The 72,089-nt window shown below is 39.3% G+C and overlaps 3 protein-coding genes and 1 long non-coding RNA gene across 5 annotated transcripts; 2 read left to right on the top strand and 2 right to left on the bottom strand.

Moving 5' to 3' along the window:
• Positions 1–30,505: 30,505 nt before the first annotated feature.
• On the top strand, positions 30,506–40,613 carry LOC105059924 (nicotianamine aminotransferase 1). 2 transcript variants are annotated; one of them, XM_019855656.3, is made up of 8 exons: positions 30,506–30,719; positions 30,836–31,140; positions 36,704–37,043; positions 37,641–37,853; positions 38,966–39,025; positions 39,100–39,255; positions 39,340–39,433; positions 40,353–40,613. In XM_019855656.3, exons 1-8 carry the CDS (start codon positions 30,696–30,698, stop codon positions 40,469–40,471), a joined length of 1,311 nt encoding a protein of 436 aa, XP_019711215.1. In that variant the 5' UTR covers positions 30,506–30,695; the 3' UTR covers positions 40,472–40,613. The 2 variants fall into 2 exon arrangements, with proteins under 2 accessions (XP_019711215.1, XP_073100279.1); XM_073244178.1 differs by lacking the exons at positions 30,506–30,719; positions 30,836–31,140 and adding an exon at positions 34,802–35,192.
• Positions 40,614–41,820: 1,207 nt separating this feature from the next.
• Positions 41,821–49,506, top strand: LOC109506772 (uncharacterized). The gene is made up of 3 exons (XR_002166306.2): positions 41,821–41,921; positions 48,790–48,834; positions 48,912–49,506. It is a non-coding gene; the product is annotated as an uncharacterized lncRNA (long non-coding RNA).
• A 338-nt stretch (positions 49,507–49,844) lies between these two features.
• LOC105059988 (pentatricopeptide repeat-containing protein At2g01510, mitochondrial) lies at positions 49,845–52,497 on the bottom strand. The gene is made up of 2 exons (XM_010943530.2): positions 50,773–52,497; positions 49,845–50,582 (listed from the first exon to the last, which is right to left on the bottom strand). The coding sequence occupies exons 1-2, from the start codon at positions 52,403–52,405 to the stop codon at positions 50,521–50,523; spliced, it is 1,695 nt and encodes a 564-aa protein (XP_010941832.2). The 5' UTR covers positions 52,406–52,497; the 3' UTR covers positions 49,845–50,520.
• A 2,767-nt stretch (positions 52,498–55,264) lies between these two features.
• LOC105059923 (uncharacterized) lies at positions 55,265–57,524 on the bottom strand. Its single transcript, XM_010943438.4, has one exon. The coding sequence runs from the start codon at positions 57,444–57,446 to the stop codon at positions 55,428–55,430; it is 2,019 nt and encodes a 672-aa protein (XP_010941740.1). The 5' UTR covers positions 57,447–57,524; the 3' UTR covers positions 55,265–55,427.
• Positions 57,525–72,089: the final 14,565 nt, after the last annotated feature.

Genomic DNA, 72,089 nt, shown 5'->3' with positions numbered 1-72,089 from the left:
AGGTATTTCTCTTAGTCAACTAAGTATACACCAAATATTCTTTCTGAGATTGGATTGTTAAGTGCCAAACCAGGTGATTTTCCCATGGAACAGAAGTTGAGACTTATTGATGATGGTTCTACACTGGAGGATCCTTCCTCCTATAGGCGGTTGGTTGGTCGCTTAATTTGTTTGGCAATCATCAAACCAAAAATATATACTTGTATATTCGATTCATATTCTTAGTCAATTTATGCAAAATTCAAAGCAGCCACACTATGATGCTGCCATCGGTGTATTGTGCTATTCAAAATCATCTCCTAGTGAAGGATTACTACTTTCATCCTCTAGTGATGTCCCTTTGTGTGCTTATGTTGATTTGGATTGCGTTACTTGTCCTATGACCAAGCAATCTACTGCTGGTTATTTCACCGTTTTAGGATCTTCTTCTATTTCATAGATGTCAAAGAAAATAATCCATAGTCTCCTACTTATCTATTGTAGTTGAATATGGATCTATAGTAGCTGCTACATGTAAATTGTTATGACTTAAATTTCTATTATCTAATCTCAATGTTGCACATATCTAGTCTATGAAACTTTACTATGATAATCAAGCTCAACTGCATATTGTCGCTAATCCAATACGTACTATTTCACGAACATACTGAGCACATTAAAATTGATTGCTACATAGTTTATGAACGTATTTAAATGTGTATACATCTCTACCGCATCTGTTCCTAATGATCATTATTTTGTTGACATATTCACCAAGGCATTAGGACATGATCAATTTTTTCTTCTTAGTGGCAAGTTGGGTGTAACGAAGCTTTATGCTCCAACTTGATGGAAAGTGATAGAATCTCAAAGATTCTTTAAATTTGCCATATTTACTTGGGCAACTTTGCCGTGGATAGGTTTATGAGATATGATAGAATCCTAAAGTTATTTTATGAGATTTGTACACATGCTGAATTTATACACGTGATCTATACACACACACACACACCCCTAGCTGCCATGCTCAGTAAAATCAGGCTATTCTTGTCATTTTTTTTTCCACTTTTTCCCGCAGCCTATCAGGATTTGAACAAAGAAACAACCCAAGAAAAGGGTCAGAGTTGTTAAGAGTGGCGTGTGGCATCCGAGTGAAAAGTTCTGAAAGTTACAAAATAAAGTTCTTCAATCCCTCTCCTCTTCAATGATGGCACCACCAGTACCACAGGCACTCATTCCCCTCGAACCATCTTTATTTGTTTTCCTTCTGTTTCTTAGTGTTTTTTATTTTATTTTTTTTATAGATTCCAACTGTTGAAAGCAACGGAGTTGATCTCAGCAGCAAGAAGGCAGCTCCAGTGACCAAGCGCAGAGTGCAGTGCAACCCACTTCTACTGGAAAACAAGACATCCATAAGAGGAGTCATCGGCGAGCTGCTGAAAACGACCAATGGGGAGAAGCCTCTCGTCTCTTTGGGCATCGGCGATGCCTCATCGTCTCCATGCTTTCAGAAGGGGAAGGAGCGGTTCGCAGCGGCCGTCGCTGATGCCGTGTCGTCGTCATCGTTTGACTGCTACGCTCCCTCCTATGGCTTCCCCTCCGCCCGCCGGTGAGACCACATCTCCTTAACCTGAGTACATATGGAAAAGCTTCAATGTTAGATAATGTCCCCTTGCAGATAATAATGTGTGAAGTCCCAAAGATTTAGCTTCTCCTTTAAGAACTTGGTATCCAATTCAGTGATGCATGGAAGTACGTCCAAGTTCAACCTCCCCTTTATGGCAGTCAACTCATGATTCGTATAACGGGTCGAGGTCCAACTTTTAAGTTCATTACTACTCAATTTTAGCATATTTAGGGATCTTTCGATGATTTTACCTAAAGTCTAACTATAGGACAGATAATAATCATGATTGTATATCATATATTCAATTTTGACGTGTATCAAATATTTAGTAAATATATATTATCTTTTTTTTTTATCTAGCTCAAAAAATAAAATCATCTAGGAATATATAATTATAATTTATTTTTAAAATCTTTTCTTGCAAATAGTTAACTTTTTCTGCAAAATCCTTTTTTTTACTAAATTGAATTTTTAATCTTTGAGTGGGGAAAACCTACAAGATTAGAAAAGTGAAGGAGCAAATAAGAGACAATGGAGCAAAAAAAGGAGCTTAGCTATATACATGCAGTAAAAAAAAAAATCTAAACAGTTATGCTTACGAAAAAAAATTCTAAGCTCTAGAGATGCGAACAATGTAGTTGACTGGATGACTGCCTTTATTGTTGAATACTTTGGTGGAACTTTATAAATGGCTTTCTTTAACATTCTCATTTAGTTTAAAGATGTTTGATTTTTCCTCCATTGAATGCATTTATACTAGGCCATCTGGTTAATTAAAAAAAAAAAACATGAACATTGTGGGTTTTCCTATTAGTTTAGCACTATTTTAAAACAGTCTAAATTAATAAATGGTATCATGCCCAGCCATCCATCCTTCTTCTTCCATCCATCTCATTTGGTGTACCTTATTTATACATCCATGTATATCTAAAAGCCTTGTCATTTGTCAAAATAAACAACAATAATATTTTTTATTTGGATTCTAACAGAGCAGTGGCGGAATACCTGTCAAGGGAAATAGAGCATGGGATCAGGGAAGGTGACGTGTATTTAACGGTGGGAGGAACGCAGGCGATCCATGTGTGCATGACGGTGTTGGCCAGCCCTGGAGCCAACGTGCTGCTGCCTCAGCCTGGCTTCAGCCCCTACGTGGCTGCCTGCGAGCTCTACGGCATCGAGCCTCGCTTCTACCACCTCCAGCCCCACCATGGCTGGGAGCTCGACCTCGCCCAGGTGCGCTCGCTGGTCGACGTCAACACTGTTGGCATTGTCATCATCAACCCCAACAACCCCTGTGGTGCCGTCTTTTCCTCCGATCACCTCCACCAGGTCAGCCATGGTTACTTCCACTACTGCTGCTACTGCTCTACTCCTCTCTCTCTCCCCCTCCCCCTCTCCCTCTCTCTCTCTCTCCATCTATATCTACATACACATGCACATTGTTTTTAATTTCATTAATTTATAAGTTGGTATGTTTTGATCCAAGTATTTCAAATACTATCAACTTATTGGAAAAAGAAAGGATTTCATAAATACCCTAGAAAAGATATTTGTAGTTATTTAGAAGTGGAAAGTGAAAAGTGTTTCCCTTAAAAAATGAAATGAAAGTGTGCACATATGCTAGTTGGAGGTTATAAAATGGGAATAATATCTCCCATTTGATATTTTCATCATTCATGGTGTTGAAGTAATTTTTCAATTTAGATATTCATGTTGGTTTTAACAGGGATTTTTAAATTCTGTGAATAAGAGCATTGTAATATGATGCTAATTTTTCCAGGCCATGTCATGCTTGCTTTTATTCTGGACATGAGATCTCCTTTGCTCCCATATTAGTCAATTGCTAGAGTGTGTTTTGGCTATTAGATTAATAAGCAAACAGCTTACAGGCTCAATTTTCATTTCATATTCCTTTTTGTTGCTGTTGTTGTCGTTGCAGCTTGCCAAAACTGCAAGAGACTTGAATATCCCTATAATTGCTGATGAGTTATATGGGCATATGGTCTATGGTGATAGCAAATTTGTGCCCCTGGCCTCTTTTGCTCATTTGACACCAGTTATTACCATAGGAGCTTTGTCAAAGCGTTGGATGGTTCCTGGATGGCGTCTTGGATGGATAGCCATATGCGATCCTAATGAGACTTTTAAACAAGTATGGTGCAGCAAACACTTCCAAATTATTGACTTCGTTTCGTTTCAAATGTTGTTTAAACCTTTTAAATTGGCTTTAACTATGGGGCCCCACCCAAAGCATTTGATTGCCATCACAGAAGCTATCCCAAATTAAATTTTTCTAACTCTTATGCAATTCTTGTACAAATTCTAATAATGTTGAGGCATGCTTCTTATTTCTTTGCTGTGAAAGGTCAAGGTGGCAATTGAGATGCTTTTGAATGTAACATCAGGTCCAGCTTCTGTAATTCAGGTTTAACTGTGAGCTACTTTTGCTCTCTTTCTTTACCCATGCTGGTATAACAGTACTCATTCATGCGACCTTTCACAACAGGCAGCAGTTCCTAGTATTCTTTCTGATTCACATGAAGAATTTCACAAGAATGTCCTCGCAATATTGGGGTCCTCAGCTGAAACACTTCATACAAGAATTGATCAAATTGAAGCACTGCAATGTTACTCAAGGCCTCAGGGTTCAATGTTCATGATGGTTGTCTTTTTAATTCATATGTATCTTTGCTGTTAGCTTACTAAGTTCAGACCTAACTATTTTTTGTTTAATGGTATAGGTTGAAGTCAACACAACCCTTCTAGTTGGCATAAAGAATGACATGGACTTTGCTAGGGAGTTGATCAAAGAAGAATCTGTCTTGGTGCTACCAGGTTAGAATGCATATTCCTTTCCATCAATCATATAGTTTTAATCATGTGGCATTGGCTATTCTTTGTTATTGCAATTAAAATTAGAGCAACAGGAAAGAGTCTAGGTTGGAATTTGAGAACGTCCAATGTATCGTGGCAATTAAGCTTTTCAAGTGGAAATAAAAAGTTTGTTTTGAAAAAAATCTAGTGGTAGCTCCAGAAGTAAAAAATGCCACTGTAAGTAATAATTGCGTCAAGCTAAAGAACCAACTATGCTTCCTGGAGCATAAAGCTTCGTGCAAGTTTCCCCAGAATTCAGCAATTCAGGAGTCTTACGCAAAAAATATGAATTAAGCCAATGATGCTATCTAGTTGCTGACGACAAGTCAGTGTTGGTTTCATAGGCATCAAACTAGATGTAAACCATGTGATCTTCAATCAAGTACACGGTAAATAATTTTGTGGTAAAGGCTTCAGTTCAATTTTATAGATTAGTGGTTTTTTTTTTTTTCCTTTTTTTTTTTTGAGTGAAAGATAGACTTCTAGTTCTCACACATGGATTCTTCAGTCTTGGAATTAGGATTAGGCCCACAGGTTTGAGTCTGTCTGGTGATCTTCACCCTCATTGAGCCTGATATTTTAGGACCAAGGCAATGGTAGGAATCTTAAAATCATTATAGGTTTTGATGACCTGAAAATAAGCAAGAGAAATTGGGCAAGAAGGTCAGAATTGCTCTAGTCATCATTATGTATATAAATGCTTGTTTTTTTTCATTCGAACCTAATTTTCTCCATCCATGATACTGAGTCCTTTTTCTCTCTTACTACTAGAAAATGTATTTCTATGAGAGTCAGGAGAATCGTTAGGGGACAAAAATGTATACGAGATCTTTGCATTATGAAAATTTGCAGATTGAGCAGGGGTACATTTTTCTGAGTTATGCGAAGGTAAGATTTATTCCTTAACTATATGAGTCATGACTGATCAGCACAGACAAGGATCGTCTAGATGTTCTAAAGCTCTGGCTAAAATGTTCTGTTTCTCAATAGGGTAGAGCAAAACTAACTCCTGAAATATCTACGTTCTGTTATTTAGTTAAGTTTGGCTCTTCCAGCATTGCTTATTCCTTGAACAACTCTACAATAAAATACCTGTTCAGGCTTTCAGGAGACTGTTCCAGCCGTTACGTTCAGGTCTGGCATTTCCATCCAGTCTTGGCCACAAAGTATATAATGTTATGAAAGATTTTAACTTATTTTTGACAATCATGTTTTGCCTTTTATTATAGGCTGATATATGGTTTAAAACTGGAACCTTGTCATGTTGTTGCTTCAGTTCTTTCACCTAGATAAGGTAGACTATATCATGGAAATCTTAAATATAAAATTTTAGACTTGTTCTTTAAAGATTGTCACTTTGACCAACAAGTTTGCCATTAACCATGTAAAAGTGATGGATAGTCTCAGCAATCCATACGTAAGCAAAGAGATGGATGATGGTATCCATGCTAGCATCATTTGATCAGAATAGTTAAGTCTTTTAGCTTCTGACCTCCTCCTTTGTGTTGATAATAACTTCTGTATGTGTGGAAATTTGATTTCCACTTGATTTTTAGTTTTTACCAGAGTTTGACACTTGCAATGCATTAACAGAGCTGGATTATTCCTTTGGTGCATGCAGCCTCCATGATGGGCTTGGGTGTTCTGTTCTGATGGTAGAATAGATACCTATATCTATTTTCAGTGTGCAAGTGCTGCTTTATTGATTGTGAATTTAATGTCACTTAGGTTTTGTCATTGGTTTGAAGAACTGGGTGAGGATATTCTTCGGTGTTTCTCCCGATCTACTAACTGAGGCTTGCGACAGGATCGAGTCCTTCTGCAAGAGGCGACACCCATCAAATTTGACCTGTTAAAGTCGTACAAATTATACAAGCCTTATTTGCTCAGCATTAAATCCAACTTAAATCCAATTTTGAGTCATTCTTAGGTCCTTTTGAGCATATGAGATTCAAAGGTAATTGCAGCTGCTTGTAGTGAACTTTAGAATTGAAATAATGGTTATCTCTATTTTTGTATTTGTGTTGGAACCTGGTATTCAGAATGCAAGGAAAAAAACAGCATCTAAGGGTGGTCATGAGGAATAGATTGCGGTCGCGTCTGATGCAGTTGACACTCTCCAAATGCATTCTTTCTATTGGACAATGTCATTACTAAAAGCTACTTGTTTCATATAATCATGTATTGATATCTATTGCATGCATATGAGTTTTCAAAGTTATGCTTCTAAAGAATGTCAAAACAAGACAAATCTAGCCCAGATACATCTCCTGTTGATCTTTGTTGGTAATAAGGGTTTATTCAAAATAATATTATTTAAAAAATATTCATCTAAATATTCTTTGTTTAATGTTCTACCAAACTACCCTACCAAAGTCCATGTTGCACTACAACTGCAAAACTCCTGCCACTTCAGTGTTTCATTTTAAAATGCATGGAATCTAGTTCATTTTATTTCTCCTTCACACAAGCCTTCCATCTCCTTCCCATGTCTCTATTTATGTCCATCTCTGTACGCTACGAAGTCAAAACTGAAGACCACAAGATCCTTGAAATCGGCATTGTTACTAAAATGTAGTAAGAAAACCTATTCCACTCTTTTTTCTTCTCTCTCACTTAAGAAGAAGAAGAAGATTGTCTTGAGATTTCAAGGATAAACCTTTTTTAATCAATTTGCTTTCAATTCCCAGTATTCTTGATCATAAAGCAGCAATTTGGTAGCGTTGTTTTGATGTTCATCCAAATTGTGAAATGTCTTCCCGTCCAAACAGGGGCTCTACAAGTGGAATTGAGGGAACTTTGTAAATGTTTCTCCTTGCATTGCCCACTACTCATGTAAAAATCACCTAGGTCTTCTACTTCATCTTATTTATAGCCAAGGTTTTAAATTCTGGCAGGATGGGGGCATCTCAGTCTCATCCCATTTCTATGAGAAAACGGGAATAGGATAGGGTTGGAATTCTGAAACCCATATATGTAGAGAAGAAGAGGACATGAGAAAAGAAAGAAGCGAAGGAAGGGACAAGTAAAAGAAAGAAGAAAAAGAAAAGGAAAAAAAAAAAAGGAGAAAATAAAGAATAGAAAGAAAGAACAATAAAGGAAAGGAAAGAAAAGAAAGTGAGGAGAGATAGAGAATATTAGATTCTTGATTAGGAATGCTGTTAATTAGACGAGATGAGATAGTGAGGCATCCCATTCCATAGAGAAATCGGGATATCCTGTCCCATAAAATTTAAAATCTTGTTTATAACTTTCTATTCATCTTATAAATAGAAATTACATGAGCAACAGTCCAAAAGCTCATCCAAACAGAGCTTTTGTAAGATTTTGTTTAAGCCCTAGTCTCTTTGCTAAACAAATCTAATCACAAATACTACAATCGGTCTAGAATCAATTCAAATAGATGTACAATGTCTTCTAGTCTATGCGGACTATAAGTTAGATCTACTCTGATACTATTTATAACAATCTAGGACTTTATCTTAAAAGACTAAGTAGAATGTATTATTTGAGTACTTTAGCCTTGCATAAGTATCCATGATCTTCCAGCATACAACTAATATGGGATTAAATGTGTGATCGTATGTATCCTTGTAGCATCCGCCTCTCTTTTTATTTCCATGTATCATTGCAACCTAATAATACCCAAGCTAAAAGTTTGTGATCAAGCCCTTTCAAGAAACTTTGATACATTTAGAATATGATTATTTAGATAGTTCAAGTAAGTGACTTATTTATTTTTAATATTTATTAAAAATAATAAATTATAAATTGCTGCAACAGCCTCCTCTTCAATGAAATCCTCCTCACTGCAGTCCTGAGTCTTGGCTTCCATGTAGCAAACCCCTTTGACTTTAGTAAATTCTTCTTTTCAATTGCCAAATAATTTAAGAACAATTGTTACAGGGCTTTTCTTTCGAGCTACGTGATCATAATCGTCTCTTATGGCATGGTCCTAAAATAACAGCTAGTGTAATGTTTCAATCGCCCCCATAAAAATATTGAAGAAGGTGCCATTGGAGAGTTTGCGGCTACTAAAAACAACAACCACTAATTTAATGGAAACGCCTCTTGATGACAATAGAAAATTAGATTCAATCTAAAAGGGATATGGGATCTAATGGCTGCATATAATTGCAAATTATGCAGAGAGATGCATGGATCTTGTTTTGTGATGGATGGTTAGTGATGAATTGGATAATCAAATACTTTGATGAGTGTCAAAATGTCTCAAAGGACTCACTCTACATGATAGACGTTTGAACGAGACATTTTTAAGCTATTGTCCTATTAAATTGATAGTTTCATATAATTCATCTAATTAAAAACTACTTCAAAATGTTAAAAATAATTTATTTTCATTGATGAAAGTGATGACTCCTTAATTTGTTTCTTGAAAATAAAATTTCTTTTATCAAATCACAATAATTTATCTTCATCAAATTACATCGAGTAATTCTCTTCTTTCTTACATCTTGGACAACTCTTCTTTCTATTGGACCTAAAAGACTCTGCAACTCCTTCCTTATTGAAAAATAAAATATTTATTTTTTATAATTAAATTCTTTGATTTTACTCTTAGACGTAATGCGTGTCTTATGTATTACTTTACAAGAAGCAAGTCCAACAAAAAAGTAAATAGAAAACTAATAACCTTTAGGGCATGTTTAGGATTTATATAACCTTAGCATAAAATTCACGATGGGATGTAGGTTTTGATTCTATAGGATTATAAATGAAATCTTATGATCTATTTAGATGATCGAACCCAAAATCTCATAGAAATCATGGGTTTGGATTTTTATAATTACTTAACTAGATCTGTTTTTATAAATATCCAGAAAACTATTGCAGTGGGCTGGCTTAAATTCCATAGGCAGGGAACATAAGATCTCGGCAGGTCCTTTCTTTTCTCTTCTTATAGAATTTGGGCCGGTCCATTATAATAATTTTTTGGATATATATAAAAATAAATTGGGTTAGGCCTTATTTAGATCTGTATTGATCCAAATCTATAATTTTTATAAAATTTTGAGTCTAATCATTCAAATAAATTTTTATTAGAAGAAAAATTTTATGCAACTAATCTCATTGTATATTTAAATAATAAACTAAAATTTTCTCTCCCCTTCTTATCCTTTCACCCTTCTCTTGTGCCATGCGTTACTTTAATATAATAATTATAAAGTGGGGCAAAGAGTTGATGGTTTGATATTGACCTTTGATGCCGGCACAACATGACAAATTGTGCCATTACACCTCAGTGACAACAAAGACTTGCATTAAAAAAAAAAAAAAGCAGCTAATCTCCATGCATATATCTTAACAATGGGTTCATGTTCTATCTTTGGCTTCTTTCGTGATGTGGACCGTTGGCGCTCTGCATAGCTCTCAAAGCATTTTAAACTCTTGGAGTCATTTGTCTTCACGAAATAACTATTGCACAATCAAATAGGGATGCGTGCGAGAAAAGATGCATCATTGTTTTGCACGAAAGATACGACCTCTATCCCTTGATAATTAGACCTTTTGTGCTGTCTTCGCCTTAATGGGCACAAGCTCTTATTAAAATTTTACAATATCGATCTTAACAAAGATATTTGGATGTATATTAAAAATGTTAGAAAAACATACGTCAAAGGAAGATTTCGTGTCAAACAAATTTATTTGACATGATATTGATGTATGCAGCAAAGAACAAAGATAGAATAAATCATCTTCTGTATACACTTCATCCCAGCGAGAGACCATCTCACCTTATCAAATTCCCACCAAAAACCAAATAAAAAACCGAATCAATGTCTCATCACATCTCATCTCATTATCAAGCTCTTATCTCATCTCATTGTCATTCCCCCACCCGTCACTCCCATCCTAGATCTCAACACAATCTAACTCATTCCCATCACCTTCCCCGCTTAAGAATTATTGGATAGACATAGTCTACAATAAATGCTACAGGATAAGCCAACGAAAAAATACCACGGCGACTACTCCGCGAGACCCCATCCCTCCTATATCTAAATTTAAACTAAACCCATCCCCCTCACAAATACGAACTAAACCCGATCCGAATGAAGCATCGGTACACCGACCTCTCCAACACCTCCTCCCTCCACCGTTCTCCTCCTCCATGAGGTCTACAACCTTGCTGCTTAGTCCCACGTTGCCGTCTGTTTCGAGATCTTTGATTATATCGTTAACATCGTTGCCACCGGTATCCTCTGCCTCCTCCAGGCCGTCCACTCCTCCTCCAACAAGCCCATCCGCTATCATTAGGTACGCTCTACCCCCCACCCCAGTCCAAGTCCTCCCCTTTTTGCCCTGCTCCCCCCTACACTGCCACCAAGATTGCTGTCCATTGGTACATCGCCAACTGCCACGAGGCCTATGGCTCTTCGTCCACCGAGCCCCCACCGTAGGGAGAACTTCGTCACCCGTCAGATCACCCACACCATCAGCCACATTTGTGTCGGCCTATAGACCGGGCTTTTTCTTGGCAATCTCTTGATAATTGCAGGAAAGAAAAACCCTTTCGAAGATTTTTTTTTTTTTTTTGGTCTTAAGGGTTCACCACTTCCCCTCACTCTATTGTCCCACGGTTCAACCAGCCGAATAGTGGCTCGGGTTGCATATATGATTTTTACCCGGAGGATCCATTGATCCTATTGGATTTGGGCCTTTGCTATCCTTTCCAAATAGGCTCTTGAAGCTAATTTGGATGACAATCTTGTGACAATTGTAGGTTGGCCTAAGTTCATATTTTTTTCTCCTTATGAGCTCAAAATAACATGATTTACATTTTTTTCTTCCTAAGCATAATGAAACATATGATCAACTCAAGTATATACTCAATATAACATCTCTTCCTTTTTGACAGTATCAAAAAGTCTAAGAAAAATATTTAGAAAGCATCATCAAAATCAAGTTAGATCTCAAATCAAATTCGAAAAATTTATATCAAATTTAGATTAAAGCTTGATTAGATTCAAAAAATTTGTTTCAATTTTTAAACAACACTGATGAATCGAGTAAATTCTTGAACTTAGAAAATTACTTTTGAACTTTAAAGATCTAAGAAAGATAAAGTATTTTAAAACTAAAAAATTAGATAGGGATTAATAAATCATGTTAAAACTGATACCAATAGATCATTCAAAATAAATTATAAAGATATAATTTATTTTTTAAAAAGAGCATCTCTTCCTTTTCTGAAGAGATATCAAGCAATTTGTTTTTTGAAGTGATATCAAGCAATTTGTTTGCAGAAAAAAGTATCAATATTAGAATTTATCTCAAAAGATATAATGACAAAGACATAACTATGTAAAATAGATTTGAAACAAAGCATTCTTCTCTTTTTATGAAAAGATAGAGCAATGAAATATAAAACAAATAATAAGCTATATGATACCAATGATTTAAAATTCAAATAGACATCCTCTTTAAATATCTAGCTTTGAAGATAAATGACAACTTTATTGAAAAATTTTGCATGATACCAATTTTAAAAGATTCAAAAAAAATATTTTTCAAATTTATTTCTTGAAAACAATCAATCGAAGTAAAATAATAGAAATGATGACTAGATTGAAGCTTGCAAAGTATAAATATATTTCTCAAAACAAATCAAATGAACAAACTCATAGGAATAGTCAAATAAATCCATATGACTAAATCAAGACAAACAAAGTATAAATATTTATCAATAATTTTTCTTATTAAGTTCAAAAATGATTTCTTCCCCTTTTAAATTGATAATTATCAAAAATTTTATTTTTCTTAATTCTGCCATTTTTCTTTCAAAATATGAATATCCATTTAATTTAATCAAGTATTCATTTCTCTCCTTTTATTTTGTAAATAAAGTATATTTTCAAATAGATAAACACAAATATAAATATCAAATATACTGGATATTCATAAAGGGTCAAATTTTCATTGATTAGCAAAACATGATTACAAAAAGAGATAATTACAAAGATAAAAAACATGGGCATATGCAAAGTGTAGGAGAGCTCTAGTTGTCAAAAAATAGATTGCTAGGGTCGTTAAAGCTCTATAAAAAAAATCCTAATCCTAAGATGATGGTTTAGACTGACTAAATGGAGAAGATGGTCTGATGTCTTTAGATGACTAAGTCCGATCACGAACATCCTCCCTTGCTGAATAAGAGCTTGAATCAACTTGACAGACTCCTCTTGGACCGGCCAAAGATAATGCCTTCAATAGATCTCTCCTTGTCTGTTGTGTCTCTGGAGTATATCTTAGATCTCCGACTGAAGTGACGAGCATGATAGAAATTCTCTTAATAAATGTATTCTCATCCAGTCTATCAAAAAAAAGTCAATCTATATCCCCTAGATGATTGGTTTAAGAAGGAGCGGTCTCTAGCTGCTCATGCTTTGATATCAATTATTGCCCATTAAGTCAGCAAAGATATAAAAGTACTAGCTTTGATATCAATTATTGCCCAAAAGAAGGGTGAATTGAGCTTTTCAAAAAAATTTTAAGTAAATCTAACAAATATATACTTTTAACCAAATTAGCTCAAGTGTAAGTGTGGTATATGTAATGTACAGCAGCAGAATTTTAAAAATAAATGATGCAATGCAAGAATTAAAAGCAAGTTAACAAAGCATAATATAAAGACAAAAGATTTATAGGGGTTTGGTGCAATCCGATACCTACATCCACTTTTCAAGCTCTACTTGAGAATTCCACCATAATCTGCCCAATACAATGTGATTGCTTTAGTCGGGCTCACAGTCAAACCTAGTTAATTTTTTAGGATCATCAACTAAAATTTTACACAATTATTTTTCAGGCTAACAATCTAACTCAGTTGATTTTTCAGGCTCACCAATCAAATTTTATAATATCCAATTACTGGCTTGGACAAGTCTAACCCAAGTTTCTTTCATCCCAAAGAAACTTGTAAAGAAAATTCAAAATATAATGGATAAAAAGTTTGAGTATAAATAAAAATAAAAATAAAAAACTATTTTAAGCTTAAAGAAGATGCTAAAAGATGGCTGTTTTGAAGCTTCACTTCTTTCCTTTTGAAGCTTGAGAGGATATAGCAGATGATGGTGTGGATTGCTTTTGAAAGCTCACTGTAAACTTTGACACTAAATTTCTCTTTTTTTTTTTCATGATATTCAATAATCACTCTAATAAATGATATATTTCTCTCTTTAATCCTTTCTCTACCTTCCTTAATGATTCTTTGATCTTTTGTAAGCTTGAAAGTGGTTAGAGAATAAATTTTGACTATTGGGAGGGTTGAACTAGTCATTGGAGTGGATAAATAGCTATTAGAATAAGATAAAAAAAATTAGTCGTTAGAGCTATCTTCATGTCAGGAGTCGACTCTAGTTTCTCAAGAGTTGACTTGAGCTATCCACAAATTAACTCATCCTCTTCAGGAGTCAACTCGCTCTCAAATCTGAAAATTCTTGCATTTTATCTTTCTAAGGTGATCGGCTCGCCTTCTTCGTGAGTTGATTCGGCCTATCCAGGAGTCAACTCATCTTCTTCATAAGTCGGCTCGAGCTGGAATTTTGAAAATATAGTTTCTATCCGTCTGAGAGAATCAGCTTTTACTTCACAGGGATTGATTCGAGTATGTGCCAGTTAGCTTTAACGTGTCAGAATTGACTCTTCATTCTTTAGGATCGACTTTGATCTTTACCAAACTTATGAAAATTTATTCTTTAAAGTATTTTGACTTTATATCTTTGAGAAGATTTCTTCTATGGATAATTTTTTCATTGTGAGCATCTAAGAAATTCTATATCTATCCTTGAAATATATGATTAGTACCATTTATACTCAATATTTTATTATCATCAAAATCAATGTTAGTGTCAACACCTCTAGCATATCCTTCCAAATTAAACAAGCATTACTGGTATTCATTTTTAGAACTACAAAATTGCTGGAAAAGAGCTTGATCATCTTCCAAACATGACATCCCATTTTTGGAAGAAACTATTGTTAAGACAAATTTAATTACCTTAATTTCTATCATAGCTGCGATTATCTTCTTATATTATCATTATATGATGTTTCATGGTTGCTATAGCTTTTCTTTATCATTCAGATTTAATTCTTTGACAACTTGGATATAAACACATAGCATTTTAGTGAATATGATGAGAGATTACAGCTTAAACAATTCCTCTTTGAGATGCTAGATAAATTTTGATTTTTTTTCCTCTTGCATATCTTCTATATTTTTGGTAGAATTGGTTTGTCGATAATGGACTAAATAATGAGAGGTATTGCTCTCGAAATTCACCAAACCCTCCTTATAACTCTAGTGAAGGTGGGATTAGCCAAGATCTCTGGCACAACTATCTACACATATTTTTTCTCCCTTCTTGATAAGTCTACATCTTCATTTGTATCTTTTAACAATGTAGAATGTACCATAGGAATTAATGTTCTAACTAATTATAACTCCAAAACAAATGTCTTTTACCTTCTAAATAATATTACAAAGTAAACCAAACTATATTTCAAATCAACTCAATGCATACTATTATTTTTTTTTGGTAAGAAATGCATACTATTACTGCTTGTTTCGGCTGAGGTCGGAAGGTGGGCGACGGGGCCTTGGATAGTGGTGCTGGAGTGACCTACAAAATAAAGTCCATATTGAAGATTTTTGTTCCGACGAGAACCCGACACTAAAATCAGAAATCAGAGAACAAATGGAAGTAGCAACTAATTCTCTGAGAGGTTACTTATCTGGATCCATAGGATTTTAGTCATTTATAGAGAATGTGGTCGAGTAACCATGGGAACATATAGTTTCGAGATGATCAGATTGTTAGGCATGCTATTATTGAGCGAGACATTCTAGCTTTTATCTGCTCCCGTGAGATATGGAGAGTTAGTTACGTCTAAGCTTATCCACTCGGGGTGGATAGCTACCATGTGTCAGAAAATTGGTAGGTCGAGGTAACGGAGAAAGCTCACGTGACAGAGGCCGTACACTGGGTGTAAATAGCTCAGCTCCATAAATCTTAGCTCAATGTTGGGGTCGGCAATCACGACGGTAGCTTGCTGGCCTGAGGTATTCCATAATAGCACGCCGATCCAAGATATTCATGATATCATCATAACACCACCCCCTACTCCTAAGTTTGAGAATCAGACAAAAGGAGTACCTTTGAAGTCGTACATCAGATTTGAGGATGCACGCTCTCATATTTTCATATGTGCTCTCATCATTTAAAATTGATGATGTCAGTCTGACAGGCAGGATCTGTTGCAAATGACCACGATTAATGAGACCACTCATATGGCAGTCTTCTTGAGAATTTAATTTCTCTAGCGGCAGCTCTTTGTCTTCACCTTCGCCCTTTAAATCTGCTTTTCTGAGGGCATCAGGAAGGCGACTGTAGCCCTCTTTGTTTCAGATTTTCGTTACGGTTCTTGAAGGTAAGATGAATCTAGAGCTCTTGAGAAAGCTTGAACTGGTTTCGACCTGAAGAAGCCAGGCCAAAGCTCCATCTATTGGTCCTTCAGCTCCAGTGGGTGGTGATGCCAAGGTTCTAGTCACGAAATCAGCTGCTGTAGCTATGAGAGATGAAAATCCTCTTTTAGTTGTCGAGTCTATGGTTCCACCACTAGAGATTTTGATGAAAGCTCCACCAGAGGGGGTTCCGACAGAGGAGACTCCGATGGAGAAGACATAGGTGGAGGATACGGTTGGTCATCCGAAAGAAATTTCGGTGATAGCAGTGAAGACTAAGGAGCCTTTGGAGCAGGTGGCTCCAATCTTGTGCCTTCCTCCGATCATTTTCCAAGCCGATCTTTCACGATCGGTGCCTTCCACTTCATCCGAGGTGGAGCATCTTGAATTTGCAATGGAGTTTTTGAGATACTTTCTCTCTCCTACTAAGAAGCAGTTCTTGGGTGAGCAAGGCGCTCAACAGCGGATGATGGGTGCCCTTAGATCTCTTGCTCAGGTAAAAAAATCTTTGGGTCTTTCCTCTTGACTCTTGCAATTTGCTGTATTTGATAATTTATAAAAATTTCGTATAGGTTGGGTATTACTTGGCCAGCTTTGTCGGCTCTACTTCTGAGGTTTCAATGCTAGAGCTTACAGTAGCAAAGGAGAAAATTATTTGGCTGAAATATCTTTTAGAGCAGACAGGAAAAACTAATGTCGAGCTTACCAAAGAGCTCAACTCTTCTGAAGTGGCTCTTCAAGAAGCTCGAGAAATGATCGATCGATGGGATGACGAGTTTGGGAGGGATGAGAAGAGGATCGAGGACCTCGAGAGAAAGAGATCCGGGGTTGAAAGAAACTGGTGCCGAGTCTATGACGATATCGAGCATTTGAGGAGGATGCTCGAGGGAAGTAGAGATCGAGATTCCATCCCCTCTGAAGTTCACTCTCGAAGGAGCCTTGGTAGGAGCTCAACTAAAAGAGCCAAAACCTCGGATAGGGCAAGCTATAACGATAAAACTCCTCGAAGGGATGAGGGCTCTGCTTCCAAGAGAATGCGAGTGACTTGAGAGCCATCTGCACCTTAAAATAAACTTCAAGAAGCTTCATCATAAGTTAAATTCTTAAAGGAGAAGCTGAAGAAAAAGAGAGAAGGCCAAGCTTTCCTCTACCATCGACTCACCAATCAAGAGCTTCTAACAACAAGTGCTCACAGAAGAGTAGATCGATTGGCAAAAGGAGAATCCAAAATTATAAATCAAGCCTGTAAGATAGCATTCTCTATAGGCTTTGAGAGGTGCAAGGTGATGGCTCAGGCACATCTGCCTGCTGACGGTGTCAAGCCACTGCAAGCCAGCTTTTTTGACAAAAGTTTGAAGGCCGTGACGAAAGATAGCATAGGGAGATTTGCAAAAATATCCCAGTGTCTTAGTACTCACTGCAACGAGTAAAATCGATGCGGCCATCTAGATGGACGGAATTGCTGACTCTGAGTGTTGGTGCAAAAATCTGCTCGCGCCGGAAAAGCTGGAGTCGGGGAAGCCGCGGTCGCCGCCGGGACCTGCAAGGGAAGTCTAAACCGGAGGTGGGGTTGCTCCGACAAGACCCTCCGACGCTCAAGTCAGTTCTCTACCTCAACAAGAATGGAGTGCTCGAACGGAGAATTTAGCAGAGTTTTGAGATAAGAAAAATGAGCTTAGAGAATAACGTATCTGGGTCCCCCTTTTATAGGCGGAGGAGGCAACGGATTGATGGCGACATTTGTAACCGTCTGGTAGTGGACCGCCCATAGTCAGGAGAATTTATTGCGAAGGGTAGTGGGGTAGACCCGTGGCTATTGTCATAGCCTACCACGTAGGGCCTGTTGCAGGTAGTGGAGCGGCGTCCGTTGCCGCTAGTTGTCAGCGAGTAGTGGGATCGTGCAGCAGCTGCCGCAGGGAGCGGAGCAGAATCGTGGCCGTTGACACAGCCTGTCAGAGAGTAATGGGTCCGCCGCAGGGGGTGATGGAGCCGCACAGAATCCGCTACAGGAAGTGGAACAGGATCATGGTTGTTATTGTGATCCGCCAAGGGGCGTGGATCTGTTGATCGAGGCTCGGCAGCGGTCGGAGTCCGACCTCTGTAGAAGTCCGGGAAGGGTCCTCCTTTTGGTTGGGGTCGTAGGTGGAGTCCGGCTCCCGTAGGAGTCCGGATGGAGCTTACCTGCAGTGGATACTGAAAGCGGAACCCGACTCCCGTAGGAGCCCGGGCGGAGCACTCTGCAATCAAAGTTAAAGATGAAGTCCGGCTCCCGTAGGAGTCCGGACGGAGCTTACCAGCAGCTGATACTGAAGGTGGAGCCCGGCTCCCATAGGAGTCCGGGCGGAGCCGAGCTGCTGTCGATATCGAAGGCGGAGCCCGGCTCCCGTAGGAGTCCGGGCGGAGCCGAGCTGCTGTTGATGTCGAAGGCGGAGCCCGGCTCCCGTAGGAGTCCGAGCGAGGCCGAGCTGCTCGAAGTCGAAGGCGGAGCCCGGCTCCCATAGGAGTCCGGACGGAGCCAAGCTGCTCGAAGTCGAAGGTGGAGCCCGGCTCCCGTAGGAGTCCGGGCGGAGCCGAGCTGCTGTTGATATCGAAGGTGGAGCCCGGCTCCCGTAGGAGTCCGGGCGGAGCCGAGCTGCTGTTGATGTCGAAGGCGGAGCCCGGCTCCCGTAGGAGTCCGGGCGGAGCTGTGCCGTTGTCGATGCCGGTGGTGGAGCCCGGCTCCCGTAGTAGCCCGGGCGGAGCTGTTCTGTTCCGTCGTCGATTTCGCTGGGGGTTTCGGCTGTGGATATTTTATACCCAACACTAGTCCCCCTACTTCCGAGTTTGAATTTCAAATGAAGGAAGTACAGAGAAAGAGATGGGTACAGCCGAAACCGTCCCTTCGAATCCTGCGCACTGCCGCCTCCAGATATTTTGGCATTTAATGTGCGTACGTCAGAGCCCGTTTTTCGATGAAGGTAACCTGAAGAGTCTTTTCGAAACCCCTGTTGAAACGCGATCCCAAGCACCGTGCTACGGGAATTTGTGAGCGGTCAACCCTCGATAGCAATGAAGCGGATAAGCGCGACACGTGGCACACACCAGCTGGCCCAGGAATACTCGCCGCCATAACTGCGTCAGGATCCGTCGGCTATTTAAACCCCTCAGTCCTTTCATGGCCCCATCCTGGCGCTTTTCTTTCCCCTGAGAGTCTTGCTTCCCTCGCACCAGTCCTTGCCTCCTTCAGCCCCCCAATTCTTCTCTGAGGGTCCCTACACCATGTCCTCTACCCCGGAAGCCGTCCTTGAGGGGATTTTTAGGGCTTGGAGGAAGGTGAGGAGGAGAACGGCGGCCGGTGAGAATCTCCGTCGTTTTAAAGGGGGCTCGAGGAAGAATTCCTTCAACAACGGGAGTTTAGTAACGGGGGCTGTCGGTGAAGTTATTCTGTCTGCGAATTTCGGAGTAGCAAGGCGGGGTGATACCGGTCAAGAGGGCAGAGCTGCCGTCATAAGCCATGACGGGATCCTTGACGCTGTCGGGGCCGAGGGACCGGAGGCGGTCGGCATCGATGGCGAGGCAGTGGAACTTGTTGCGGGGACGGTGGAAGTAGCGCATGCCGACCTTGCCGGAGCAATTTGGGTGGCGGCTGTTGTGGGGCGTTCGGAGATGAGGCACATCTCTGGCGTCGCTATCGCTTCCGAGGTGACTCCGGTTCTTCTTGAAACAGGTCTTCGCTATTGCCGCCGTTGCCCTTACCGCCTCCGGAGATCTATCCCACCCCTTTCCCGCTAGGGTTGGGACTTCGGAAACAGAATGAGGTGAGATGGGGCGAGAGCTGTTACACGCACTGGAGAACGCGACTGAGAAGGATAGAGACGGAGAGAGGAGTTCGTAGCTCGGAGCGGCCTCCGGTTCGTCCTGCCTGAACCGTGCTTGCGAGACTTGTAATGACGTGTATCTTCTTTTTCTTTTTTTTTTTTCCTGACCCACCGGGTCCTGTAACGTATACTCTTGTTAAATGAAAAAGAGATTTTGTTACCTCGTCTGCATCTCGCATTAAATAGTTGTCTGTCAAATTTCTTCATTTTCCTTTCCTTCTCTTCGTCTGTATAACGTCGTCCCAAGGTCGTCGGCGACCTCTTCAGTTCATGTGGGGTTGTCATTTGCCGAGCTACTTTTTTGGTTCTCACGCCGTTCGAAGATACCCGATTGTGATTCCGTCGACGGCTGCAGGTTCGCTTGGGGCCCTTCGGGCCCGAAGTCCCCCCTAGGGCTTGAATTTGGGGGTCCAGGCTTCCGTTGCCTTCGGGCACTGTTTGCTTTCCTTTTTGCTTGGATTTTTTCTCTGTTGAAGTCGGAGCTGAGTCCGGCTCCCTTGGGAGTCCGAGCGGAGAAGTCCTCCTGAAGTTGGAGTAGCTTGGTTCTCGTAGGGGCCAGGGCAAAGCTTTCGTTTTCCTGCAATCAAAGTCCTAGGCAAAGTCCGGCTTCCGTAGAAGTCCGGGCGGGGTTGTCCTGTAGCTGATGTCGGCGATGGAGCTCGGCTCCTGTAGGAGTCCGGGTGAAATCTTTTTTGTCGTTGGAACCCGGCTCCCGTAGGAGCCCGGGTGAAGTTTTCTTTGTCGCTGGAACCCGGCTCTCGTAGGAGTCCGGGCGGAGCCTTCTTTGTCGTTGGGACCCGGCTCCCGTAGGAGTCCGGGTGGAGCCTTCTTTGTCGTAGGGACCCGGCTCCCGTAGGAGTCCGGGTGGAGCCTTCTTTGTCGTTGGGACCCGGCTCCCGTAGGAGTCCGGGTGGAGCCTTCTTTGTCGTTGGGACCCGGCTCCCGTTGGAGTCTAGGTGGAGCCTTCTTTGTCGTTGGGACCCGGCTCCCGTAGGAGTCCGGACCTTTCGTTTCCCTCGGAGCTGTTCTGCAGCTGATGTTGGAGGCATTCCCCGACTCCCGTAGGAGTCCGGGCGGGGTCCTCTATGATCAAAGTTAAAGATGAAGTCCGGCTCCCGTAGGAGTCCGGACGGAGCTTACCAGCGGCTGATACTGAGAGCGGAACCCGGCTCCCGTAGGAGTCCGGGTGAAGTCTTCTTTGTCATTGGGACCCGGCTCCCGTAGGAGTCCGGACCTTTCGTTTTGCTCGGGCCGGCGTGAGGTCCTCCTCACGTTATCAGCCTGGCTTGCGGGGGCGCTTTAGGGCGCTGTGGGATCTCTCCCCCATCCGGTCTAGAAGAACCGGGTCTCCGAGTTTGCTCAAGTTAGGGCGAGGTTCTCCTCCTGTCCCTAACAGGGCTGCGGGGGCACATTAGGACGTTGTAAGGCCTCTCCCCCCATCCGGTCTAAAAGAACCGGGCCTTCGACTTTGCTCAAGTTAGGGCGAGGTTCTCCTCCTGTCCCTAACAGGACTGCGGGGGCACATTAGGACGTTGTAAGGCCTCTCCCCCCATCCGGTCTAAAAGAATCGGGCCTTCGACTTTGCTCAAGTTAGGGCGAGGTTCTCCTCCTGTCCCTAACAGGGCTGTGGGGGCACATATGGGCGTTGCGAGGCCTCTCCCCCCATCCGGTCTAAAAGAACCGGCCCTTCGACTTTGCTCAAGTTAGGGCGAGGTTCTCCTCCTGTCCCTAACAGGGCTGCGGGGGCACATTAGGGCGTTGTAAGGCCTCTCCCCCCATCCGGTCTAAAAGAACCGGGCCTTCGACTTTAAGAGGTTGCTCTCTTGTTTTTGATACAGTTTGCTTGAATTGTCCCAAGACATATGGGCACGCATTTTTTGATTAGGACAAAATTACTGGTAGTACATCCGTAAGTTTTTTGAGTTCCATGGTCGCGGGAGGTTGGCTCCTCCGAGCTCCTTAAGATAATAAGTTCCAGGCCGGACTACTTCCTTGACCTCGTAAGGTCCCTCCCAGTTTGGGGCAAGTTTCCCCTGGCCCTGTGGTTGCGAGACAGCAGCTCGTCGGAGCACTAGATCCCCTGCTTTAAATGCCTTGTTCTTGACCCGGGCGTTGTAATATCGGACAACTTTTTATCTGTAGGCTGCCATTCGAACCTGAGCAATCTCCCGCCTTTCTTTCAGTAGGTCGAGGTTGGCTCTGAGACTTTGTGCGTTTTGGGGTTCGTCGAATGCCACGACTAGTGCCGACGGGAGTTTAAGCTCGATCGAAATGACGGCTTCCGTACCAAAGGCTAAAGCAAAGGGAGTCTCCCCTGTAGGCAACTTCTGGGTAGTTCGGTATGCCCATAGCACATGATAAAGCTCGTCGGCCCAAGTTCCTTTCGCTCTTTCAAGCCTTGTCTTAATTCCCTGCAAAAGGGTTCTGTTAGTTACCTCAGCTTCGCCGTTTGCCTGAGGATGGGCCACTGATGTGAAGTTGTGGGAGATATTTGGATCTTCACAGAATTCAGCGAATCTGGCTCCTGCGAATTGCCGTCCATTATCAGTGATTAGGGTTCTAGGCAAACCGAACCTGCATACGATTGATTTCCAGACGAAATCCTGCACTTTCGCTTCTGTGATTTTTGCTAGTGGCTCGGCCTCGATCCATTTGGTGAAGTAGTCGATCGCTACAAGGAGAAACTTCCTTTGACCGGACGCCATGGGAAAGGGGCCTAGAATATCCATCCCCCACTGTGCAAAAGGCCATGGGGCACTCAAGGACGTGAGCCCGGTAGCGGGTTGTCTCTGGACGTTGGCGTATCTCTGGCATCGATCACATTTCTTGACATATTCGATCGAATCACGATGCATTGTTGGCCAGTAGTATCCTTGGCGGAGTAACTTGTGGGATAAAGATCTGGTTCCCAGATGGTTTCTGCAAGCTCCCTCGTGTACTTCCCATAAAGCGTAGTCAGCTTCTGAGGGCCGGAGACACCTTAAGAGGGGCAAGGAGTATGATCTTCTGTACAATTTGCCCTCATAAAGGATGTACCGGGAGGCTTGATTTCGGAGCTTTCGGGCCTCTTTGGCGTCCTGGGGGAGAACCCCATCTTTAAGATAGATTGTCAGTGGGTCGACCCAGCTAGGCTCGTGGTCGATCTCCATTACGGGCCGCGGTTCTTCCATACTCGGATGTTTTAAAACTTCAAAGAGGATGCCTTTGGGCAATTCGGCCGGAGCCGATGTCGCCAGTTTGGAGAGAAGATCGGCTCTGGTATTCTCCGACCTTGGAATTTGCCTGATGTCGAAACTGCTAAAGGCGGGGGTGAACTCCTTCACTTTCTCAAGATATTTGGCCATACTGTCCTCCCGTGCTTCATAGCTTCCGCTGACTTGCCCCACCACAAGTTGGGAGTCGCTGTGCACCCGGAGTCGACCTATTCCAAGCTCTTTGGCGACCCTTAATCCTGCAATCAGAGCTTCATATTCCGCTCCATTGTTTGTTGCGGGAAACTCAAAATTCAGAGCGTACTCCGCGATTAGTGATGAAAGCTGAACGGCATGACCCTGTAGCAGTAAAGGCCGCGATTAGTGATGAAAGCTGTCTTTTCTTCATCTTCCGATGCCATTCTAATCTGGTTATAGCCGGAGAACGCGTCCATAAAAGTGAGGAGCTCATGGCCCGAGGTGGCGTCCACCAGTTGGTCGATCCTGGGAAGGGGGTAGCTATCTTTTGGGCAAGCCTTATTCAGCTTTTTGAAGTCGATACACATCCTCCACTTGCCGTTTGCTTTCTTGACCAGAACAACATTGGAGATCCACTCAGGATAATTGACTTCTTTGATAAATCCGGCCTTGAGAAGCTTATCCACTTCCTCGGCTATTGCTTTCTGCCTCTCTGGGGCATGACTCCGGATTTTTTTTTTCATCGGCCGATGTTTAGGGTCGACCGCCAGATGATGTTCCATGACTTCTGTGTCGATCCCCGGCATATCCGCCGGGACCCATGCGAAAACGTCCGCATTCCTTCGGAGGAAATCCACAAGACGCGTCCGCACCTCCTCCTCCAGGTTGGAGCTAATTAACACCACATGCTCCGCATTCCCATCGTTCAAAGGAATTGGTATTAGGTCTTCGATTGGACTGCCCCTCTCTTCAGTGAGGTCATCGCGCGCATCCAATCCGTCGATCGGACAGAGGTCCGCTTGATCGTTTCTTTGCAAGGCAATGTTGTAGCAATGCCTGGCCAGTGCTTGGTCTCTCCGGACTTCCCCGATCCCCTGGCTGGTGGGGAACTTCAATTTCAAATGGTAGGTTGAAACAACAGCTCTGAGGGCATTGAGGCCGGGTCGGTCAAGAATTGCATTGTAGGCAGATGGCGCCTTTACCACCAGGAAATTTACTAGAGCTCTGGACTGCTTTGGATGCTGACCCGCGGTCACAGTTAGAGCTATCATTCCTTCCGTCGGAACGGCGTCACCGGTAAACCCTATTAAGGGGGAGCAAATCGGCCTTAGATGACCGCCAAGAGTGGCCATTCTTGAAAAGGCATTGTAGAACAAGATGTCGGCCGAACTCCCGTTGTCGACGAGGATGCGACGGACGTCGTAATTTGCTATGTTCAAGGAAACCACGACCGCATCGTTATAAGGGAATTGGACTCCCTGGGCATCTTCTTCAGTGAAGGCTATGGGCTCTTCAACTTTTTGCCGCTTGAGGGACGCGGCTGGTGTGATGACTGCCTCCCGCCGGGATTCCCCCGAGATGACGTTGACGGAATCCGGCGGAGACCGGTCATCCGGCCACCCTTTATCGGCGACCATAGCCGGAGGTAGCTGTGCAGAGACCTCGCAAGAGGGCATCAGATGGGGGAAGGAAGATCGGGCGCCGGAAAAGACGGCCGGAAGCGGGTCCGTTGAGCGCTCCTTCAAGAACAAGGGTGCTGCGAAGACACAACCCCCCTTCCTCTAGCGCCAATCCTGTTGGTACAAAAATCTGCTCGCGCCGGAAAAGCTGGAGTCGGGAAAGCCGCGGTCGTCGTCGGGACCTGCAAGGGAAGTCTAAATCGGAGGTGGGGTTGCTCCGGCAAGACCCTCCGACGCTCAAGTCAGTTCTCTGCCTCAACAAGAATGGAGTGCTCGAACGGAGAATTTAGCAGAGTTTTGAGATAAGAAAAATGAGCTTAGAGAATAACGTATCTGGGTCCCCCTTTTATAGGCGGAAGAGGCAACGGATTGATGGCGACATTTGTAACCGTCTGGTAGTAGGCCGCCCATGGTCAGGGATATTTATTGCGAAGGGTAGTGGGGTAGACCCATGGCTATTGTCATAGCCTGCCACGTAGGGCCTGTTGCAGGTAGTGGAGCGGCGTCCGATGCCGCTAGTTGTCAGCGAGTAGTGGGATCGTGCAGCACCTGCCGCAGGGAGCGGAGCAGAATCGTGGCCGTTGACATAGCCTGTCAGAGAGTAATGGGTCCGCCGCAGGGGGTGATGGAGCCGCACGAAATCCGCTACAGGAAGTGGAACAGGATCATGGTTGTTATTGTGATCCACCAAGGGGTGCAGATCTGTTGATCGAGGCTCGGCAGCGGTCGGAGTCCGGCCTCTGTAGAAGTCCGGGAAGGGTCCTCCTTTCGGTTGGGGTCGTAGGTGGAGTCTGGCTCCCGTAGGAGTCCGGACGGAGCTTACCTGCAGTGGATACTGAAAGCGGAACCCGACTCCCGTAGGAGCCAGGGCGGAGCACTCTGCAATCAAAGTTAAAGATGAAGTCCGGCTCCCGTAGGAGTCCGGACGGAGCTTACCAGCAGCTGATACTGAAGGTGGAGCCCGGCTCCCGTAGGAGTCCGGGCGGAGCCGAGCTGCTGTCGATATCGAAGGCGGAGCCCGGCTCCCATAGGAGTCCGGGCGGAGCTGAGCTGCTGTTGATGTCGAAGGCGGAGCCCGGCTCCCGTAGGAGTCCGGGCGAGGCCGAGCTGCTCGAAGTCGAAGGCGGAGCCCGGCTCCCGTAGGAGTCCGGGCGGAGCCGAGCTGCTCGAAGTCGAAGGCGGAGCCCGGCTCCTGTAGGAGTCCGGGCGGAGCCGAGCTGCTGTTGATATCGAAGGCGGAGCCCGGCTCCCGTAGGAGTCCGGGCGGAGCCGAGCTGTTGTTGATGTCGAAGGCGGAGCCCGGCTCCCGTAGGAGTCCGGGCGGAGCCGAGCTGCTGTTGATGTCGAAGGCGGAGCCCGGCTCCCTTAGAAGTCCGGGCGGAACCATGCTGCTCGAAGTCGAAGGTGGAGCCCGGCTCCCGTAGGAGTCCGGGCGGAGCTGTGCCGTTGTCGATGCCGGTGGTGGAGCCCGGCTCCCGTAGGAGCTCGGGCGGAGCTGTTCTGTTCCGTCGTCGATTTCGCTGGGGGTTTCGGCTGTGGGTATTTTATACCCAACACTGAGGAAAATTGCTCCGAGACAAATCACCTTGATGGTGCTCCTAGGCAATGATGTATTTTTTCTTTTTTTTTGTCATCCAAATAAATATAATCAATTTTCATGTAATGAATAAAATTGATTTTTTTTAGAATATCCACTATGCTTGAATGGATAAGTGTGGGTCACATTTCGAGCCATATTGACTGAATTCTGACTTATATTAGCTAAGAGCTTAGCTGTAATTAGAATCAGAAAATATGATTCGAGCTATAATTTAATCAAAGCATGATCCGAACTATAATGTGTAGGTTTAAAAGAATTGAAATTCAACTCGCTTCCGTGTGGCAGGTACTATCGCACATCTCCGCACGTCTCTTCGAAAGTAGCATAGGGCGTGATTTGCCTGCCACTGGTATTAACTACTATATCGACGGTAGGAGTTATATCCCATCAGTGTCGCCACGCATCAAGCGTCCGATCGCACTCCGTCGGTTTATGCCTCCAATAATAAATGCTTTGAAGTGTCGTTTGGAGATGATTTGAACTCGGGGTCTATTTAAGACTCCAGATGAGACTAGATGCCGGCTTCTCGGGTTTTTGATTGTCTTTTCCTTCCTTCGCCTCCACTTTTTTTTGTCGTAGGTCTTTCCTCCTTCGTCTTCTACTTCAAAGTCCTCTTTTCGTGTGAAGGATAATGGCTTCTAGAAACTTCGACTTTGCTCCACTGAGATTCAGATCTGACCTAATGGAGAGGGATGTGGTGTTGCTTCATGAGCAGATTCAGATTCATCCGACGTTCCAACTGGAGATCTCAGGACCGAACGATCGGATTTGCCATCCTCCCCCAGACCGGATAAGCCTCTATGAGGAGTGGTTCTGGACCGGGCTGACGCTTTCTCTCCACCCTTTCTTTATAGCTTTCTTCTAATATCTTAAGATGTCGTCATATTCGATAGTTCTGAATTCATGACAGTATATCTGCACTTTTACCGTAGTGTGCATGTTGGCTGGGACTGATCCCAGTATCGCATTCTTTCACTCCTTCACCCTCAAGCGACACCCCAAGTTGCATGGGTGGTGGTATATGACACCTCGAAAGAAGAAAGGTATCCGTCCGTTGATCCAGGATGCTCCTTCTGCCATCCACGACTGGAAAGAGTGCTTTCTATTCGTTTTCAAGACTTCTGGTGAGGATTGGAGATTCGTTGCTTGAGGTGATCCCAAGAAGCTATACTGAAGGAGCCTATGTTAGATCAGTGCCTGAGGCAAGAGCTGTAGACCTTATGCAACTTTAAGGTCCTAGAGCAGAAGGAGCTAAACAGATTTTATTTAACGTCGATATTAGCCAAGTCTGTCCACAAGGTGCACACAGGTCGCCTACCTCAGAGCCATATACTCTACAATTTGTGCTTTGTTGTTATGTTAACTTTTTTGCTCTGATTGCAGAGATGAAATCGAGCGCGTCGAAAAAGTTGAAGAAGAAGGCCCATCGAATAAGACGGCTGAGCCTGCGGGTGGCCAGAGCACCCGCATTAAGATTAGAAGTTCCTCCATGCCGTCGGCTTCTAGGTCAGGACCCAAATCTCCTCGCACCGACAACTTCCGCATTGCAAGGGTTCAATCAGGCTCATCTGCTGCTTTGACTTTTGATGGAGATCGAAGAAGTCAAATAGATTGAGTCCTCGAAGAAGCCCCAGGTCAGTCGAAAGAAGTGATTCTGAGCCTGTCGGCCCCTCCAGTCGTTGATTTCTCCCCAGAAGAGGTGCTAGCCGAGGTTGCTAGAATTTTTTGGACCGCGCCAGCTAGTCTGAAGGTCGAGGCTTCGGCCTTGGAAAATTATAAATTGGTGCATGAGTTGTTCACTGGATGCTTCTCTCAGCCGATGCAACCAAGCTACTAGATGCATCACGTGGGGTGGTAAAGAAAGCAGCTGTGGAATGCTTCATCCAGATAAGCTGATGCTCCTGTATTGTTTCATTCATTCTAAACATACACTTGCCATGTTTCTAATAAGAGGTTTTTCTTCAATAGCTTGTCCATTATTTGAATGGGTACATGGATAGTTCCCGTGAGCTTTTGGCTAATGCAAGGAAGCACAAGGCCGACGCTGAAACGCTCAAGGTCACAAAGGACAAAGCTAAGAATTGGATGCTGGAGAGGCCTCCATGAGGGCCGATGCTGCCATAAAGAGGGCTGAAGACTTCGAAGCAGTCCTGAAAGGAGCTGTAGAAGAAAAAACTCAGCTGTGAGGTGTCTAAAAAGCACATGCAGCAAAAATAAAGGAGCTCGAAGCTCTCGTGGAGAAGAATAAGGCTGCGATTAAGGCAGTAGAGAATAAGGCAGTAGAGGCTACTTCAAAAGTCATTAAGGATTTTTGAGCATCGAAGAGGTACCTCGATAAAAAAATCGAGTTTGCTACTAACGCTTACACTAGTGGGAAGCAGCTGTTCTGGGATAGGATTGCCGTCAAGTATCCAAAATTAAATCTAGATTTCTTGGATGAAGTTTGGGAATCCTCTGCAGCCAACACACCCAAATCGGATGCCTCAGCTCTAGATGCTGCTTCTTAGGCTTAGGCTTTTTGTTTCTTTTCCTTTGTACTTAGATCTTTTAAGATTGTTGTAAAAATTTCATTGTAAAAATTTTGAAGGAAACGAATGAAATTTGCTTTTCTTCATGTTATTTGTGTTTTTATTCTAGCTGGCATATTTTCATTAGCATGCAGAGGTTAATTCCGACCTAAGAAACTTAGGATTATCATAATCTGATCTAATTTCAACCTTAGGAATTCAGACAAATCCACTCTAACTTAAGGGATCGGTTTTCGCTAGAGACTTAATTCCTATTGTGGGAAGTAGGACTGATCCAAATGAAAGAACTTCAATAGTTTCGATCGAAAGAACCTTAGTTTTGAGCAAAAGAATCTCGGTAAGGTTGGTTTCGACCAAAGCAATCTCGGCCAATATAGTTTCAATCAAAAGAACTTGGGTTTCGAACAAAAGAACCTCAACGATAGCTAGGCTGATTAGAGATCGTTGAGCCAGGACTGATCATAGGACAATGAGCAGTATTTTTGCTCTGCTCGTCTTCATGCAAGCGACATCTTTGCTCTGCTCATCTTCATATGAGTGGCATCTTTGCTCTGCTCATCTGGTAGGTTGATCAAAGGTCGACTACATCGAAGCCGATTGAAGGCTTCTTCTAGGCCGATTGAAGGCAATTATTCAAGAATGCCGATCTGAGGCTCTCTTTAGGCCGATCAAAGGCCAGTTACGTCGAAGCTGATCGATGGCTTTTGGGTTGGGCCAATCAAGGGCAATTGTTCAAGAGGTAGAGCTCATCAAATAGGAGTTTGGCCTTTCATGCCACTTTCACACGCAAGCATAAGTTAATGAATTTGAAAATTTATATATATAATAACATGATGTTACAACATCATTGATAATTTACAAGTAGGTTGGTCAAATTCCAAGGCCTAGGGAATGAAGTCCTATCGAGTTGCTTTAGTTGATAGGTCCTTAGGTGTACCATTTCATTCATCTGATAGGGATCTTTTCAATTCGGCGATAGCTTCTCCTATTCAGCGAGCTGCGAAACCTCTGCTTGCCATAATATCAAATCGTCAGCTCGAAATTCTTTGACCTTGATCCGGACGTTATAATATCTGGCCATCCTTTGACAATAGGTAGCCATTCTCACGACAGTACTTTCCCTGCTCATCGTAATACATACTATTATTTGAAGAGCAGTTTAATGCATACTGTTGCTATGAAACTCTGATCGAGTGCTGATGTGGCTGGAGCTAGACACCACCTAGGATCCGAGATACTGGAGGAAATCTACAAAGCAAGTCCGCACCATTGGGGGTATTCTAACGAGGGACTCTTCGATTTCTAAGTTAGTCAGAGCTCGAGAACAGAGAAAAAAGAAAAGAGTAGAGAGAGAGTGGCCTCTTTTCTTTAGTAAGTTCTCTCTTCCAAAATTGTTCCTTATCTCAGGATCTCTTTCATACTTCATTTATAAGATGGAGCCGCAGAGTGCCAGCATGGGTTATTATGCTTGAATCTTTAGGCTATTGAGTCATGTTTTGGTAGTTCGTTAGGAGATTTCACTTATGCAGTTAATTGAGTTAGCGGTCTGAAATGAGCATGGGGTTGAGGTCTAGGTTCCGTGTCCGATGCGATCTCGCCGAATCACACGTCACAAGGAGAGGAGTTATTCTGATTGGTAGGCTATCCCGGCCCGCAACACATACTAAATTTCATCCGTACATACAGATGGTCATGGTCCAGCCTCGTGTCTTTCCTCACCCAACATGAAAGCAATGGAACAAAGAAACAACCCAAGCAGTTCGAGCCACCCGACCGTTGAAGAGGTGGCTTGGAGTTTAGAAAGTAACAAGGGAGGCACGTCGCATACTGTTCTCTGAAGCTGTGTAACAAAGAGCTTTCCAGTTTCTCCACGGTTCTCTTCTCCTCCATCCTCCAATGGCACCACCACCCCCCTCTCAGGCACTTCTCTCCCTCAAAACCATTCATCAATCCTTCTCTCCTTGTTACGCTTCTCAGCTCTAAATTCCCCGCTTTTTTTTTTTTTTGTGTGCGCGTGTGTGTGTTCAATTCTTTAGATTCCGAACGCCGAAAGCAATAGAATTTATGTCAGTAACAAGGAGGCAAGAGTCGTGAGGAACTGCAGAGTGAAGTGCAACCCAGTTCTATCAGAGCAGAAGATTTCGATAAGAGGAGTAGTTGATGAGCTGATGAAGTTGGGCAGTCCAGAGAAAAGACTCATCTCCTTGGGTGTCGGCGATGCGGCGTCGTCTCAGTGCTTTCAGAAGGGGAAGGAGAGCTTCTCGAAGGCCGTCGCTGATGCGGTCTCCTCATCGGCGTTCGACTGCTATGCTCCTTCCTATGGCTTTCCCTTTGCCCGTCGGTAAGCACTTCTTTTCCAACCACACATCTTCTTTTTTAAGTTGTCGTTAGTGTTTGGAAAACTCCAAATATTAGGTACCGTTCCTTGGTGGGATTTTGCGCTAGTCACGGAGCTTCTTAGACCGTCGACATTTTTGGGTTCAGAAAGCGAGCCGACTTTTAAGGCAAGTAGATGCCTGATTCAGAGGAGAAATTATTCGCAACATCAAGTCCACCACGTCAGTGGTGCACTACACCGATTTCATTTAAAAAAAAATAATCCTATTCTCTCGATAAAAAAAAATCTAGAAAAAAAATTCATCCCCTCTCAGCCTAGTAACATGTCAAAATTAAATTAATATGATGCATATAGCGTAGAATATGATTTTTTCATTCAATAAGGAAGAGAGAAGCATATTATCATCCTCAAATTTTGGGTCAATTGCTCGACATGATCATCTATTGAGAAATTTTTCGAGTCCAAGCAAGAATATAAGCTGCCAATATCATCCAAACTACCTTAATTGAGATGCATGCTGGCGATCTTCAAATATGCACCATTTATTCAGTATGAATCTAAAGTTGCCAGCGAAATCTCGGTGCAATTTAGGCAGCATGATGAAATTTACTGTGCTCGCCATTCATTCGAAAAATCATTGCATTTTCCAATTGCTCCATTATATACAGGCATCATACAAATTGCTAGGGAAACGAGTGATACAAAGATACCGAATAAATTGAGAGATTATTCAATTGAGCTCTTTTTTACTCAATCATTCGATAAAAAGAAATATATGAAAATTTTGAAATGATTTACATGAATTTTAGGAGCTGCATACCATAATTAGATAATTAATTTATCATCAGTAGATGACCCTCTTTTATCATCCGACACTTCTTAATTAATTTGGTGCGAATTAATCATGGGGAACAATGTTCTTAATTATCAACTTTTTAGAGTGGAGCGGGGTACCATCTCAGACGTTCATGTGCATCTGTCCGTCCTACGTTTAGATACAGTTAAGGTTCTGCTATTTCTGAGCTGATTTGTTGCACCTGCTGGCTTTGGGTAGGATATTTCAACCATGTTAGATGGCTTGTCAAGAATGGTTGGATTCTTCACTTAGATTTGCAATGTTAGATGGCATGGTAGATAGCTGTTAGATGGTGAGCGATGTGGCAACCATATTCGGATGACATTTTAGGATTCTTCAACATGTCTTTCATCTCAATTTTTGAGTACTTTGTTTTTTTCGATTTCTATGGATATATTTATACTCATATTATTTAATCTATCTGACTTGCTAAAAAAAGTTAGAAAATATTATAATTTGTTATAATCAAAGCTAATTTTAAATTTTGATAGGACGTGGAATGATTGAAATATCCTGCATCTTTTCTGTAAGAAAATAGGATTGAGATGGGGTCGAGACTTCAAAGAAAGAAAAAAAAGATGAAGAAAAAAAGTGAAAGAAAAGAAAGAAAGGAAGAAAAGAAGAGAGAAAAATGAATAAAAAAAGAAGAAAAAAAGAAAAAAAATAAAGGAAAGGATAATAATAGAAAGGCAGAAAGAAAAGAAAGAAAGAAAAAAAATAAAAAAAAAAAAGAGAGAGATAAAAAATATCTACTAGCATTTATATGACGGTCTATTGCTCGGATGGAGTGAGACAATGTAATATATCTTGTTCTGTAAAGAAAATGGGACTTCTTTATTATACAACATTTGAAACCTTGGTTATTGGACCTTATCTGCCAATGGAAGTTGGACACAGTTTCTTGGACCTATTAGTAGTTCACATCCTTTCAACAACGATGGACAGCGACTTGAGACCAAATCATTCGCTTTTTCCTTTGCGTAGCTCTTTGCATGAACGTGTTTGAATTGCCTTCAAATAGGATATGACTTAACAAGCGGCTGGCTTCAGCCTTCTTATCCTTTGATGAGCAAGCAGGTGGTCATCTCACTCTCAAACTTCTGATAACCTTGTGGGAGTCTGTTTGACTTGTCTCTCATGAGGATTTAACTTGCCTTGCTCTAAATCTAACGCCTGACCAATAGCAAGGTCCAAGCATATATCTAGAAAATTAACAATCTTTGTGGGCCTGTTTGATTGGGCTCTAGGCAGGCAGGATGTAACACTTAAACTACTAGCCCTGTACACGCAATCCATATGATGTCAATTGGAGAGTCCACAAAGAGATTATTAGTCAAGATGAAAGGAAAGAAAAACAAAAAAAAAGAAAGAAAAGACAGGCATAGTCATTTGCAAAAATATAAAGATCATAATTTGGACATATTATTGTTAAATTAAAATTCTGTATTTTAAGATTTTATTTCTTTGAAAATAATATATATATATATATCCTGACAAATACTGCCATTATATCTTGTAAGAATAGCTAAAAACACAGTTGTTATTAAAGAAAAAAAAGAATATAAAAAATTTAGTTTTAAGCTGCAGTCTTGTGCAACGTTATAATAGCCAGTTGAGATAGAAGCCATTTTATGAGGTACCTTGCTCCTCTCCTATATTTTGGACTTGTTCCATGCTTTAGTCCATCGTAAGCATCATTTGCTAGCTCATGATCATGCCATTTCTCTACAAATTTCCAGCACAAAAAAATGCAAGCAAACGATGAAGCGTGTGGTCGTTATTAGCTAGATAACATGAGGTCAAACATATGACCAATTGTATGATCACCAGACCTACATATCCATGGTTTAAGGGCCCACCATGATGGGCGTAGCTCCTTTCAACGGGGCCACGAATTTTGGTGGCATCCATCTCACCAACGTGACCATCTCTGGACTATATAAAATTTAGATTCCTAGCATCTCTTTTACATCTCCAAGAAGCAAATGATGCATGGAACTAGAATACATAGCTCTTTGTCACAATGTTACAACGTGCATCTTCATACGCTAGTTTTTTTTTTTTGTCGCTTCTCACATGAAATAATGTACATGAAAGTTGGGGTATTTGTAGAAAAGTCAGAGAGTACTACAATTCAAACCAACAATTCTCTTGGTCGATTGTCTTTTTTGCTCTAAAAATTTAGATCCTATCGAGAAACATCAAATGCATTGTGGAGGCTTCATTACGGAGGATGGTGATCCGATCGAAGAGAAAGAATTAATTACTTTAACTTGCTGGGCTTGAATCATTTGGATAGAATAAAAAAATAAAATAAATGAGAAAGTAGGGTCTAGACTCCCTTTTTTATATTAATTTTCATAATTTATAAATTGTAGTATCTGTCATGGTTGAAAACTAAAGTCCATGCTTGTTGATGTCGCTTCTACAGTTGGATTTCTAGTAGATAAAAAGCACTTTGCTGTTTACTTCTTTTTATTCTTATTCTTCAAAACTACAGGATATGCCTCTGTTTATATTATTTAGATCCTCTTCATTTTAATCGGATTCTTCTTTCACCTACAGGAGGTCTAAGTACTCCACCATTATATAGAGGTCCCTTCGTTTTGTTTGAGTTGGAATTCTCTTCTAGTTAGAAGAGGATACAAATTTTTCTCTTCTTATTCTAGTGAAGTCCAGTCTAAATTGAATTGGATTACTCTCATAATTAAAAGAGAATATAAATTACTAAAATAATAAAATTATTTAATTTTTAAAATTTTGGCATAAGCTAGATTTTGATTTTGATATTTATTTTGTCTTTAGTTTCATCCAAATTCTTCTTAGATTAGAAGTTGTAGTTTCTCAAAGTTTTGCCGCTCCATTAAATTTTGGATATAATGGATTTTGCTCTCCAAATTTGTTCAGACCTACCCAAAGTGGTCCCACTGAATCATAATGAATCAAATAATTCTTCTAGATTAGAGTCCCCTCCACCCACCCCAACCCCCAAATGTAGGTCCTGCTAGATTAAGATTGGAGCCGAGAAAAATATGAAGAAATTTGGTTTCTGATTTGAATTCATCCTCTAATATGAAGTATTCATCCATTTTAGCATCAGTAGAAGAAATTTCTCTTCATCCATACATGTTAGTGATATGTGATGACAGGAGTTGCAAGTATTAAAGCTAAAGGAATCAATTAAGATGAGTTTGGTGAGGTAGGCAATCTTCTTCTTTAATTGAGTAAGAAATCCCTCTTATCATTATTTGTCAATATAAAAATGGAAGACATCCAAACTTTGGTGTACTTTACGCACTGAAGCTTTTCCATCATATGCTTGTACTGCTCATGTGTTTGGATTCTAAACTAAGGCACAACATATATAAAGGATCTAAGCTTTGATACCGACTTCATCGAATTTGGAAGATAGCAAAAATTCCTTCAATCCGTAGAACTCAAACCTTTAGAATAAAATAAAATGAAATAAGATAATTGATGAAAAACAGGGCCTAGATTAATTCTTTGTTCTTTCTTGATTTTTCATAGTTCATAAATTAGGGTACATATCACCTTGGGAAGTAGAATTTATTACTTTGCTTTTACTCCTATTCCCATGAATTGGCTTCGTTCAAAATGACCCATGAACTTAGTTCCAGCCAAAATAACTGATTTCTTCCTCTCTCTAAGAAAAAAAAATCATTTTTAACCATCCAAACCATTCCCTTGAACCCCTGTAGATGATCCTAAGTCTCATTTGATAATTTTGCATTTCAATATATGTCTTAGTTGATTCAATTTTCTCTTTTTGTGAAAGAACTCTAAAAAGGAAAAAAGTGGAAAGAAGAAAAATTCATGGAAGAAGAGGATTTTTTTTTTTTTTTAAAGCTTAAGTTATATACAACTCACATGTTAATATCTAATGTCTCTTTACATTGTTGCTCTTTTTATTTTTTGTTTCTCGATAAATTAGTAAAATATCATATCAAGACTGATGCATGTAGAAGATAGAATTTCCACAATACTTCAATTAACCTCTGCTACTCCTTGCTTTCATTTTCATTTTTTCTTAAAGCAATAAAATGGTTACCAAAAGCTCAAAAAAATTTATAAACAATTTGAAAATAAAGGGGCTTCATTTCCTAGGTTGTTCCATCTAGTTCATTTTTTTAAAAGTTTTTGAAAATACAAACATACAAAAGCAAAATGAAATAGGTCATACTAGGAGGACTTCGTGCTTCAGCTGCACACCTTGTCAATTTCGACAAGCAAAGCTCTCATTTTTATATATCAATTATTTTTAGAATAATTGTTTCTTTAGCATTACAAATTAATAATTTTAAATTAATATCTACAAAATCATCTATGTTTCCTATTCAATCTAATCTCTTTATTAGATATTTAATATTTAACCTTTTGATTGTAACAGTCCATGATTGGCATAATAACAACGATTAAATGGGGCCTATGTTCAAACTAGAGTGGTCCTGTCATTCAATTATAGATATTTATGATTGATCTGATGATTGTGATTAGATATGCATCACATCACTGGAGAAGATCCTATCATTCAATCAAGGAGATTTGTGATCGGTACGACCGTGATTAAATAAACTTCACATCACTGGAGAGGATCCTACCTCCAAACTCATGCATGCCATCCTAAACTTGTATCCATTTCCTTTCATTTATCTTAAAATAAAACAAAATTAACATTTTGCAATGGAACAGTGCAGTGGCAGAGTATTTGTCAAGGGACGTGAAGCATGGCATCAGGGAGGGGGACGTGTACTTGACTGTGGGAGGCACACAGGCTCTCCAAGTGTGCTTGACGGTGCTGGCCAGCCCTGGAGCCAACTTGCTGCTGCCTCGCCCTGGCTTTGCCCCTTATGAAGCTGCCTGTGAAATCTATGGCATCGAGGCCCGGTTCTACCTCCTTCAGCCCCATCATGGATGGGAGCTCGATCTCGATCAGGTTCGGTCCCTCGCCGATGCCGACACTGTCGGCATCGTCGTCATCAACCCCAGCAACCCCTGCGGCGCCGTCTTTTCTCCCTACCACCTCCAGCAGGTTGGTGTTCTTCTTCAACTACTAGTGGTCTTACCATCTTGCTACGTTACCACTGATAGTACTCTCTCTCTCTATCTCTAATCTCCCTTTCTGATAAGTTGCTAGTTAGTATTTAAAATACCAAGTTAGACATTAATGATACTAGGAGCAATATGAGATGGATTCTTAATAATAACTAGCTGGAGAGATATCTGTATGTGTAGTGCGTGTGCAAAATAAAAAAAACAAAAAGAAAGTTTGTACATAAGACATCAAGTTAATATCCATCTATAAGTTTACTATCAATGATTATTTTCTCATTACCAAATTTCTTTAGTAATTATGCTTGACCCTATCTAATGTTAATTAGATATTGATAATTATTTTTATTAAATGCATATCCATGTGCACATGGGAGTACCACTAATCTGTCCAAAAGCCTAAAGTAAGAACATATGTCCCTCGAAGATTTGATACTTGTAAATATGCCCATCCAAAATTATTTTGAAGAACTATGTCTAATGATGTTGCAATACTTTCTGCTGATGAGCTTTGGAATTTTGAAGAATTGAATGATGATTGTTTGCGATTTTTTTTTTTTTTTTAAAATTTATGCAGATTGCTGAGACTGCAAGGGACTTGAATATCCCCCTAATTGCTGATGAGTTATATGGGCATATGGTCTATGGTGGGAGCAAATTTGTGCCACTGGCCTCTTTTGCTCATTTGACACCAGTTATTACCGTAGGAGCTTTGTCAAAGCGTTGGATGGTTCCTGGATGGCGTCTTGGATGGATAGCCATATGCGATCCTAATGAGAGTTTTAAACAAGTATGGTGCAGCAAACAGTTATATATTTTATTATTGCTAGACTAAGTATTTTTCTCACTGTTTTGGTTCTACCAAAAAAAAAAAAAAGAGCTTTTTTTATTTTTATTTTTATGACTTGGTATGTGTGGCTTCTTTTTCCTTGTCTCTCCGTCTAATGTCATTCTTCTTATTCAGAACTATGTCACCTCTTCTTTTGTTTTTTTTGTTTTTTGAGCAAACTCATCTGTTCAAGATTAGGTTTGACACAATTTTCGTATTTACTGATTACTATTTTTGTTAGTTATTCAAGTTCATGGCCTAAAGCCATAAGTTCACAATTACTGGCTGTCCAACAGTTCAAAGAATAACCATCATCAAGACTAAGCAAGGAGTGAATCAAACTTAAGAAAACAGAGACAATTGTTCCAGAGAGATTGGACATTTTTGATTTACCAAACCGATCCATTACTTTATTCATGATGAGCCTCTTGATTCAATTTGTTGCATAGCACAAGCTGGTGATCTCATCGGATTCTGATCTTCTGAGTATGTAGACTTATATAGTGAATACAAAGGAGATCATCAAAAATATTTAGGACTACTTTGTTTGCTTGTATAATTCATTTGTATGAGTTTCTTAGCTATTTTGATTTTACCTAGCATATGGATATATAAATTTTAAGGTTGGTGTCTCAAGGATTCCACAAGTGTACAGCTTTTGAGTTTTTAATTGCACATGCATTCATGCTCTAATTATAATTCCTGTAAAACCTAGCCTTACACAGAGTGGTGAAATTAACTTGAGTTTCTGGCTGCATGTTTAGTCTTCTTAGGAGTTTAGATCCATCCTGCATCATATGTCAAATGTCATTGACATTATAGCCAATATCAATGGGAGTGAAATAATTGACACATAAGGATCACATCCTTTATACATTAAGAGGAAGAGATCATATCCTTTTGAATTGCATTAAATATGGTGTATGATGACTATTTGACTGCCACAGGGTTAGACTGTTTTGTTGTCATGGAAGCTATTACTATAACCAAGTTTCCCAACTCTGGCTAAATACTAAATTCTAGTGCCAATCTTTTTGTCAAGAAATGCCTTACTCTTTGTTTTGTTGTGAAAGGTTAAAGTGGCAATTGAGATGCTTATGAACGTAACATCCGGTCCAGCTTCTGTAATTCAGGTTGATCTCTTTTTACTCTTTTTCTTCATTTATTTTGGTTTAGAAACACTCATCCATGTGAACCTTCACAACAGGCAGCAGTTCCTAGTATTCTTTCTAATTCACATGAGGAATTTCACAAGAATGTCCTCATAGTGTTGGAGTCCACAGCTGAAACACTTTACACAAGAATAGCTCATATTGAAGCACTGCAATGTCACTCAAGGCCTCAGGGTTCCATGTTCATGATGGTTGGCTTTACTTCATTTATCTGTATCTTTTCTTCGGTTTTTATATAACATTTCAGTCAGACGATCATTTTTGTTTAATGGCAGGTTGAGATCAACCCAGCCCTTCTACTTGGCATAGAGAATGACATGGACTTTGCCAGGGAGTTGATGAAAGAAGAATCTGTCTTGGTGCTTCCAGGTTAGAATGCACATGTCTTTCCATCAAGCATGTAGCTGTAATCATGTGGCATAATAATATGCTGTTTTTGTTATCAAAATTACACCAGAAGGAAAGAATCTGTCTTGAAAATTTTATGTTGAAATTTGAAAATTCTAACACATTCTGTAAACTTTCCAAACAAAACTTAGTTGAACTGATAGCTCTAAATGTTGAAGGTCCCCTTTCTATATAATCAATGATTAAAGCTAAAGATATTTTCATGTTAATTATGGCTGCATAAGAAAACCTATAGGTTGAAATCTGAGTGCAGTTGTGAGAAGCTTTTATAAAGAACAAATGAGCAGGTAGCTTGAAAGGTAGAACATGTTTTTGTACATAACCTATGTATGAAGCTAGAGACATATATAATTTTGTTTGCTGGAGCATATATGATTCAGCAAGTAAAAAGTCTTGCATGAGGAATATGTGCTAAGGCAAGGAAGCTGTGAACATACTCAGAACAAGTCAGTTTTGTTTCCATTGGCATCAACTAGAGTTAGGAATGATCATATCTTGAATCAAGTACAGATGAACAATTTTTTGATAAGAGCTCCAGTTCAGCTTCATAGACCACTAATGCTAAGATTAGGATCAATAACAAAAGAGTTGATGAGTAGTCTTAGCAACCCATATGATAAATAGACCGAAGGGATGTTGGCTTCTCTGTTCCTGAGGGTCTCTGTGCTAGCATTGTTCATTTAGAGCCTTACATGGTCCATTAGCTTCTAACCTAATTCTTCATTTATGTTCAAATTTGATTTACGCTTGAAATTGATGAACGCAATCCACATGTTTTTAAAGATAGACAGCCCCTAAGCTCGGGACTTCGAGTAAAATGGTAACTTAGATATCTAATTGAGTTTGTCACTCGACTGATTATGAGTTCAATGATACTCAGGTTTTGTCATTGGTTTGAAGAACTGGCTGAGGATATTCTTTGGAGTTCATTCCAATGTACTAAGTGAGGCTTGTGACAGGATTGAATCCTTTTGCAAGAGGCGCCACCCAACAAATTGATCTGTCAAGTGAATATAGGAATTACAAGCCATGCATGATCAACATGTGATAACTTTTTTTTTTTTTTTCCAAATATAACTTTGTTTTTGAGTTTTCTTACACATACTAATTTAGATTATACAAGTGCAGTACTTCAAGTAAATTGTTTTGTAAGCAATGCTTTTGAATGATGGAAAAAGGTGGCACCAAATTAAATTGATGGGCTGGAGATGCTCTAATGCATTAGCATCCTTCTGACTCACCTTATAAAACAGGGGCAAAATGTCAATAATGATTGCTAAACCATGTAAAACAATTTGAATCTAGCCGAAATGTATATAACCCATCCATTATTTTTTTTGTTAAGAATCAGAGAAGCATGCTAAGCAATTTTAATCAAGAATCATTAGTGATACAAATGCAAACTTAAGAATTATTACTAATTACAGACTCTTTGCTTGAATCCACTGCTAAACCACTCTTACTTAATCCTTTTCATCTTTTTCAATTTTTTCGTTCTTCACCATGGAAGATCTAAGCACAACCAATGATGGCGAATATCCATTCAATTTGCTATTTGTCTCCCTCCAAACCTGCTTGCTCTTTGAATCCATCCCCTGAGGATTTTTCTTACCAGTCTTTAAAAAAAAAAAAAAAATCAAAGATCAAAGGATAGGAAACACATCGAATTCATTAACTAAATGAATATCTTACACGAGAAAACATAATCCACATAGAAAGCCTCATACAAATGTAAGAAGAAGAAAAAGCCTAATTTTTTACCATTCAATCTGCCCTTCCATATTGTTTTTAAGGATTATTAACTCTAGGGGCAGCAATGCTTAACTGTTTAGACCATTTAACTTGTTTCAACCCATTGTAAATCAGATTAGGTTATCTATTTGATAAAATAGTCAAAATTTTGGCCTAATCAATAAATAGATCAGATACAGATTGCAAATTTTTGACCTAACATATATCCAACCTCGGTCGATTGCCATCTCCAATAAAAAACTCCAGACTTTTATCTTGATTTCACTATTTATCTCAATCTTAGGCATGCTGGATGGCAACAAATTGAACTCCTAAAATGCCTGGAATATAACCTCAATCCATTTGGAACATAACCTGAATCCATTATAAAATTGGACCCCGCAACATTACCCTTCCTGTTGCAGTTCTAGACCTGCTAGAGCAGTCAAGCACCCAAGAAAATTTCTTTCCCTGACTAAAATTGTTCATGGGCCATACCTTTTTTTTTTCTTTCTTTTTTTTTTTAATGATACCATGGTAGATGCGGAGATGGGTTGTAGTTTTCGCGCGCTAAAAAGATTCAACTTCCTTCTTATGAATCTACCGTTGGATCATTCACAGGTTGCTTTCAGATCTGTGAAGGAGATGAACGAGGGAGTTCATTGTGCTTTGAGAGCTGTGCGGCAGGTGATCCAACGATGGATTCACGTGAAAGAGGGTGAATGCTTCTCTATGTGGGGCTAAACAGGGTCCAGTTTGACCCACAAATTGTCGGGTCCCATCACGTCAAACAGTTAACTCCAGTTTGGCTAACAAGCACTCAAAAGCCACCAAAATTTCATCGACATTTTTTAGATTAAAAAAATAAAAATAAATTATATTTATGGTCCTTAAACTAAATCGGAATGTTTTAAAAGGATCCTAAACTACTAAAAGTTAAAGTTTAATCACTAAATATCTGAACATTTTAATGTTGTCTTCAGACGTGATTTCGATAGATTTCTCTTATTGAAAGTTCAACATGACGATCATCAGTATTTATATAGCATTAAAATTTTAAAAAAATTATAGACATAGCAAAATCAATGATTATTTCTTCTTCCTCAATTTTATTTTATTTTTTTCTTCTCTAATTATCTTTCGATCTCTCTTCATTCTTTTTTCTTACTAAGAAAAATTAGTATTTAAAAATATAAAAGTTGGAATAGAAGAAGAAGACGATGAAATTGATGCCGACTCGATGGAAGGCGATGGGAGACAAGTGGAGGAGAAGAATCAAGTAAGGGAGGATGGGGTTACGAAGAGAAGGAGGCTTTCCTTCTTTTTTCTCTTTTTCTATTGGGATATTGAAGATGAAAAAAAAAGAGATAGCAGATGAGAGATTTAAGAAGAGGGTGGGTGGAGAGAGTTCGATAAGATGGAGTGATAAGAAATAAAGAAAAAATAATTGGTAAGATGGAGAATGGGGCCATGAAGGGAAGGGACATTTTTTCTTTCTCTTCTTTTTCTATTGGAATTTTGGGAATAAGAAGAAGAGAAATGAGAGACAAGAGATTCGGGGAGGGGGTGAGTGGGGAGAGTTTAGTAAGATAGAGTAGTGAGAGATAAAAAAGAAAGGGCTGCTATGAGGAGGCGGCAAAGGTCATGTAGGGAAAAGGGCTTTCCTCAATACAGATGGGAGTTGAGAGATCTAGAGAAAAAATGAAATTAGGCCATGATTGTAATATTTTTTCAAAATATTTTAAGTCATGTTAGCGTCAGTTGAGCTGTGATAACCCGGCCCGATGGGTCAAAAGCCCACTAAGCCCAAAAAAAAAAAAGAAAAAAAAAAGAAAACAGGGAGGAAGACTCCCGATCGGAGTCTTCCCCTTCTCCGGTTCCGATCAGGAATCGAAGTCCTAGGGCCATTAGAAGACCCTAGGACGAGCTCTATAAGAACCCCCCTCCTCTCCTCTAAGAGTAGACCCATCAATCACCGACGATTGCCGGAGTTCTTCTCCGATTTTTTCGATTGAAGCCGCGGCCCCTCGACTCGTGCTCACCGCGATTTCACGCCGGTGGGGGTCATCGGAGGCCGTGGTAAGTCCTTCCTCCTCTTCCTCTCTTCTCTCCCTTCTTTCCCATGCCTGTGGACACGACCGCCGGCGACAGAAGCCATCGGATTTCGTCGGAGAAGAAAGCCTTGTTCTTCTCTTCCTTTTTTCGATTTTTTATGGCACCGACGGTCACCGCCGACCGCCGGCTTCGGCCTCCGAGCACGGGAGGGTTGCCCCTTGCCGTCGGCCACCGCTGGGTGGGGAATGGCTGTGATCGGCCGGTCAAGGCACGGGGACCTCTAGGTCCCCTGTTTCGGCCAAAGAAGGCCACGGGAAAAAGAAAAGAAAAGAAGAAAAAAGAAAAGAAGAAGGAAAAAAAAGAAAAAGAAAGAAAAAAAAAAGAAAAAAGAAAAAAAGAAAAAAAAAAAGAAAAAGGAAAAAATATATAATAATAATAATAATAATAAATACATGTGAGAGAAAGTTTCTCTCATCTCTCTTTCTTAAGTCTTTCTCTCTCTAGAATTGGACTTTCTCCCTCTACCTTCTCTCTACATTTTCTCTCTCTAGATTTTCTTCCTATTTTCTCTCTTTAGACCTTTTATCTCTTTTTATGGATTTTGTCTTTCTCGAGTCATTCTCTCTCTCTAATTGCATCACAGATTCTAGGATAAACTTGAGATAAAAATATGATGACCTGAGATTGCTCCGAAATTCGTACAGTAGATTAGATCCTGATCCGATCCATATTCAAAATTGATAACATCGACCATGGTTAATTTATATTAAATCATCCTGATATAACCTCTGATGATCTCAATCATGATTGCCACTTTTGAAGGATACGAAGATTCTCTCTCACTTTCTCTCTCTACTTTCTCTCTCATGATTTATTTTCTCTCTCTAAGAAGGACTATAAATCTTGTACTGAGTCATGCCTTCATCTTTTAGGGGCTCATATTGACTTTAACAAGATCCAAAGTTGCTTTGATATCCGTGCTGTATGTCAACCTCATTTAATCATATCAAGGATCTTTTAAATTCATTATTAAAGAACCCTATTGATTGATCTTGACCTTAATTCAATCTGTGCTTCACGATTTCTTGATCAAGTCACTTAAATCTGACCCTCAGATCAGAGATCCTGAATTGCCCTGGTATCTGGATGGTCCGACACATCCGGTCAACAGTCTTCTTTTCTTATGATTTAATCTTATTATATTCATGAAATAGAAATTGATGATGATTTGATATTTTAAATAGGATTAGCTGATTCTTTTAACGAAGTCTGAAGATCTAAGATGAACGAGGTAAGTGGATCTTATGCTCTTTATTTATTTTTAAATGATCATGTTTTTTATGTAAAGAATTGCTATTGATGAAATCATAATTTTTCATAAAATAAGGATCGGCATATGTGATATGAAAAAGCATATTTTATTATGAGCATTGATTTCATGAATATGTCTTATGAAAATAGCATGATTATGAAGCATGAATTTCATTATTTTTCCATCTATGTATTTGTATGTTTTAAGAAAAAGATATAATGATTTCAAAGGCTCTCAGATAGCTATGAATGAATCCCTTCAGGAAGGTCGACATTCGGAGCTAGCATCCACACGAAACATGACCCTGCCAACGGGTATAAAGTTAGCACATGAATTAAGAACTCTGTCGATTAAGAAACATGGCCCTGTCACGGGTATAATAGTGACTTTAGCATGAATATCTGTGAGCAATATTTTTAAACATGACATGAATACATGATGAAAATGATTTACGATTCATGATTGTGAAATATACATGATTTATGCATGCATGATGAATTTATAACTTGTCTTGTTATATGCTCTATGAAATGCTTTATTTTGTATTACCTGTTATTTTCTAAATATTGCATTATCATGAAAAACTTATGTTTGATCCAATAAGGAAGCGCAAGTTTTATTTACTGGGCTAGTGTAGCTCATATTCTTTTTGTTTTCTTTTTGTTTGAACAGAGAAATAAGGTTAGGATCGGCAAAAGGAATCCAAGCTTGAAGATCGGCATAGCAGGCTGAAAAATTTGGCAACAGAAGTTTAATTTATTTTATAATCATAGATTTGTAGTTATTTATGAATGCTGAAATTCGGATTAGTACTTGCTTTTGGATTTAGATGCTCTGAACCAATATTGGTTCGATTATTTAATGAATAATAGAATTGAATCTTTTTATTTGATGGATTTTAGATGATTATGATGGATTGGCTTCGTATTATCGTGGGCTCCATCTCTCGATAGCATGGCCGTGTTATGTTCTGGATTTGGAGCGTGACATTTTATGGTATCAGAGCTTAGATTATAATCATTAGGGATTATGATATAAATGATATAAATGATTAGGATATGATAGAATAATATCAGAGCTTAGGTTTAAGATCATTGAGATTATAAAGTGATATCAAAACTTTATGTATGATCAATAGGATGTGATCGAGTGGAGTATAATGGATAATATCAAGAGCTTAAGATTATGATCATTAAGGATGTGATAGAATGATATAAAGTTTAGGTTATGATCACTATAGAATATGACTTAAGTGGTATTTGAGCTTAAGGTTATCATTATTCGGGATTGTGACTTTAGTGATATTTGAACTTGAGGCTACGATCATGAGAAACATGATAGATATAAAAAAAAAGAAGGATTCAATAATTTGATTTCGTATCAATAGGTATTATGAAATTTATGCATAAGTGGCATATGATGTCTATAATAGAATTGACGAGTTATATCTTAGATTTCAATTAGCAAGGTTGACCTGAGTACGAGAAGTGTTGACCCTAAAATGAAGTGGGAGGTATTGATATATTATGTTTGGTATATTTGATGACATTAAAATGCTAAACCTATATGGATAAAGGATATGATAACTTTGCTGATTTTGATGTTAATTTCTTTGCAAAGACAAGTTGGTTTGGAAGTTGTCAAATGATTGTAAGGTAAATCGAAGGTTAACTCAAATTAATTCTAGACATATTGGATTCTTGAGTGGTGAAGTTTATGTAATAAGTTCAAACATAGAAGGTGGATGAAGATTTAATTTTGATGTGCTATACCTAAGAGATAATAATGACAAAGAAATCTTAACTTTTATCCTAAATTGTATATAAAATCTGAAAGTTGGATCTATCTTTGATTGATTTAATATACAAAGATATTTTTATTTTTAATAAACTTAGATAATTTGGTAAGTTAAGATCAGAGTGCGCAGCAAAAGCGTGATGGTCTGAATTGATTAAAAATATTAATCCTTTAAATCAAAAGATCTAATATATCGCAGACTCAGCTTGCCATGTCTCCCAAACCTCATGATACTTTTTGCAGGTGATACTTTTAGAAAAATATGATCACCGAAGTGAAATTCTAATTCTCTTCTTTTTCTATCTGCCCAACTCTTCTGTCTATCCTGTGCTGCTTTGAGTCTTTCTTTGATCAAATAAATTTTCTCTTTAGCATCCTTTTATTATCAGTAAAATCCTTCCTTATTTATGTAAAGAATTGCTATTGATGAAATCATAATTTTTCATAAAATAAGGATCGGCATATGTGATATGAAAAAGCATATTTTATTATGAGCATTAATTTCATGAATATGTCTTATGAAAATAGCATGATTATGAAGCATGAATTTTATTATTTTTTCATCTATGTATTTGTATGTTTTAAGAAAAAGATATAATGATTTCAAAGGCTCTCGGATGGCTATGAATGAATCCCTTCAGGAAGGTCGACATCCGGAGCTAGTATCCACACGAAACATGACCCTGTCAGCGGATATAAAGTTAGCACATGAATTAAGAACTCTGTCGATTAAGAAACATGGCCCTGTCACGGGTATAATAGTGACCTTAGCATGAATATCTGTGAGCATTGTTTTCAAACATGACATGAATACATGATGAAAATGATTTACGATTCATGATTGTGAAATATACATGATTTATGCATGCATGATGAATTTATAACTTGTCTTGTTATATGCTCTATGAAATACTTTATTTTGTATTACCTGTTATTTTCTAAATATTGCATTATCATGAAAAACTTATGTTTGATCCAATAAGGAAGCGCAAGTTTTATTTACTAGGCTAGTGTAGCTCATATTCTTTTTGTTTTCTTTTTGTTTTTTTGGGTTTAGTGGGCTTTTGGCCCATCGGGCCGGGTTATCACATGAGCCATGCGAGCAAAGAGTAGTCTACGAGCAAAGAGTAGTTTACGTAAGCATCAGAGGTTGTCACATCAGACTTATGATGAAAGAAAATATTTGGAATCATGTTTGAAGGCAACATTAAACTGGTTCAGATGATTCAAAGACTAAATTTTAAGTTTTTATAATTTAGAGATCATTTAAAAAATTCAATTTAGTTCAAGGACTAAGAATATAATTTATTCAAAATATAAAATCTTGCAGATAAAACTGATATTATTCGGTATGGAAGGTTAAAAAAGTCGGAGAAGGTGCGATAAATTTAAATTTTGATGGATGTACAAGTAAGATATCTAAATATCGGCCAGAATAATATTGGTGTTAATTTACACAAATCAAAATAGAGAGAGTTTACATTTTGAATACCTTTTTTGGAAAATATTCATTGGGATTTATTGCTAAGTCTTACTCTTATCAATAATTTTTTATATCTAATAACTTGAAGATTTTGGTCAAACATTATCATTATTACAATTCTGATTATAGTAGCTGGGTTTGGAAAAAGGACATAATAGTTCTCAGATAGGTAGATGAGTCTCAATTTTAGCATTGTGGACTCGTTAGATTCATGGGAGGTGGAGGGAGAAAAGTATAATGGCGAAGAGTGGAAAAAATTCTTTTTCTTTGATTGGAGTTCTCAAAACATAGAAAAAAAAGATTTTTTCATGAGAAAAAATTCATGTAAGATATGGGTCTCTGGCTTTTCCATTAGATAAGAATTACAGACTTTTTTTTTCAAAAATATATTTTTAAACCATCAAAAAATCTACAATTGAAATACATATTTTTTTCATTACAACATCTCAAATCCTCATCCATCATGATCTACGGTCAAAAATTTTCTTAATAATTATAATTTTTTATTCATAAATAATTGTAATGTATAGAATAGGATAAGATTTTTTCTTATATTAAGAATATAACAGATATTTTATATAATTTTTTTAAAAAAATAGATGTTTAACTCCTCATAAGCTATTTTTTCATAATCAATCAAATATGTCAAAACTATTTTCTTAGACAATATATCCTTAGGAATCAACTTCTTAGAAATAGCATTTTAGAAGCGAAAAATTCTTCTCATGAATCAAGTGATCCCTGTATATTGTATTCTAGCCTGCAGTCTAAAGGGAGAGAGAATAGTTCTCTCTTTGAGTTCCATAAATTTTTTATAAAAAAATTATTTTATTGTCTCTGTGCAAAAATTATCATCCATAATTTTATTCTTCTTGCAATCTTTCTCTATTATTAGTACTTGTTTGCGGTGATCATGGACTACCCGTTCTTATTCTGCAGGTGTTCATGTCATTCTATTTACTCAGGCATTGGGTTTTATACATGGTATGTAATTTTTTATCAATATTTATCTTTCTTCTAAAAAATAGATTTTTATCTAGCACTAAACAGGATATTGTCAGCTCTGTGGATCTCTCTCGCTGCAGATTCCATGGTCGCATAGACCCCTAATCGTGAGCAAAAACAAATCGGTGATGAGGGACATTGGGCCAGGGACAATTGTCACGGTCCCATAATGGTTGATAAGAAAGTATCACATTTGTTTATAAGCCTCACCCAAACATAATTTAAGCTTTCCGAGTATGTGATAGTGTACTCTAACACTCTCTAATCATAAATCCAGCAGCAGCTCCACCAGCGGTAACAAATTTAACCATTCACAAGGAGAGTGGGCAGCCAAGATACCAATAAAGATGAACTGGCTTGGTTTAGAGAAGCAGTACCACCCCACTACCTCCGAAGTGAAAGCTCCTGTGATGGAAGAGCCTCCTGGTTTTCCACAGCAGTTTTGGTGGTTTTTGGAACAAATTTTTCACTAGAAGGCTTTTTATCCCAGAGCATTCGACAATATCCAACCGCTATAACAAAGAAGCCCTCAATGCATCATAGATGTTTTCTTCTCCAAAAGACAATTAAGCAGGCTAGAGATGCTGAGAAGTGTTTTTCTTTGACATAATAATAAGATTGCCCATATTTGCCGAGCCATCGGACGGGAAAGATCTTCGACATTCTGACAAAGATCAAATCAATAGAACTCGCTGAATAGATAAGTCATCTCCAAACAAGAGAGATGTTGCAAGGTAATTCAAATCTCAGGGACATTGGTGTTTTCTAAGCTTGCTTGAAATCAGGCTCGTCTTCATTAGTTCTGATGGTCCATAAGGAAACTAAATATTCCCATTAGTTATCTTCAATTCTTATTGACTCCCCAACATAATTGGTCAGCCTCTAGGGATAGCCATAGCAGAGATGTCTTCTACCATGTCACTAGGTAGAAGGAGATTAAGCTTCTCCATATTCCAATTACCATATTCAATAATGAAATAAACAAGAAGGAAGCTATCATAGAAAGTCCATATTAAGACTAATCGACCGTTGCACGAAGGGAGTATGAGATAACCAAGGATCATGAAATAAATTGACTGGGATGCCATTAGCTATTCGCCATATGAACTGGTCTTTTATAATGGCACCACCTTCACAAACTACTTTCCCAATTGGAGAAGCTCCCCTAGAAGGCATGTAGTTGTTCCAATAACCAGGGAAATGTGTGAATTTCGAGCGAATTAGTGTACTCCAAAGGGTGTTTGGTTGTATAATTAGGTGTCCAGCTGCCATTCCCATCATAGCCAGTCTTTGCAGTCCAAGTAATGTTACCCGAGTCCCCCCTTGGTCTTCTGTCAGCGGACTTTATCTTATGAAACAAGGTGTACTTGCAGTTTCCTGAGTAGGTCCATCATCCAACCAGAGAAAGGATCTGCAAGTCTTCTCAAGTGTATATAGGATCTTCATAGGAACAGAAAATTAGCCATAGAGAGTGATTTCATTTCCATCCATCAAGTTTGATTCTAAGCTTCCATTTCCATCCATCAAGTTTGGTTCTAAGCCTTTCCAACAAAGGGGTAAAGTCAGCTTCGTGCAATCTATGACCTGATAATAGAATGTCAAGGTAGGACCAGACACCAATCTTTGGTTGAACAGATAATTCGATACAGGAACTTCTTTGAATATCTATTGATGTTTTTGGTACCTGTCCTGCTCTAAGATAGCCGTGTTGAGTTGGGTCTCTCCTGCTGAAAAAATGCAACCATACAAAGCAAGGTTACCATCATTACTAGTCACTGCACTCAATTAGAGAGGTGATCTTTCTCAAACATAATTCATCAGTACAACATTCAATCAAAGATGCTCCATTTTCTCCTGAAAACTTTACTGCACTCCTCCCAAATATATCCAAGTAATGATCTAGCTCATGATACCTACCTGCTTTTATCAAGATATGAGCGATATTGCTTGCAAGAACCCCATCCTCTATTCTTAAACCTGAAATCTTATACTCTTCAAGCATAGCTAATGCGTGATTTAAAAGACCCGCTTTCAGATAACCCTCCATCAGCAGTGAATAAATTGAACTAGTCAGTTGAATCCCATGGCTTCTCATGTCAGAAAGATGACTTCTTGCTTCTTTAAGCTTGCCTGCTTTAACCAAAGCATTTATAAGAACACCATAACCTTCCACATTCACACAAACTCCACTCTCCAACCACCTATCAAACATCTTGGCTACTTTCTCAAAAAGCCCAAGTTCACCATACATGGACATCATATACAAGCATGCCTCCCCACTTAAAGCCCCTGCAACCTCCATTTCCTCCCAAGCCACCTCTGCCAGCCTCCTCAATCCTGCTTTTGAGTACACATAAATCATCGAAGCATACATGGAATCCAACATCTTATTCCCCTCCAAAGATTTAATCTCTCTAAATATCTTCTCAGCCTCTTCGATCAAACCAAGCTTTCCGCATCCATGAATGAGTGAAGCAGCATAAAATTCCGGCTCACAGACTGTTCTTAGAAGATCAAATGCTTCCATCACCATCTTCTTCTTCACCATTGCCTCTGCGAAAATGAAGAAGCTCTCCTTTTTCTTTATCATTCCCTCTCGAAGCAAAAAACCGGCTTCAGAAACCATTCCCTGCTTCAAGAAACCCTTCATCAGGTCCAAGCTCAAAGCTTCATCATGTCTAAAGGTGGCATTTTTCATCATTTCCTCCAAAACCACCCAAGAGAGCTTCATCCACCCAACTTGGCACAAAATCCCTAACAAATTCCGATAGATTTCCTCGTCAGCCAAAATTCCTCTCTCTCCCATCTCCAAGAACGCCTCCATTGCCACCTTCCCATCTCCAGTGACCATATACAGATTCATCAAGCTCGAATAGAACCCTAATGCAGGGCTATCAATCTCCGTCTTAGCTCTCTCTGAGACCTTAATCGCCTCATCGATGAGCCCATTCTCGGTCAGGATTGCGATCGCAATAGAGTATATCTCTGAACTGGGTCCGAGGACTTCGATCAATTGGTCGAGCAGGGAGCGTGCAAGATCGCATCTTTCGGGGAAGAGACCGGTGAAGAGGGAGCGGAAGTCGGCGGGGGAGAGGGCGACGCAGTGCTTTCTCATCTCGCCGAGATAGAACCGGATCCGGAAGGGATGGGGAGAGCGGGATCGGAGTTGCGTGCGGAGGAGGGCAGATAAGAGGGAGGAGTCGGGGTGGAAGTGGGGCCTCAAGGAGCGCAGGAAGCGGTAGAAATCGAATGCAAGGAGGGGATCGGCAGCCGCGGAGACAAGCGTGGCGGCGGCGCTGGCGGAGATGGTGGTCGGAGAGGTACGGAGGGCGTCAAGGGCGTGGGAGAGATTGGGGTCGTGTGCATTTTGGGAAGAGGGAGATAGAAGCTTTAGAAGTCGGCGGACGGCTTGCTGGCCCTTGCGGGGAGGAGAAGTGGCGGTGGCAGGGGTATTTTGGGAAGGGGAGGAGTCGGAGTAGAAAATGGGAAGAGGTGTAGATTGGGACGGAAATATCGGTCGGAGTCGACGAAGACGACGGCAGAGCAGCATATCTGTTACGAGATGTGCCTCCACAGCTTGCCCAATAAGAGCGGGCAGGACGCGGGCCTCGGTACGTAGAAAGATACTAGCCTGCGCTTCACTTTAGAATTTAAATCGATCCCCAGTGTCCACCAAACATTATTCCTTTTAACTAATCAAATGCCTTTTTTTCTATATATATATATATATATATATATATATATATATATATATTAAGCTATCCTGGGATAACCCCATCCCGATCCAGAGAGTTTTCTTCACGTGCTCTGCTATAAAAGATGCCTTCCAAATAGCTATCAAATTCATCTCGCAAAAGATATGCTTGATAATCAGTGCCATTGCATCCTCCCAGCAATCTCATGGCATCATACAAAAGGGATAGGAGCCTCCGACAAGAGTACATCTCTACAGCTAAATAATCAGCATTTGTCATACCGTACCAAACCATCGGTACACCCCATATCGTATCGGACCGGTAGAAAACTGGTATGATTCGACCGATAAATTCGGTACATCGGCGGTACGAAAGGAAAAAAAAGAAAAAGTGAGAAAGAGAGAGAGAGAAGGAGAGGGAGGGATGTGGGAGACGTTAGAGGCCGGCGGTGGCCCCGTATCGCTCGATAAGATTTTCAAAAGAGTGAGAAAGAGAGAGAGAATGCTCGAGGGGAGAGAGACCTACCGGATGGATGGTGCCTTCGTTGCGAGGCCCTCGGTGGTCGGCGAGCCGACGCCGACGGCCTGAGGACGGTCGAACGGACGGAGCCTCTCAGCGGCTCCACCCCTTCTTCTTTTTCGAAACAAACAGTCATCTGTTTTCATTTTTTTTTTGATTTTAAACTTATGAAGTTGGCAACTGGGTTACCGACTTAAGGGATTTTTTTAAAAAAAATAAAAATCATGAAGCCGGCAAACTATTTGCCGGCTTCACTTAAAACTATTTTTTTTTAAAAAACTCGCGAAACAGGAGCGACGCCCCTGTTTCATGCTCGCGGTGCTACTCGCGCGGACTGCGCCCTCCAGCGGCCACGACGGTCAACCGAAGGCCGTCCGGCAGCCCCGCCAGCTTCTTTCCCTCCCTCTTTTTCTTTCTTCCTCCTTCTCTCTCTATTTCTCTCTCTCTCTCTCTTTTTCTTCTTCCGATTCGGATCCGCTTGTCTTCATAGATTCGATATGGTACGAAACCATACCAAACTATATTGCCGGCCAGCCGATACGGCCGGCGGTACCAGTTCAGCATACCTTGCAAACAACCATCGTGATTGAGTCACCCTCTATCATGAGCTGGGTTGCGCCCAGAAATCACCTGACATAGATAATCTCTGCCCAAGCAGTGTGGAGCTCCGCCTTGGGGACTGAGGGTTCCCAAAGATGATGTTCCCCAACCACTACAAAAGTAAAGCTAGGCCCTCGAATGATAAAACCAACCCTATCATACCGCCTCTGACACTTCCATCAAAATTGACTTTCAGGTACATCGGAGGAGAGGCTCCCAAGATATGAACACCCTATGGGTTGCTGCATGAGTAAGGTGGGAGCTCGAGCTCTTCGAAGACTTGATCGTCACATCGATAATCTCCATTGCTATGATTGAGGCTCTCTCAAAGATCATCCTCGCCGAAGACGGTCTAGAGTCGAAGACAAGACTGTTCTTGACTAGCCAAATATGGAGAGTCAGGTAGGCCACACGAACTCCTACCACCCTAGTCTGGTCACCTTCAATGCTGCTCTGTGAAAACTCTAAAACCACCTGAGTGGGGTCTTCCGTCTGAACAACCCGCAAGTCCACCCCGACCAAGGACTATACCACTGTCATCCTTGGACATCTGAAGAGAGTATGCTCCATGGTCACCTCAGCTAGACAGCAGAGGCACTCTAACTGAATATCCATACCTCGGCCTCGTAGGAGGATTTTGGTCGGAAGCCGGAGCCAAGCCACCTTTCAGAGAAACAGACTCATCTTCGGATGCACTCTTATCCTCTAGATCTATCCAAACTCCTTGTATCTACTTACTTCGCTTCTGTAAATCTAATAGAGATCAACCATTACGATCCTCGAAATATAGGATCGGCCTCAAATCCTAACATCTGCTAAAGATACAAGTCGTAAGGGATAGCACCCAATCCCCCAGCTACCTACCAAATAGTCGATGCACTAATTACAAAAAAGAAAAAGAAAAAGAAAAAGAAAAAGAAAAAGCAATAAGGCCATCAATAACCATCTAATCTCTCTCTCTCTCTCTCTCTCTCTGTCTCTCTCACACACACACGCACACATATATATTAGGAGGATGGATTAAAGCAAGATTAAAGCACTCTGAAATGGTCCTAGTCTTCAGCACACACATCTCTGGGATTGAGAGGTTCAGGGGGCATCTCATCACCATTTCACAAACATTCATCCTAATTTTCTGGGCTCGAGAAGGATAAGGTGATGGGGGGAAACATTACATAATGTTTTGACTCAGGATAACAAGCTTAGTTACTTAAGCAAGGTGCATCGATGAATTAGAGAGTACTGCCAGTGGAAAATATATAGCTGCTGCACTGCTAATCCTAGATTCTAACATGGGCTCGAAACATTCTCATCTGTCTCTAATCTCTTCATAAGATAAGAGCGGACACAATCTGAAACAAAACTTCAGAAACAAAAGCGCAGTTCATAAATTTCTCTAAGCTGGTAGTGGAGGGAATCACGCATACTACTTGAAGGAAGGCATCAACTTGGATCATTTTCACCCCCTGGAGCATAAGCAATTGCTTGCCTGAGTGCTCTCAATCGAAGAAATATGATGGACTCAAATATTCACAGACAAGATTTTCACCTCTCTGAAACAAATAATTGGCATCACAGAAAAGAGACGGATAGGATGGATAGAAATCCAGGTCCTTGCAGATCAAAGCATAGGGTTTTACATTAGAGTGATGATCACCAAAACAAAGCAACTCAAAAGTTTTAATGTCACCTTCTTCAACGAAACATACAAATGAAAGCGTGGCTCCCAAACTGCAAGACCTTGGAACTGATAAAAAGTTAACACCCCTTGGCAGCATAGGCAAAGGAGATGGCAGCAAAAACAGTGGTTATAGCAGGATACAGCCATTTCCACATTCCTCCCTTCTGAGCCTCGGCCACCGCATGCTGCAAAACCACAAGCTCCCTGTTCATGTCCTCAATCTTCCCCACCCTGCTCTTGTAAGCCATCTTGATGGTCTCCAACTCCTTCACAAACGGTTGCATTTCCTCATCCTTCTCTTCCTTGATCCCAATGTCCCGAACAACGCCATTCTCTTTGACTTCAACTGATCCATGCATCATCTCTGTGGTACTCTTCAGAAGGCATAGAACCCTTTTCGAGTTCATATCCACAGCTTTGATCTTTCTCTCCATGTCCTCAAGACTCTCCCGAGTAGTTATCAGTTTCTTCTCGAACGAAGTGTTTTCATCCTTCAGGGCATCAGATTCCACCTTCCATCTCTCCTCCTTCAGAGCAAAGTCACTGAGTGCTCTCTGAAGCTGCTGCATGTCTTCTTCAACCTCATTATTCCTCTTCTTTAGCTCCTCAATTTGCACTCTCAGGCAATCCTCTTCCACCTTCTGAAGATCGAGGTCTCTCCGAGCAGAGTCCCTCTCAGCTAGCAATTGGGTATTTGTGCTGGTGTGCTTGCTGCACGAAACTTGCAGCTTGGAAATGGTTGATCGGAGCTTTTGCAACTCTTTCTGTACATCATTAATTTCAGACTCCTGCATAGCCTTCACTCCCTCAATTGCATCCTTCTCCCTTTCAATCTCCCCCATCGTCGTCCTCAAACTATCCAACTCCTTCTCAGACGACATCATCCGTTCCTCATAGTTGAGGAGCATGCCTTCCTTCTCCCTCTCCATAGCACCCAACTCTGCTTGAAGCCTCTCAAGCTCCTCTGTAACCTTTTCATTCCTCTTCTCCATCTCCGCAACTTTAAACCGCAGCCCTTTCTCTTCCTTCTTCAGCAATTCGATAGCCGACTTAGAGCTATTAACCTCAGCTTCCAGCCGATGATTGTTCTCAGAAAGGCACCGGAGATCTGGTTCCAAAGTCGATACCTTTGCGACAACAGCCTCCTTCTTGACAATTTCAGACCGCAGCTCCTCTATGACCTTCGCATTCCCCTTTTCCATCTCGGCAATCTCATTGCGCAGCCCTTCCTCTTCCTTCTTCATCAAATTAATGGCAGCCTTCAAACCATCAACTTCAGCTTCCAATCTTTGGTTGTTCTCGACCAGGCTCTGACGCTCTGCTCCCAAACCTGTTACCTTCACAGCAATCACTTCCCTCTCGGCCTTTACCAACTCCACCTCTTCTTGCTTAATCTTGATCACTTCTTCCATCCTCCTCTCACTACTCTCCACCAATTGCTGGTATTCTTTGAGGCTGGCTTCCATGGAAGCCTTCTCCTGGAGAAGAGAATGGATGACTTCTTCCCTCTTCTTCCCCTCTTCCACAAGTTCATTGCGCTCCAGCTCTAATTTCCCGACATTTGCTCCGATCTCAGCGATGCCAAGCTCCAGCCTTTGGACTTTGGCTTCCAGATCCCTCACCTCCTTCTCCTTCCGGTCAAAATGTATCAAGCTCGAATCTTTCTCTAAGAGGGCACAATCAAGAGCCTTCCTGACCTCATTCTTCTCTCCGACCGCCATCTCCAACCTCTTGCCGCCGCTCCTCAGCTCTTCCGCCATGGAGTGCACCCTCGCTTGCAGGGACCGGAGGTCCACCTCCACCTGCCCCGCCGCGAGCTCCCGATCCGCGAGGACGGAGGAGAGGACGAGGCGGCTGACGTCGCATTCGACGCCGGCGAGGAAGGCGTGGTCGTCAGCGAGGCCGTCGAGGCGGGACTGGAGGTGGTCCACTTGCTGCCGCCGCTCCATCGTCTCCTTGACGAGGAGGTGGTTGAGGAACTTGAGGCTCTCCATCTTGTCCGGCGAGACGTCTCGGCCCGAAGGCGGTGGTGGATGTGACAACTCCTTCTCCACCGCCGCCATCGCCGTCGCCGGAGACACCTTCTTCCGGGCCATCACGTTGGCTATATAACGAGACACTAGGGTTAGGGTTTTGGGGAAAGGGAGAAGGGAATGAATGCTAGGGTTTTAGAATATATATACATAAATAAAGGAAGGAATGGTGGCGGTTTGAAGGGGTTGCGGGGGTACCGAAATTCAAAATGGATCGCGGGGGAGCGGACAGGTGGGTATTTCGTCTTACTTTTCATCGGCGTTTGAGGCGCCGTCTCCTTGTTTCCCGGCCCATTTTTACTTTTTACCTTGTCTTTAAGTTAGGGATACGGATCGATATCAATATTTTCATATCCATATTTATTTTATTTTATAAATATTAATATAAATATATATTTATTAATTAAATAAAAATTATATTTATATTTAATTTAAATATATAAAAATATAAATATTAAAATATATAAATATAAACCGAATACTTAAATTTTATAATCAAAGAATCAAAAATATTATATTAAATTGACGATAAATCAAATTAATAGCATATTAATATAATTATATATATATTTTTTAAGTAATTTGATATTATAGAGAATTAAATATGATTACAAATAAAATCGGATATTCGGATATAGATCGAATAGTTGTCTATCTATATCGATATCCATATGGATACGAATATGAATATTAGTTGGACGCTCTAATTTTTGTCTATATCTGAATAGATTCAGATATTAAAATAGATTCGGATAGATATTATCTGATCCACTATCATCCCTATTTAGAGTAATTATTGGTTCAATTGATTTATTGGTGGATCAGTCCAACCACTAGAGAAATTATTAGTTAAAACAGTTCTATCATGTATATTTTGGCTCATCCAACAAAAAAATCAGCACGTCATCTCTAAAAAAAAGTAAACTTTGTTCATTTAAACCAACAAAAGCTGTAGCTCGTTAATCATGGTTAGTGAATTTTTTTTCATTCAAAATTTTCAAGCAAGGGTATATAACAATGAATATTTTTTTAATAATAGATGATGTAGTAACTTTTTATTGCATGATGCAAGGTACCCATAGGAAAATGTTTCTAATCAATAATTTATCCAATCACAATCACAACATGCACAAAGATAGATAAATGTGTTGGTGTTGCTTTGTGGTTGACTTGGGCCACCACTTCAACGGTGGATCCAATTAAAAATTATAGGTATCCTCAAGATACGAGGATTAATGGAATCACCCACTAGGTTTTTTATGTTTTTATTGATTTGAGTGTGTGTTTGGGGCTATTTTGTGAGAAAAATTATATCCTATACTATGTAGTAGTGTATCATACCAATCATCTCATCTTGTTCTTTTGATCCTATTTATCATGTGCTTGTCTTGGATTGTTATCTTGCTCAATTTATTTTGATTATTTTTATGATATATATCAGTATGATATATGGTATAGAATATAATTTTTTGCATTATAAGTGCATAAGGCATTGATTTTTTTTTTTCTATTTGGTAAATCATTTTAGTTTTACGATTTGGCCCATGTGACAAATGTAAGGCCCAATTGTGCACACTCCTGCTCTCACCTTCTTCCCCTCCAAATCTGTTCGCGTGCGTGTGCGACATGATGATTAAGAACGTACACTACTACATTAAAGGGAAGTGTGAAAGAAAGCTCTCCCTCTGGATATAAAAAGTACGCATCAGCTCCCGAGAGGAATGCATCAAAATTCACAAAAGAGCCGTGGTAACTAGATGGGCCACCAGGAAAAGATATTAAAGAAAAATTTTATTTCTATTATAATACAAAGTTCAGAAATTAGATGTCAACCCTTGCTTTATATTTTTTTAATACCATTTTATGTGTTTTTCACTCAATGGGGATTCGATTGTGGAACCGGTGGGTGCAATTTTCACCCTTGTACCCCTCCTTGGCTGCTGTACTTCAAGTTCATGGAGCTCTATCACCTTTCTGTCATGTTCATCATACATGCCAAGTCTAAGTTTTATATTCATAGATGGAGAGGAGGCTAGTTCCAACAATTCTAAGATAGTATTTAGTTAACTTGAGCCTCGCTCGTTAGGCCAAAAATTCATACAAAATCTATTTTGAAGAAATTATACTCTACACTATATGTACTACATCATCGGTGCACTGCAGGAGCAATCTTAGATGAGATGAAAGGGCATCAATCCGAGATGAATGGATGGTGTGATAATCCGGCCCAATTAACCTAAAGAAGTGATTGGGCCTAATCCATTTGACTAGCTTAGATTTGAGAAAACAGCCTAAAATTGGAAGAAAAAATAAAGTATATGATAGGAAGAAGACCCCTGATGTGATAATCCGGTCCAATTGGGCCCAAAACCAGCTCACAAAGCCCACTAGAGAAAAAAAAAAAAAACAAAGCAGGAAGACTCCCGATCGGAGTCTTCCTCTTCCTCGATCAAGAATCGGAGTCCTAGGGCCATTGAAAGACCCTAGGACGAGCTCTATAAGAACCCTTCCCCTCTCCTCTATGGGTAGACCCTGCAGCCACCGATGATTGCTGGAGATTTTTCTCCGATTTTTTCGTTTGAAGCCGCGACTCCTCGACCTGTGTTCGCCGCGATTTCACGCCGGTGGGGGTCACCGGAGGTTGTGGTAAGGTCCCCTTCCTCTTCCTCTATTCTCTCCCTTCTTTCCCGTGCCTGTGAGCACGATGGCCAGCGACGGATGTCGCCGGATTTAATTGGAAAGGAAAACCCCCTGTTCACGCTGCCTCTTTCCTCTGATTTTTCGGCGCCGACGGTCATGCCGACCGCCGGCTCTGGCCTCTCCGAGCCCGGGAGAGTCGTCCGTTGCCGTCGGCCACCACCGGGCAAGATATGGCTGGGACCGGCCGGTCAAGGCACGGGGACCTCTAGGTCCCCTGTTTCGGCCCAATGAAAGCCCGGGAAGAAGAAGAAAAGAAAAGAAAAAGAAAAAAGAAAAGAAAAAGAAAAGAAAAAGGAAAAAGAAAAGAAAAAAAAAAGAAAAGAAAAGAAAAATATAATAATAAGAAAAGAGAAAATTTTCCTGTCTTCCCTCTTTCTCTCTCTTTCTCTCTCTATTGTCTCTCTCTAAAAAGAAAAAGAAAAGGAAAAAAAAGAAGAAAAAGAAAAAAGAAAAAAAAATATATAAAATATATATATGTATATATATATATATGTGAGAGAAAGTTTCTCTCATCCCTCTCTAAAGTCTTTCTCTCTCTAAAATTGGATTCGTTCTCTCTCTACTTTCTCTCTCTAAAAAAAAAAAAAAATCCTATGAATCCCTTATTAGGCTATCTTCTTCACTTTTAGGGACCTATGACCTTAAATCGGGTTAAAGCCGAAGGGAGAGATTTATTGGACTGATCATCAAATCGGCCATTTCTTTATATTATGTAATTTTATTAAAAATATGAAATTTATTAATGATTTAATATTTTAAATAGGACTGTCTGATTCTTTTAAGGAAGATTAAAAGGTCCTGGACGAACGAGGTAAGTAGATCTTATGCTCCTTATTTATTTTTAAATGATCATATTTTTATGTAAAGAATTGCTATTGATAAAATCATAAAATAAGGATCGGCATATGTGATATGAAAAAGCATATTTTATTATGAGTATTGATTTCATGAATATGTCTTATGAAAATAGTATGATTATGAAGTATGAATTTGATTGTTTTTCCATCTATGTATATGTATGCTTTAAGAAAAAGATATAATGATTTCAAAAGCTCTCAGATGGCTATGAATGAATCCCTTCAGGAAGGTCGACATCCGGAGCTAGCATCCACACGAAACATGGCCCTGCCAGCGGGTATAAAGTTGGCACATGAATTAAGAACTCTGTCGATTAAGAAACATGGCCCTGTCACGGGTATAATAGTGACCTTAGCACGAATATCTGTGAGCAATATTTTGAAACATGACATGAATACATTATGAAAATGATTTACGATTCATGATTATGAAATATACATGATTTATGCATGCATGATGAGTTTATAAATTATTTTATTATATGCTCTATGAAATGCTTTATTTTGTATTATCTGTTATTTTTTAAATATTACATTATCATGAAAAATTTATGCTTGATCCGATAAGGAAGTGCAAGTTCTACTTACTGGGCTAGTGTAGCTCATATTCTTTTTGTTTTCTTTTTGTTTGAACAGAGAAATAAGGTTAGGATCGGCAAAAGGAATCCAAGCTTGAAGATCGGCATAGCAAGCTGAAAAATTAGGCAACAGAAGTTTAATTTATTTATAATCATGAATTTGTAGTTATTTATGAATGTTGAGATTCGGGTTAGTACTTGTTTTTGGATTTTGATGCTCTGAATCAATATTGGTTCGATTATTTGATGAATAATAGAATTGAATCTTTTTATTTGATGGATTTTAGATGATTATGATGAATTGGCTTCGTGTTATCGTGGGTTCCATCCCTCGGTTGCATGGTCGTATTATGTCCCGGATTTGGGACGTGACATTTTATGGTATCAGAGCTTAGGTTATAATCTTTGGGGATTATGATATAAATAATATAAATGATTAGGATATGATAGATTAATATCAGAGTTTAGGTTTAAGATCATTGAGATTATAAAGTAATATCAAAATTTTCTGTATGACCAATAGGATGTGATCGAGTGGAGTATAATGGATAACATCAGAGCTTAAGATTATGATCATTAAGGACGTGATAGAATGATATAAAGTTTAGGTTATGATCACTAGAGAATATGACTTAAGTGGTATTTGAACTTAAGGTTATCATTATTCGGGATTGTGACTTTAGTGATATTTGAATTTGAGGCTAAGATCATGAGGAACATGATAGATATAAAAGAAAGGATTCAATAATTTGATTTCGAATCAATAGGTATTATGATGAAATTTATGCATAAGTGGCATATGATGTCTATAATAGAATTGATGAGTTATATCTTAGATTTCAATTAGCAAGGTTGATCTGAGTATGAGAAGTGTTGACCCTAGAATGAAGTGGAAGGTATTGATATATTATGTTAGGTATATTTGATGATATTAGAATGCTAAACCTATATGGATAAAGGACATGATAACTTTGCTGATTTTGATGTTAATTTTTTTGCAAAGAAAAGTTGGTTTGGAAGTTGTCTAAATGATTGTAAGGTAACTCGAAGGTTAACTCAAATTAATTCTAGACATATTGGATTCTTGAGGAGTGATGAAGCTTATGTAATAAGTTCAAACATAGAAGGTGGATGAAGATTTAATTTTGAGGTGCTATGTCTAAGAGATAGTAATAACAAGAAAATCTTAAATTTTATCCTAAATTATATATGAAATCTGAAAGTTGAATCTATCTTTGGTTGATTTAATATACAAAGATATTTTTATTTTTTTTATAGATTTAGATAACTTGGTAAATTGAGATCAGAGTGCACAGCAAAAGCGTGGTGGTCTGAATTGATTAGAAATATTAATACTTTAAAGCAAAAGATATTATGAAATACGTAGTTGTAAATAAGAAAGGATTTTACTGATAATAAATGGACGCTAGAAAAAAAAAATTTTTTTTTTCTCCGAATTATTGATCGAAAAGAGCAAGTTCTAAGACGGCGTATCATACCGTATGTAAAGATTCATTGGAGTAATCATGAAGAGAAAGAGGCTACTTGGGAGCTTGAAGACGATATGAAGACGAGATATCTACACTTATTTGAAAATGAAGGTATGTTAAATTTCGAGGATGAAATTTTTTTTTAAGGGGGATAGAATGTGATAATCCGACCCAATTGGACCCAAAACCAGCTCACAAAGCCCACCAGAGAAAAAAAAAAAGAAAAACAGAGCAGGAAGACTCCCGATCGGAGTCTTCCTCTTCCCCGATCAAGAATCGGAGTCCTAGGGCCATTGAAAGACCCTAGGATGAGCTCTATAAGAACCCTTCCCCTCTCCTCATGGGTAGACCCTGCAGCCATCGATGATTGCCGGAGATTTTTCTTCGATTTTTCCGTTTGAAGCCGCGACTCCTCAACCTGTGTTCGCTGCGATTTCACGCCGGTGGGGGTCACCGGAGGTTGTGGTAAGGTCCCCTTCCTCTTCCTCTATTCTCTCCCTTCTTTCCTGTGCCTGTGAGCACGATGGCCGGCGACGGATGTCGCCGGATTTAATTGGAAAGGAAAACCCCCTGTTCACGCTGCCTCTTTCCTCTGATTTTCCGACGCCGATGGTCACGCCGACCGCCGGCTCTGGCCTCTCCGAGCCCGGGAGAGTCGCCCGTTGCCGCCGGCCACCACCGAGCAAGATATGGCTGGGACCGATCGGTCAAGGCACGGGGACCTCTAGGTCCCCTGTTTCGGCCCAATGAAAGCCTGGGAAGAAGAAGAAAAGAAAAGAAAAAGAAAAGAAAAAAAAAGAAAAAGAAAAGAAAAAGAAAAAAGAAAAGAAAAAGAAAAAAAAGAAAAAAGAAAAGAAAAGAAAAATATAATAATAAGAAAAGAGAAAATTTTCCTCTCTTCCCTCTTTCTCTCTCTTTCTCTCTCTCTATTGTCTCTCTCTATTGTCTCTCTCTAAAAAGAAAAAGAAAAGAAAAAAAAAGAAGAAAAAGAAAAAGAAAAAAAATATATATATATATATATGTGAGAGAAAGTTTCTCTCATCCCTCTCTAAAATCTTTCTCTCTCTAAAATTGGATTCGTTCTCTCTCTACTTTCTCTCTCTAAAAAAAAAAAATCCTATGAATCCCTTATTAAGCTATCTTCTTCACTTTTAGGGACCTATGACCTTAAATCGGGTTAGAGCCGAAGGGAGAGATTTATTAGACTGATCATCAAATCGGTCATTTCTTTATATTATGTAATTTTATTAAAAATATAAAATTTATTAATGATTTAATATTTTAAATAGGACTGTCTGATTCTTTTAAGAAAGATTAAAAGGTCCTGGACGAACGAGGTAAGTAGATCTTATGCTCCTTATTTATTTTTAAATGATCATATTTTTATGTAAAAAATTGCTATTGATAAAATCATAAAATAAGGATCGGCATATGTGATATGAAAAAGTATATTTTATTATGAGTATTGATTTCATGAATATGTCTTATGAAAATAGCATGATTATGAAGCATGAATTTTATTGTTTTTCCATCTATGTATATGTATGCTTTAAGAAAAAGATATAATGATTTCAAAAGCTCTCAGATGGCTATGAATGAATCCCTTCGGGAAGGTCGACATCCGGAGCTAGCATCCACACGAAACATGGTCCTGCCAGCGGGTATAAAGTTGGCACATGAATTAAGAACTCTGTCGATTAAGAAATATGGCCCTGTCACGGGTATAATAGTGACCTTAGCACGAATATCTGTGAGCAATGTTTTGAAACATGACATGAATACATTATGAAAATGATTTACGATTCATGATTGTGAAATATACATGATTTATGCATGCATGATGAGTTTATAACTTGTTTTGTTATATGCTCTATGAAATACTTTATTTTATATTATCTGTTATTTTCTAAATATTGCATTATCATGAAAAACTTATGCTTGATCCGATAAGGAAGTGCAAGTTCTACTTACTGGACTAGTGTAGCTCATATTCTTTTTGTTTTCTTTTTGTTTGAACAGAGAAATAAGGTTAGGATCGGCAAAAGGAATCCAAGCTTGAAGATCGGCATAGCAAGCTGAAAAATTAGGCAACAGAAGTTTAATTTATTTATAATCATGAATTTGTAGTTATTTATGAATGTTGAGATTCGGATTAGTACTTATTTTTGGATTTAGATGCTCTGAATCAATATTGGTTCGATTATTTGATGAATAATAGAATTGAATCTTTTTATTTGACGGATTTTAGATGATTATGATGAATTGGCTTCGTGTTATCGTGGGTTCCATCCCTCGGTAGCATGACCGTGTTATGTCCCGGATTTGGAGCGTGACACCTGATTAGAGTTTTTTGCCTCTCAAGCTTGCTAAAAAGAATCCAATGTCAAGAAGGATTTCTAATGCCTTCTTCCACCCTATTTAATAACCTTGCATCTCCCTTCAAGTCTCAGCATTGTTGGTCACCACAACATCGTTAGAGTTTTCTTTCTCTCTTCCTCTTCTTCTTTCGAATGTCCTACACTATGTCCCCTGAAATCGCTGCTCAATCATTACGGAAAAGCTAGGTAAGTAGGGGTGCAAATGGATCGAATCGGATAGGATCATGAGTGACCCCGATATGACCTAGTTCCTTGTTAGATCCTAATGTTAAATCCAAATCAATCAATAGAAGATTAGGTCGGGTCTGGTCTATGACCAAAATTTTCAACCCAACAGATAATTTAGGTCAGGTCAAATTCATATATAACTCAGCCCCAATATGAAGAATTTGGATTCAGGTCATATTTGAATCAAATATAGCCAACTACATTTTAATTATCTCATAGCCAACTACTATTAACCATATAAAATAGACAATAAATAATATTGCTCTACAAATAAATTAGGATATAAAAATTTTTTTATCTATCTTCATGTTAAAGATATAAATCATATAAGTCTTATATTACAACTTAGAGGCTCAAATGGATTTAGATTCTAATAATATAACATGTTCAGGTTGGTTCGATTCATGAAGTAGATGATCCAAAATTGATTCAGAAATCAAGTGAGTTTGGTCGAATCAGATTAGAATTCAATAAATCTAGAGTCGATCGAAAAAATGGAACGGATTTAATTTTAAAACATGACTCGTCCACATAGGTCCTTTAAAGTGGGTCAGATCAGGTCTAAGTAGATCAGATTATGTCAGATTATGGTTTTATCTGACCCATTTTCAGTCTTTTATAGGTAAGAGGTTGGAATTCTTTGACTTACTCTCCTTCCCTCTTAACTTCTGAAGTCTTAATTTTGGCTGGCTATCATCGAGTATCAGCCAAAAAAGATATGCCCTGCTTTAGTTTGATTGCGCTATTTTTTTTTTGATTTTTCTTGCAACACTAGTCATCACCACTGACTGTCGATTGTAGGCTTGCTATGCCATGGCTATAACCACTACTTGCCATGGCCATTGCTAGTTGGATAGTTCCTTTATTTTGAGAAAAAGGGGTGACCATGAGTCCCTTGTTTTGCCAAAAAAATCAAGAGAAAGAAAAAAAAGAAAAGAGAAGCAAAGAAAGAAAAGAGAAAAAAGAAAGAAAGAGCAGGAAGGAGAAAAAAGTCTCCCTTTTTTCTCTTTTTTTCTACCTTCTCTCACTACTTTCTTTTTCTAGTTTCTCTTTCTAGATTATTTCTCTCTCCACCATCTCTTTAGAATTTGTTGATTCTATCAGCGGGCCCTCCTTATATAGCTTGATCAATCCTGATGAGGGAGTCCTAAACGATGGTCGCTAGATAGTATATCGATTCTCACTTTGGCTCTTTTTGGGCATTGATAGATTTGGTCATTCTTGATATCTGTTAAACCATCTATATTCTAGTTCAATCATGACTAAATAAAATCATCTTGATTAGCCCAATTGAGATATCGGGCATTATTGCTTGACCAATCTGTGAGGCTATTGGAACATAAAATTTTTATTTCTAAAATAATCATGGTGAGATTTTAGTGAAAATATAATTTTTGAATATTAGGTTTTAAGAGAAATTGTTGAAATTAATTGGATCTGTTGGTTAATTTTGCTTACAATATAAGCAATATAAATCTTTTTTTTAAATTTATTAATAAATTATAAAATTTTTTATATTGAATTATTCATGATTTATGAATTTGATGCATGATATGTTTGATTATTAAATATATCCTTTTTTTAGAATATTAAATGATCCATAATTGGATATAATGAATTTGATATGGATTATATCCGATTAATTTTGATGTTACATGGTTTTTTGAATTTTTCAATCTTGAACATGAAATATATTTTTGAAAAAAAATATTTTAATTTGAGTCAAATTTTGACTCACAATCCAACTACGTCTCGTTATCCTACTAGTAAGAATTATATATTAATATTTTGATATCCTGTTACTAGGGATTGTATGCTAGCATTTTAATATACTGCAACTAGGAGTTATATATTAGTATTTCAATATCATGCTAGTAAAAATTGTAGGTTGGTATTTTGATATCCTGTCATTGAAGGTTATGTAATAACACTTTTATTGAGCTCACATTCTAATCCAGACAAAATATAAATATGGTCGTGGTTCCTGATTGTTGAGATGAATGCAATATTTTAAAAATATTAATTTATTAATGAATTATAAATTTTAAAAAGACTGCATTAATATGTGTAATATTTTGATTAATGCTATATATTTTGATTTGATTTTGAATTGATGTATGTTATATACTTATTTTCAAGATATAATTTTGTTTGATTTATCTACATAAACTATCTATTGTTTACTGAGCTGTTTAGCTTATTATTCTATATTTTTACTATTTTTATAGATTTGGAGATTTGTTTGTCCCAAAGATTCATTACGGAAAAATGAATATAGGTAGATTTTGACTTTTTTATTTTACAAATTGATGCAAACTTTAAAATATTATTTTATGAGCATTTGATTTTATATTGTTATTCAAATTAAAGTTTGAATATAAATTATTTGAATTTATTCTATTGTATGTTTTATGGTATCGTGATGAGATATTTTATATATTTATGAAATTTTTTTTTTATAAGTATGCTGTACTTGCCACAATCTTTGACCTGTGATCTTGCATTGAAGGTGTGACAGATGGTGCATCAATGGGTGCACATTGTGTAGGCTATAATTTCTCCTTGCCTTGAGGCTAGGTCTTGAGCCAAATTTACTGGCCTGCCTTTGGGCCATTTGCCCATTCATCAGTTAAACAGCATTAAGGGTTGAGTAGAAGAGAGATGCCATACACCTGAAAACCTTGTTGATTCCAATATCTAATCCCAAGGAAAGGTCATGATCTTATTTGATAATGGCATTGGACTCCGATTGCTTCCTTCCATGTCTTTCCCATATCCGACCCTTCGATTTCGCTCCCTATGCTCCTTAGCCTGCCGTCCTCTGGACCTGTTCTCTTCCCATCCCCCATGAGTCATAATCATCTCCAAATATGGGCACCAACAGCCAATGACCTATAGCCGCCTAGGGCTTTGAGAGGAAGGGAAAGGACAAGCAAGCAAGAGGAAAAGGCCTCATCCCAGAATGTTTTTGTGGGGATTTCTAGCATATAAAACAATCTAATTTATCTTTCTTTTTATGGGTCTTGATCATTTTTATTTTTTTTTCTAAAAATAATTAAACTATAAATTTTTTTTGGTTGCTTTTGCCTCGAGAGCAAAGGGAAAGACTTTGACTATATGTTTCTGCCAAGTCAGATGTGCACCTCTTTCCATCTAACCAGAATCTATCTATGAAACTGTGGGTAACATCTAATAATTTTAAAAATAAATTATTATATAAAATATATAATATAAATAATTAAAGAGAGAGCTGAACTACATACTTTACGTTTATTCCTTTAAAAATATACCGATGATACAAAATCAACAATAAACTATCAAAATTTAAGATCCAAATTGCTAATCATAGTTCACATTACAAAAATAAATAGAAATCAAGATTTGTTCGTTTTGATGACCTTTAACCCTTATCATCAAGGGCTGCTAAGATGGATAGTTTGAATAGAATGATACTATATTATAGTGTTGTTGCGGTTAAGAGCTTACGACTCGATACATGAAATATGATCCATTTGGGCACATGGATCTTGTGATTTTATTTTTGTGAATTTTAATTCAAAAGATATCTTAGGCTTTCTTAATTTATAACTAATATGCGACTAATGATGTCTTTCTTTTTGCACCACAACATAACCTCCCAATCAAAGAAAAATCTGTGTATGGACGGGATGTGCAATCTTCCTTATTTTTACTATAGCCCTCCAATCAAGACGGAGTCTGTATATGAACAGAAGGGGACGGTGGTATACCACTGTTGCTACGAAATATTATCCGCTCTATTTCATAAGCTTTACGGTTTTGTTCTTCTGGATTTTAATCGAAAAGATACCTCATGTGGGATGAATGGTCTTTTCCTATATAAACTAGAATCTCTTTTAACTCACAATCAATATGGGACTAATGATGCCCTCTCTCCTACATTATAACAAGTATCATCCTAATAATTAAAATTTAATAAATTTAAATTCATTTATATTTTTAATTATATAAATTATAATCTATAAAATAAATTTTTAATTTATATATCGTATCATATATTTTATCATATTAGTGTAATTGATATCGTTTATTTTTGTATAAGATGGCCTATGATTAATTTTTGTGCATATATATATCCAAGATTAATGTATGTTTTATATATAAGATTATTGTTGTAAAACTCCCCTTGAAAATGATGCTTGCTTTTTGTTGTTTTATAAAAGAAACCAAGGTTCCGTTCCCATCATCAAAAGTTTCTATGTCACACCATGCATTCGATTTATGCGACAGGCGTAAAGCAAACAAAAGTTGGGCCCTGCTACCAAGCTACAGGAGACCACTTTACTGTGCGTAGGGCTCGCTGAAGACCTTTTCAGCCAAACTATAGGGATGGGTCAGTCTGATCGTTGTAAATGGTATTTATTTGGCTTTGCAGCCGGGGGATGGCTAACAACTAACAAGAGGGCCTGATCCCAAGTGTCGACCTAGGGTTGTTGGGCAGACTCCAATTGAAGTACATGAGAATTTCTGGGACTTGAACTACAGTCCTCTACATGCTCCACATTCTCATAAACCAAGCACACAAATACCTCCTAAATTCTTTTATCCTTGTCCATCCCAGATGACTATTTCATAACCCTGATGACTAAGTTTGATTTTATAAATCAATGAGCCCGGAGTGATGCATTTTTTAGGGGAATATAGGAGTTCCACTTTTTAATACTTTTAATGCGTCCTCTTGGTCTATCTCAATCAGAGTAAATGCACATAAAATAAAGTTTTTATGCTATAGAAAAGTTGGTACTCAACTTGTGCAATGCAATTCAAGAGATATTTGACGAGCGCATTCCACATAAAAAGAAGCAAGAATGGTTGTGATTTTTGATCTGGTTAGACAAAAGTTTTGTGATAGAATACCAGCTATAGCGAAAAAACTTGAATCAGAATCCACAAGGAGTTCATCTAGTACACAAATTCTCTCCCTTCTTGGAGAGGTATGGTGCCAATTAAAAGAGAGAGACTTTGAAACTCTTCATGAAGAGTCATAAAAAATGAATTGTATGGGAAGGCTTATGAGGTCCATCATGCATTATCACACTCAAAACCATTCAAATTCTGTATAATGAGAAAAAGATACATATTATATACTTGGATCCTAGAACGAGGCTTTGATTTATGACAAAATAGTATTAAGAAATTAACAAGTCGTGCATCTTATTGATAGTGCATTCCATCTTTATAGCTATTCTTACATTTGACTAGTATCACAAGTTAGCAGCGTGCCATCGATATTGGACTAGCCGAAAAGAGGATGATTAGAGTAGCATAGTTCAAGATGGTTTGACCTTCAAGATTGCTCGTTCAAAAGAAGATGAATATACTTAGATAAGGTGCAGCTGGAGTTACGATTAAAGTAATCTATCGCTAAAGCTACTCCTAGGGATAGAGTCTTATTGGTAAACCATGAGCAAAAAAAAAAAAAAGATATAGTAAAGATGACTGAATATAAATTGAATTCATTAACGTGTCCAAAAATCCTCCTTATAAAGTATATCCACTACTTATTTATATACATCACAATAAGTATAAAATAAGTGATCACTCTTATAATCAACTACATTGTCACAATCTTTCACAATTTTGGAAATTTGCCCCCATGATTCTACATGCATCATATATGTCACAACTATAGGCCAAATTCTTTTTAAAATAAAACTAACACCATTCCTGCTTAGGCTTGTTCTTTTGGCCCATACTTCTATATTTGGTCGGATTGTTATATGGCCAAACTCTATTAAGTTTAGCAAGAATCATATGACCTTCATGTATTCTAATCTCTTAATCTCATCCATATGATACTTGTTCATGGATGCCAGCTAAGTTGTCAAGATGCAGCGTAAACAATATCTAACGTATCGATGTCCGATTTATTTCCCATAATAATGCAATGCATGCTTAAAAGTACGTTAAAAATAATTACAAACATAATGGATGTGTCACGTGCTTCCCGGAAATGAATAGAACTATGGTCTCCTGTTACAAGTTCATGATGCCTTTAGCAACATGTTGGTTGCTTTTGATGCTTGGAGAGAATAAAACAGGACGCATGGGAACAAAAGCTAAATCCTCCTTTACATGACCTCCCAATAGTATGCTCCAACATGCATATGGGTTGCTGACATTAGAAAAGCACCAGCCCGGCATCAAGTATTGCAACTGCATCACTGCCCTAGTGAATGTCAAATAGAAACTTTGGCTCTAATTTCTAATTCCTAATGCACACCTTCTAAAGTCCTTGCATGAGTATGACAAGCTTCTGTATTTTAAGTACATATCCCTATGCTTCGGATAAAAGAAAAATCTATCTCCAATGCATAACTTCTAAAGTCCAAATTCTAAACTCTAAAATGTAATTTGGAACTTATAATTTATCATATGAGCAGTAATTAGTTTTGTTGCTGCAGGACTCCGATTTGAGATGGAGATGGCTGAGATT

The sequence above is a fragment of the Elaeis guineensis genome, chromosome 10 (genome assembly GCF_000442705.2).
Source record: "Elaeis guineensis isolate ETL-2024a chromosome 10, EG11, whole genome shotgun sequence".
NCBI classification, from domain to species: Eukaryota; Viridiplantae; Streptophyta; class Magnoliopsida; order Arecales; family Arecaceae; genus Elaeis; species Elaeis guineensis.
Note: the sequence above shows the minus strand (reverse complement) of the source record. Positions and strands in the feature narration are given on the sequence as shown.

What these genes read in the sequence shown, in the direction of transcription:
- LOC105059988 (XM_010943530.2), bottom strand. Translation starts at nt 52,405, where the DNA reads ATGCTGCTCTGCCGTCGTCTTCGTCGACTCCGACCGATATTTCCGTCC. An exon ending in TCATATCTTGATAAAAGCAG is followed by an intron (nt 50,583 to 50,772) that starts GTAGGTATCATG and finishes GCATTTTTTCAG; the next exon opens with CAGGAGAGACCCAACTCAAC.
- LOC105059924 (XM_019855656.3), top strand. Translation starts at nt 30,696, where the DNA reads ATGGCACCACCACCCCCCTCTCAG. An exon ending in CTCCCTACCACCTCCAGCAG is followed by an intron (nt 37,044 to 37,640) that starts GTTGGTGTTCTT and finishes AAATTTATGCAG; the next exon opens with ATTGCTGAGACTGCAAGGGA. An exon ending in AGGGTTCCATGTTCATGATG is followed by an intron (nt 39,256 to 39,339) that starts GTTGGCTTTACT and finishes GTTTAATGGCAG; the next exon opens with GTTGAGATCAACCCAGCCCT.
- LOC105059923 (XM_010943438.4), bottom strand. Translation starts at nt 57,446, where the DNA reads ATGGCCCGGAAGAAGGTGTCTCCGGCGACGGCGATGGCGGCGGTGGAG.